This window comes from Trichosurus vulpecula, chromosome 5 (assembly GCF_011100635.1).
Source record: "Trichosurus vulpecula isolate mTriVul1 chromosome 5, mTriVul1.pri, whole genome shotgun sequence".
Classification (NCBI taxonomy): Eukaryota; Metazoa; Chordata; class Mammalia; order Diprotodontia; family Phalangeridae; genus Trichosurus; species Trichosurus vulpecula.
Window position 1 is genome coordinate 92222779 of NC_050577.1, and position 72089 is coordinate 92294867.

General features: G+C 37.9%; 1 protein-coding gene across 1 annotated transcript; it reads left to right on the forward strand.

The window, feature by feature from the left end:
- The first annotated feature begins 22676 nt into the window (after nt 1-22676).
- XRCC2 (X-ray repair cross complementing 2) lies at nt 22677-59100 on the forward strand. The gene is made up of 4 exons (XM_036760542.1): nt 22677-22767; nt 23404-23780; nt 49394-49475; nt 58081-59100. The coding sequence occupies exons 1-4, from the start codon at nt 22677-22679 to the stop codon at nt 58803-58805; spliced, it is 1275 nt and encodes a 424-aa protein (XP_036616437.1). The 3' UTR covers nt 58806-59100.
- The last annotated feature ends 12989 nt before the right edge of the window (nt 59101-72089 follow it).

Sequence of the window (72089 nt, forward strand, 5' to 3'; positions counted from 1 at the left end):
TTTATTCTGTCATCCATAAAATGAGAGGCTGCAGTAGGTTTTGCAAGGTCCTTCCAAGGTCTAAGTCTATGATCTAAGACCTCTTCAGGCTGAAGCTTTTTAAGCTAGGATAATATGCAAAATACATACATATATATATACAGTATACCCCCTTTAATTGTGTGGTACTGACAAGTCCCAACAGCAAAAACGAGAACAACTGTGCTACAGTACATAGGTGATGCTGCTGCCTCAGCAGTGCCATGTCCGCTGGACATATGACATCTCAGACTATGTGACACCCACTGAGAGTATATTCCTTCAAAGGATGTAGACTTGGAGCTATAGATATGCACACAGACACAGATAGACACAGATACAGATATGGTACAAATGATAGGAAGACAGGTCCAGGTGTCACTATAAGTACCCTCCTCTTCGACTTTTCACTGCCTCATACACAAAAGGCAGGAAGACAGAGCAGCAGAATGAGCTGAGGTTGTCACCAGCACCCTCCTAGTTATGAGGCAGCTTGTAGTTATGGCCAAAGTGAAAGGAGAGAGTGTGTGCATAAGAAATTATATGGCATAAGGCCATGTAATCACTTTTGAGCATTTTAACACTCGCAGCATGAAAATCAACAGACCAATGATTTTAGAAACTTCTTGAACTAAAGCAGGATGCAAAAAGGGGGAAGAACCCCTCTTTTCCTGAAGTGATTGGACTAGTCCTATTTCATAGCTTTCAAACCTTGGTTATAAGGAAAATGGGCCTGAGGTGACAAATACCTTGGCCAAGTATAAAGTTAGTAGATTAGTTATGCTACCAAGAAAGAAAACATACCAAAGAATTGTACCATTGTATATATAACCTGGTCCTGGCTGTATATCAATACAGTTTTTCTAGACTGACTCTGAACTCCCTCCCTGTTAATTATGGTTTCACCACCAAATAATTAAAGGGAGTCTCTATGGCAGACACAAGGAGGCAGTGTTGCCTAATGGTCCGCTCTCAAACCCACAATTCAAGTATTTTTCCTTTTTTCATCTCAGCCTTACCTAAGTAACCTGAAACAATTTACCAACTCCATGTGTCCTTTTCTCTTGGGTTTGCATAATTGAGGAAGGATAAGTTTTTGTTTACTTGAAGTAGACAAAAAGCAGGACTTACCTGGATGAGTTATCCCTTCAGGATAAGCTTTCTGAAGGAAAATGTCAAAGACCTTTTTAAAGATTCAGGATTATCAACCTAAAAACCAGAAGATCAAATTCTGGCTTCAGTATTCAGGAAGAGAAAGAACATAAGGGCCCTGCTACACCAGACCTGTGAACTGCCTTGGCCACATGTGTTGTCTGCATATTTGCTTCTCTACTTGTGTTCTCTTGTGTTTACTTTTCCTATCAACACTGTGTGTATTCCTCAGGGAATGTGTGTTTGTATGGGGGGTTGGGGTGTTTCATTCATGTTATAACTTCTTTATGGGTTATACACTGATCACAATCTCGCAGTATTGCAGGTTTTAGATGTTTTTTCTTAAACTCCTGAAACTGGATTTGATAAGCATGGTGTAAAATGGTGCCTGAGGCACTAAAGTTGGCCTGGTAAGGGAAAAATGCATAGATAAGCCTTGATGTCTTTGGTCTGGGGCTTTTGAATTCCCCATATAGCTACTACAGAGTAAGAAATCAGTAATGAGACCCCTGTGGACAAGGGCCATTGGCCACACTCTGAGAAAACTGAAAATTCTTTCATTCAAAAAATATTTGAGTGCCTCTTATGAGCATAAAGGGAATACAAATTGGGAAGTGGAGGCAAATGCAAAGACATTTAAGATGTGGTAAACGCTCTCTAACAGTTAATAATCTAATAGGAAAAATTCAAATCAATTTAACAGACTACCTACTAGATGCAAAAATACCTTACAAAGCAGTGTATGTTACGTGCCTTTTAAGTAGTATAGACGTTAAGTGCCAAAGGAGTTTAGAAAAGAGAATCGTTTCCAATTGGGGGGTGGTTAGTCAAGGCTTCAAGTAAGTCAGAGGAAAGTTCTGGATATCCCAGTAAAGCTTTTGATAAAGTCTTTCAAACCATCCTGGGTATGAAGGATATAGACTAGTTAGGTGTATTCAGAGCTGAGTGAATGAGTAAGTCATTAATGAGATATTGACAAAATGGAAGGAGTAGAATTCCTCAGAGACCTATCCTTTGCCATATATTGTTCAGCAGTTTCATCAATCACTTTGATAAAGACATACATGACATCTTTATCAAATTTTTGTGTGACATAAATCTGGGAGGGATAGCTAACCCACTGAATGACAGTTAAGATCCAAAAAGATCTGCCTTTGACCATGTATGTAGCTCTCAACAGGCTAGACAAAGGGGCTTAATAGAAAAATATGAATTTAACAGAGATGTTATATCCCCTCCAGGATTGCTTCCCAATTTATGTTCTTAGGTTGTATCTCCTGAGTTTGGCCAGGTTCAAGGTATTCTGTGGATATGCATTCCCAAAATTGTAGTTTATAAGTCCCCAACAAATGTGTTTATCTTTAGTAGTCAGCAGGTTGACACGATTAACCCGAAGCAAAGGCATTTACTGAAATGACAGCACAGACAAAGCATTGTCCCCATAAACCTAAGACACAAATGCAGTGTCAGTGGGAAGAGTGAACAACCACATAGAGTTTAACAGTAAAGAGGCACATATATTGGCCACACATACGGCCAAAGCAAGTCATACCACTGACATTGCAAGGGCCCTAGGCAGTTAGGTGGCACAGCAGGTGTATCCCTTGGCTTGGAGTCAGAAAGACCTAAGTTCAAATTCTGCCTCAGATACTTACCTAGCCATGAGACCCTGGGCAAGTCACTTAAGTTCTGTTTCAGTTTCCTCAAATATAAACTGGGTATAATAATAACACCTGCTAGGGTTGTTGTGAAGATCAACCAAGATAATATTTGTAAAGTACTTAACACAGTGCCTGATGCACTTGTTCCTTTCCCCATAATATCCTTTCTCTTTTCCATGGTAACTAACAGTGCTTCTCCTGGGCGACGCATTTCTGCTGGTTAAGTTGTTCCAATAAGTTATCCGGTCCACCACTCAACTCATCTCTGCCTAGGTAAATTTGAGACTGGATTCGGGAATGTCTCTTTTGTATTTATTATTTCCTGATCTTAGGCAAATGATTACCTATCCATGACGCTATCTATTCTGCAGCTGGAATCTTTGAATCTTTTCTTTGCTGAGCATGGTATCTCCTACTGTGCAAGTTGGTCCACTAAAAGATGTCATTGCCAGTTGGGGAGGTGGGGAATGGAGGACGGGGAAAATCCCTTCCTCTGCTGCTGTACGCCAGAAAAGGTACATAGGGATCATAGATTTAGAGGTAGAAGGGAACTCAGAAACCTTCTCATTAGATCCCCTCATTTTACAGATCAGAAAATTAAGACTCAGAGAGGCTAATACCTTGCCACACAGGTAGTAAATATAAGAAACAGGATTTAAACCCAGGTCTTTCAGTCCGCGGATCCAAACACTTTATCAAATATACAAAAAATTATTCCCTCTTAAGAGGTGATTTCTACCTCCACAACTGGCTTTCTTTGTACACTGACAGAGAAAATATCCTCTTAACTGACTGTAGGCCTGGCTAGCTTGCCTTTTTTTATACTGGCCCAACATGTGTGGCTGATCCTCTTGGCCAATTACTTTTCCAAAGGCAACCCAGACTGCTTCCCTCCTCTTATTCAATTCTGAACCCAACCCATTATCTATGTGCAGTGTTGATCCAAGGCATATCAACTAATAGACAAGCTCTACGGGTTACTCAACCCATTTAATATTCTAGTCTGAACCAGTGGTATCAAACAGAAATAGAACTGGAAGCCACTAAGTCATTGAGTGTAGGCTGACTTAGAAAACATTATCTATGTTCTATTGTATTTTTTTTATTTTGTTAAATATTTCCAAATTACATTTTAATCTAATTTGAGCTACTCCTGAGTGTTGTGGGTCACATGCAACCCTTGTATTTGACACCTCTGGGCTGGATAATTGGCACACTTCTTTCATTTGGTTTTTCCTGCATTGATAGGACAAATTCTTTTGATTAATCATGGATCTCATTTAAAAGTCTCCACAGTGTTACAGGGCTTGAAACAATCAGCCCAATAGACCTCATCATTTACCATTGGGATTCTTATCCTTTTTTTTTGTGTTATAAGCACTTTGACAATCTAATAAAACCAATGGACCCCTTCTCAGAAAATGGATAAAATAAAATAAAATACATAGGATGATAAGGAGACAAATTTTAATGAAATACAATTATTTAATTTTTTTAAACGTTCATAGACCTCAGGTTAAAAACCTCTAATCAAGCAGGAACCCCTCTTTGACTGGGACTCTATTGTTTGAGAATCTTTGCCAAGCTTATTACTTGCCTGATATTATCACAGGTTTTATATGTGTATATATATATATATATATATATATATATATATAAATGTACACACACATATACATATATATAATACATATCACATATATATGTATGTATATGCACATAAAACCTATATATGTATATTTATAAAACCCTTACATATGTATATATAACTCCTATACATGTATATATATATAAAACCTGTGTATTATATGTGTGTATATGTATGTGTATATATGCATATTGTATATTTTATCACTCTTATTATATCTTCCAAGGAGTTTTATGTAATTTTCCTTTTTGTTCCAGGTCCTACATGACTGCTCTGCCTTATCTATATAATTAGAGTTACAGAGTATGTGCAGATTCCTTTTCTGCCTTTGACCATGTGCTGTTGGAGCTTGGCATTTGGAGGTGATGGAGTAATTCTCTTATTGGCCTTTGAGTAGAAAGAAGTGATGGCTCAGGCTCACTTGCCTTATGGATATGAATCATGTCAGAATTATATCAAGTTGATTCTTATCAATGGTGATAGAGGGACTCTATCTCTACTCCCTCCCTTCCTCCCTGTGCCTTCCTTTTAGCCACAAGCACATGGCAGCTAAAGCACATATCCTACCTATGTAAACTGAGGCTGGATTTGGGAATGGCTCTTCTGTGTTTATTCTTTCCTGATCTTAAGCAAATGATTATCTATCCTGAAAATGGACATGTCCAGGTTTAGAGGCAAACCCTGTGAGTTTGAGAGGCTCAGGGGTCCTTTTGGTTAGAGCTGACTGGTGGTCCTGGGAGGACACCCTGACAACTACTCCAGTGCTCTGGGAGAAGATGACTACCAACAAGAGAATTAGTTCAAGACTGGCCCACTTTTACCAGATAATATGCACCAGGGTTTGTCTGGATAGTGCAGAGCTAAAGTGAAATGTAAGTTGTTTAATCAGGAATCCTATAAACTGCATTTTGATGAGTTTAAGTATTAGCCTCTAGAGAGACTTTAACAGAAGTTATAAATTTAGTAACTTAATCCTGCTTTGTCATTCTGTCAGTGAATGTTATGAATCTCTTGTAGTATTTCTTTTATGTATAAGAAATAAATATCTGTCCCATATCTGATTTACATTATACATTGAATACTTTTATACTTTCTCCTTTGGGGAGATTCAAGATATCAGTCACAAAATAAGTTTTAAATAATTAGTCTCTGAGGGCAGGGGCTTAATGAGACCGAGCAAGAAAAAGAAGTCTAGCCCCCTTCTCATTATAATCTGGGTTCTCCCAGGACTGAACTCTATCCAGGCTGTGTAAATGGGTCCAGAGTAAAGGATCCCCTTAGTAACGAAAGGAGTGGGTACAGTGCCCTAGCCCTATGGGCTCAGTTGCTGTTTCTCAGTATTAGACCTACATCCCTTATTTCTCCAGCCCAGCTGCCCATAACTTCCTACTTAGTTCAGTTGAGTCATTCACCTTTCCCTGTCTAGCTCTAGACCTCCCAAGGCTCTCATGCCTAGGTCCACTCAAATGCTTCTCATCACCTCCAGTGCTAGCCTAGCTAAGCTCCAGGGATCTTTGCCCAGGCTCTGCTGGGCAGCCACACACACACCCTGCATGGTTGCCTCTATTGCTCCACTCTGACCCACATGGCTATTCAGCATTCCTGCAAGACTTAGCTCCACTGAGCTAAACTCTACACCCCCTCCTCTTGTGTCCAGGTATGACACGGCCATGTTATGTGTCCATGGCAGTACTATGGAGCAGAATGCTCTCATCCCCTGTGCTCAGCTCCAGCTTCTCTTCTGGTCTTGTTTCCATTCTCCATTCTCCTATTTTTAATACTTTGCCTTTGAAAACAACAATATTAGGTAGGAAATTAAGTTTTATACAACCTGTCCTTTCACATACTTGCCTTGCAAGCTTCACTAACATCACAGTTTTATAAACTAGTAGCATAGAAACCTTGTGCCTCCACCCTTGGGTTTCCTGGCTCTGTCTGATATGTGGGGTTGGACTTATCTTGCGGGAGACCAGGCTACCACAATACCACTTCCTGGCTGTCTCCACATCAAGCATTCTGTCCTGTAGCCATCAACCTCATTTCCTTACTACTTGAACCTTGTACTCTCCCTGTGTCTCCCAGCTCAAGTGAGCTTTAATCTCATAAGCAGCCTCAGCCCTCTCCTGCAATTCTCCTTTATGTGTCTGTCTCCCTTAAAATGTAAGCTCTTCGAGGGCAGGAGCTCTCTTTTTTGTTATATATCACAATGCCAAGCACATTAAGTGCTCAGTAAAGGTTTTGTCCATCTGTCTGTCTGTCTATCTATCTCTCTATCTACCTACTTACCTACCTATATCACATGGCTTGTTAGGAAACAGAAACTGAAAAGCAGAAAAAGAAGGAAACCTAGATTCTCCTAATTTAGATTACTTCTTCCCAGTAACATTATAAGAAGGAAAATGACAACTTGCTCTCCATTTCCAACAAGGTGAGAAAACAAGAAACAATGAGCTTTAAATGCTGGGTAGCAGATAGAGGGAGGTAGAAATGGGCATTTGAGGATAGCTACGTCCTGTCCCATATGGTCAGAGGCTCTGGGTTTCAGGGGGTCCCCCATCGTGCCAGCCGACTGTGAACTGCCCAATAAGAATATGAGCTGAAGTAGCTTAGTTTCCTGTTGCACTCCAAACTTTCACTACCACGCCTTTCAGAAAACTTTTCCTTCTGGAAGTTTACTCTAGACCTGGAATTTATACATTGAAAATACATTCAGTGTGGATGCTCATCAGTTGGGGAATGGCTGTTGTGTTTTATGATTGTGGTGGAATACTATCATGCTGTGAGAAATGGCAAAATGGAAAGTACCTGTACAGTATGATTTGAAGTATCCTTTATCTTCCATATAGAGATATAACTTGGTACCTACATCAGGTATGATAATTGCTTCTGGGACAAGCAGCATTAAGCAAACCCTCAAATGGGGGAGGGTTACCATCTATAGGGAGATAATGCTACACTAAACTCTAGTTTGAGGTAGTAAAATGATGGGAGTGAAGAATAGGGAAGGATGAAGGAGGAACTTACTCTAGCCCACCATCTGTCATCTTCCTAGATTAATGAATTATTCTCGGTAGCTAGATGATAGGCTCTGTTGTTTCTTTGCTGCTGAAGGGCTGCAACTTCTGTCAACGTCCTCTAAATTTGGCACCCTGGGGCAAAGTCCTGGTTGATCCACCCTACTTATAGCCATATGTCTTTCCAAAAATGTCTTCCTCATTCAAATGCTACAAAATAGTATAATAAAAGAATTATTGATGGAGCATCAAACTAGATCATTGTGCTGGATTAGTCACTAACCAGTTCTGGACCCAAGACAAAGTAAATAAAATTCACCAAATATTTGTTAGGTTCCTGCCATCTTTGGAGGACTATCTTTTGCCTCTTTTTGTATCCCCAGCACACAGTAGGTGCTTAATAAATGTTTATCGATTAATTGATGTATGAGGCACTATGCTAGGCGCTGGGGACACAAAGAAGATATAAGATAGAGTCTTTGCTCTCTGGCCTCTTACAATCTAATGGTGGCGGGGTGCTTGATGTACATAAGTGCCTAAAATACAAGGGCAAGATGTAATCAGTGCAAAGGAGAAATTCAGAGAACATACACTATGGGGGATGAAAGAGAAGAAAAAATTTTTTCTTATGAAGAACTTATGATTTTTTTGGAGAGACTCCAAAATAAATTAAACATTTAGGGAACATATGTGTAATACTTGCAAAGGGGGGAACTCCTACCAGTGCAGGATGACATCTTCTCTGCAACTTCGAGCCATAAAAGGGCTGCCTAGAGCACCAAGAGGCACAGTGGGTAAAAGCTGTATTGGATTTGAAATAAGGAAGACCTGAGTTCACATCCTGCCTCAAATACTTCCTAGCTGTGTAACTATTGGCAAAACATTTAACCTTTTTTAGCCTGTTTTCTCATTTATAAAATGGGGATAGTAATAGCACCTTGCTCTTGGAGCTGTTGTAAGGATCAAATTAGATAAGATATATACAGCACTTTGCAAACCTTAAAAAAATTATATAAATATAGCTATTATTGTCATAATAAGCAATGGCTGGATTTGAACTCTGGTCTTTGTGGATTTGCAGGCAGATCTTTATCCTCTATATCATGCTGTACTTTCCTATGCCAAAGAATTCATAAGTCTAATCCTTACCCTTATTTTTAATATACAAACATACATGAAATACAACATAATAATTTTTCATATAGCAACGAAAACGGTTTAATTAACAATGAATCTAGTTACTATAGTACTGTCCCCCTAGGTACAGTTTATATTTCTTAATTCTAATCCACAATGGCACTTCCCTTTCCAATTTCCAGTTGACATTCTTTTGATATATATTCTGGGCTGCTGTCTAAGTACATTTGAAAACAGTTTAGTGTTCTATGTAAGTGGAATATATTCCCAGATTTCCTATGCTAATCAATTATTTATTCCTTACAAATGTTAAGATCAAAAAGAAAAAAATACATATTTCTTTTTGACAGGTGGTCTGAGGAGACTAGCAGAAACAAAAAAAAAACATTTAGTGTCTAGATTGAATAAAATGGGCAAATTTGAGCTTCCCATTTCAGTTTTATTTCATTTAAAGGAGGCAACGTCTGCCTCTTTATCACCAGGGGTTGGAAATGAATTCATAACTTTGTTATTCTTTTTCTTTCCTCCAGAAGTCAGTTATCAGGGCCTATTACTAGGCTTATTATCATACTGGGTGCTTATGTCACACTTCAAAGGAGGACAAAAAGCAACAAATGAGTGGTAATGTATACTGATACTCTGTGAAATGGGTCAGGAGGCAGGACAATGGAGTTTCAGCTCTAGACCGACCACTGGCTCTAGCACAAGCTTCATGTGAATCACTCTCCTCCCTAGCTTGAAGTTCCTCCATATATACAGTTAAAAAGCCGTGGTCTAAAATGGACCTTGAGAGGTCATAGAATCCATCCTTCAGCTTTCAGGCAAAATGTCACTAAAAGACTAAAGAAACATAAGAGCATATCCTAAGGGGTGTGTGTGTGTGTGTGTGTGTATGTGTGTGTGTGTGTATGTTCTTAACATTTATAATTATATATAAAATTTTAAATAAGCAAAATACCCCATAATCTTTACAGAGATATTTGCATCTTCATGTCTACCTCCGCCCTGATCTTCTATCAGCTGAAGAATAAAATTTATTGTGAAAGGTCATGGTTGGGAGCTAGGTTTCTGGGGCCAGACTAAGGACCATGGATAGCTATGGAAATGATTCACTGCATAGCCTTCAGAACACTGATTCTAGTTTTTGAAATCTTATCAAAATATTGAGACCCAGACAGACTCTAAGATAAGTAGTGTTTTGCTTTGTTTTAACCAATTTCTTTTTGGAGCCAATGGAAGAAATTGGATGGAATTGTGGTAGGGAGCAAGGAGGTGTCTAAATTGGAGTCTGAATCTATAAATTTAGGTGAATGAGTAACAAAGCTGCTATGGGTCTTCACGTAGAGGGAGAAAGAAAGTGGAGGGAGTCCAGGAAGGTAAGGGGGGAAGATATTAGTGAAAGGCAAGTTGAAGAACAATGAAAGTGAAAACTTTTTCCATCTTACCTTGCCCCTGGATGTTTTAGCTAAGAACTCTGAAAAGATGGGGAAAGCATTTTCTTATAGTCATGGAGTCACTGGGAAGAAATCCACCAAGATTCCATTTGAAAACTATGGGAACACATTTGCTGCACTTCAAAATCACAATTGATACATTCTATTTTTTTGGTCATATTATTTGTTCCTATATGAAATCAGCAGAACTTGGGCTGGTGGTTTTGAAACATCTTGGTTTGATGTTACCTTGTAGATACGGTACTCTAAGACAATCTGCTTTCTTACTAATCATGTCAAGTTCACCCTGCTGCCTCAGTACTCTTCAACATGAAGTCTTGAATACCACTATGCCTCTGAGATGGGATTTAGTCTGCTCACCCTATTGAGCAGAATCAAGAGCAGTGGGTGGAAGTTGCAAAGAGGCAAATCTATTCCTAGAAAAAAGTTACTAACAATTTAGATAGGGAAAGGACGCGTGATTTCATCAACATAAGAAACTCCCCGTACAAACAGCAGGTCAGCACCTTGTTTTCAACTTATAACCTTCAAGGGATAATTTAGAGGACATTGACAGAAGTTGCAGCCCTTCAGCAGCAAAGAAACAACAGAGCCTATCATCTAGCTACCAAGAATAATTCATTAATCTAGGAAGATGACAGATGGTGGGCTAGAGTAAGTTCCTCCTTCATCCTTCCCTATTCTTCACTCCCATCACTTTACTACCTCAAACTAGAGTTTAGTGTAGCATTATCTCCCTATAGATGGTAACGCTCCCCCAATTGAGGGCTTGCTTAATGCTGCTTGCCCCAGAAGCAATTATCATATCTGATGTAGGTACCAAGTTATGTCTCTATATGGAAGATAAAGGATACTTCAAATCATACTGTACAGGTAAATACCTAATCCACCTATATATTAGGTCAGCCCTACCTTCACAAAACCAATCTACCCAGGAAACAAGAGGTTAAGCAATCTGTCCAGAGTCATATGGCCAGTATACCTCTGAGGGAGGACTTAAACCTGGCTAGGTCTTTCTCACTTCAAAGTCAGTTCTCCATCCACCCTGCCACGAATAACAATTTAGAGCAACCCAAGATCGAATAGTCTGCTTTTATTTATTTTTTTAAAATTTATCTTTATTTTTATTTTACAATACTCACTTCCACAAGTTTTTGAGTTCCAAATTTTCTATCCTTCCCTTCCCCCCACCCAAGATGTTATGTAATCTGATAAAGGTTCAACTTATACCTCCACATTAAACTTATTTACATAATAGTCAAGTTGTAAAGAAGAATTATAACCAATGGAATGAATCATAAGAAAGAAGAAATGAAAGCAAAAAAGAGAGCAAATAGTTTGCCTCAAACTGCACTCAGACCCCACAATTCTTTCTGTGGATGTGCACAGCTTTTTCTATCATGGATTTTTTTGGAGCTGTCTTTCAACCTTACATTGATGAGAAGAGCCAAGTCTATCAAAGTTAGTCCTTACAAATACCTTGTGTCTGTAATTGTGTATAATGTTCTGTTGGTTCTGCTACCCTCATTCAGCATCAGTTCATATAAATTTTTCCAGGTTATAATGAAGTCCATCTGCTCCTCATTTCTTATAGCACAATAGTATTCCATTACATTCACATACCATAATTTGTTTAGCCATTCCCCAATTGATGGGCATCCTCTTGATTTCCAGTTCTTTGCCACCACAAAAAGAGCCGCTGTAAATATTTTTGTACATACTGGTCCATTTCCCACTTGTGTGATCTCTTTGGGATACAGCCCCAGAAGTGGTATTTCTGGGTCAAAGGGTATGCACATTTTTATAGCCCTTTGGGCATAGTTCCAAATTGCTCCCCAGAATGGCTGGATCATTTCACAACTCCATTTGTATTGACTTGTATTCCTATAAATTTGACTCAGTTCCCTGTATATTTTAGATATGAGTTCTTTATCAGAGACATTAATTGTAAAGATTCCTGATTTTCTGTTTCCCTCCTAATCTTTGTTGCATTGGCTTTGTTTGTACAAAACCTTTTCAATTTAACATAATCAAAATTATCCACTTTGCATTTTGTACCATCTCTTGTTTGGTCATGAATTCTTCCCTTCTCCATAAATCTGATAGGTAAGCTATTCCTTGCTCTCCCAAATTGCTTATAATATCAGCCTTTATTCCTAAATCATGAATCCATTTTGACTTTATTTTGGCATATGGTATAAGATATTGCTCTATGCCCAGTTTCTGCCATACTATTTTCCAGTTTTCCTAGCAGTTTTTGTGAAATAGTGAATTCTTAACCCAGAAGCTGGATTCCTTGGGTTTATCAAAGAGGAGATTGTTATAGTTGTTGACTGCTGCATCTTGTGTACCTAACATATTCCAGAATAGTCTGCTTTTAGAAATGCTAGATTCCCCACCACCACCACTAGACATCTTTAAAGCAAAATCTACATGACCATTTGTTGGGTATGTTCATGAGGACATTCTTGGATTGAATATGGGATTGAACTAGTTGTGACGTGATGTCCTTTTGAACTTTGAAATCCTGAGATTCTTCCTCCTGGGCCCAATGACAACCAGCAAAAAGGTTCCTTGAATGTGCTAATTAACATCTGCAAATGGTTCTTATTCTGTGGGGCCTACTAATCTCTTCTGTAGAAGGCCAATATTTAATCTTGATGAGAAGAGTTCTGCGGCATGATGACTTGGATTCAAATCCTGCCTCAGTCACTTCTGTGGTAAGATCTCGGGCAAAAAAAACCAATCTCTCTGAGCCTCTATTTGTTCATTGTAAAAGGAGGGTTGTTATGAGAAATAAATGATATAATATATAGATGTACAGATATAAAGTATTTTGTAAATTTCAAATCCTTATTTTAATGTCTGTTATTATTATTGTTGTTTGTTATTACATAGTGCATATAGTGGAATGCTTCTTAGAGAATCACTGAAAGGGAACCTAGAGATCACCTAGTTTAAATCTGTCATTTTACAGATGAGGAAACTGAGACCTCAAAACTTATACAAGATAACCAACACAGATAGTAAGAAGCAAAACTAGGAAAAGAAGTTCATGACTGGAAAAAAAAATTGCAGAAATATCTCTAATAAAGGTCTAATATCCAAGATATATATATGGAATTGATAGAAATATATTAAAACAAGCCATTCTTCAAAAGACAAGTGAACAAAGGAGATTGAAGAGACAGTTTTCAAAAGAAGAAATATAACCTACCAACAACCATTTGAAAGAATGTTTCAAATCACCAATAACAAAAGAAATGCAAATTAAAACAACTCAAGTTTCACCTCCCACTCAACAGATTGGCAAAGATAAAAATAATAAATACTGGAAGGGCTGTGGAAATACAGGCATTGTTGGTTGAGCTGTGAATTGACCCAATGGTTTTGGAAAATAATTTGGAATTATACTAGAAAAGTCATCAAACTTGTACATACTCTTGACTCAGTGATACCCTTACTGAGCATACACACTTAAGAGGTAAAAAGACAGAAGGTCTTTTACACATATACACATATATACACACACACACACACACACACACACATATATATATTTATACTAGCAGTTTTTTGTGAGCAAAGAACTGGGATCCAGGTGGGAACCCATCAACTGGGAAGTATCTGAACATATCATGGCACAGGAATATAATGGAATATTATCACACCATAGAGCGGTAGATGGAACACTGGGCCTAGAGTCAAGAAAATCTAAGTTGAAATGCAGCCTATGACTCTTACTAGCTGTGTGATCCTAGGCAAGTCACACATCTGTCTGCATCAGTTTCCTCATCTATAAAATGGGGATCACAATAGTGCCCACCTTCCAGCATTGTTGTAAAGATCAAATGAAATAAAAACAGTAAAGTGCCTGCCACAAAGTAGTCTCTTCATCAATACCTACTATGCTCCCCTGCATGAGGACTGACAAATATGAGTGCCGTGGAGGACTTATGAATAAGGGCCCAGTTTGGGAAGCATTCACAGAAGGTTCTGTCTGGGTCCTCATGGATTAGGCCCTGCTTACATGGAAAAATCAGAGAGATTTAGGAAGACTTGAATGAACTGATGTAGAGAAAAGTAAAAACTGTCAGAACCATCTAAAAGTTACTAAAAAATAGTTACTAAAATTACTAAAAAATTACTGTGATAATTTAAAATACTATGATAATAATGAATCTTTGAATTTTGATCAAGGCAATGACTAATCTTGACCTCAGAGAACTGATAGTGAAGCATGTCTCCATCTTTTTAACAGAGAGGTGGTGGAACATTCATCATCAGATGTGTGGCTTTACTTAATCATGCTTTTTTTTTTTTTTTTTGGTAATTGGGGATGGGGGGGGGGGCGCAGAATCATTAGAAAGTGAAGTTTCTTCCCAGCTTCACAATCTTCTCTCTCAAGATCAGAATTGGAGGGCAAAATTTTTTTTTCCTCAGCTACAGAAGGAGTTGAAAGGGAAGAATGTTAATTGCCAGATTTGATTATAAACTATATCACACAGGCTTTTCCCAAGACCCTTTAGTATAAGGCAATGGGGAATTCAAGATGGAAAATATCACCAAAGAGCTATCCAGGATTTAGGACTAATTTGTTGTTGTTTTTCAGTCATTTCTGACTCTCTGTGGCCATGAACTCATTTGGGGTTTTCTTGGCAAAGATACTGGGCTAGATGGGTCAGTGGCTAGAGAATTGGGCTTGGAATCAGGAAGAGTCATCCTCCTGAGTTCAAACCTGGCCTCAGACTTTTACTAGCTGTGTGACTCTGGGCAAGTTACTTAACCGTGTTGGCCTCAGTTTCCTTGTCTGTAAAATGAGCTGGAGAAGGAAAGAACAAACCATTCCAGTATTTTTGCCAAGAAACCCCTAAAATGGGGTCTCAAAGAGTGGGACATAACTGAAATAATCACTTTAAATGACCCACTTAAAATAAATGACAAGATGCCCAATTGATCAGTCTCATAGGGCTTTGAATAAGTATGGAAAAAAAGTTTTTTGAAACATAGTGACAATTGCAGAAAATTTGTCGTGCCTCAGGGATTATCTATAAATTAAATTATTAAACCAAAATGAAATAAACAAGTTAAATAATTCAAATAAACAAATTGAATAAAGAACTAAAGTATAAAAATAAAACTGCATTTATTTAAGAGTTGGTGCAAGTGTGGCATTTCATCCCACCCTGAGGAACAAAGGTAAGATTAAGCAGTGACAGAAAAAGGATGTTTGTTGGCTTCTACAGGCATGTTGGGGCATGAAACCCAAAATGAGGGAGATCCCCTGAGAAGGCCAGTTCTTCCCCAACTTTCCCTCCCAATGCCTGTTGACCCACAAATATATAATATAATCTTCTGTTTCATTATCCAAACATTTCTAGTAAACTGAATTTTCCGTCAACCATAAAGAGGTCAATGATCAACTAGAGATAAATATAAATTTAAATTAAAGCAGAGAACCAAACATCTGCTGGAATTTTCCTAACTGGGGGGCTCAGAGTGATTGTGACTAAACTCATAACTTTTCATCTAAAATAAACTCCTCTAAAGCTGAAAAAGAGAGAACCATGTGAACCTTAGAAACCATCCTGCTGCACACTTGCTCTGGATCTTGCCCCATTTTAAAATAATGTGTTACATAAGAAAGAAAATGATTCCGTAAAATATTTGTTTTTTAAAACAAACAAATCCAAAGTCAAGAATAAGATCTAAACCCTCTGATTCCAAATCCAGGATTTTTCAAATTGCTACCTTGATTGTTTTCCTCTTTCCTCTGGCTTACAGTCCTCTACTTGCCAAACTATTGACATTGTTTTTGATTTTTCTCTTTGGAATCTTTTTCTTTCTTGTCTTCTTCTTTAAAATATAATCAAAATAGAAATATTTGTGCTACATTTATAAAAAAAAAAGTTCAGCTTTTAAAACAAAATCAAGCAGAATGCATTAAACAAGAATTCTTTCTGTTTGTTTTTGCATGGGGGAAAAGAGTTCTGCCTGAACTACTACCTGTCTTACTTATATACCATTCATTGGGCAACTGGCAAAGTGGATAGAGTGCTGGGCCTGGAGTCAAGAAGATTGATCTTTCTGAGTTGAAATCTGGCCTCAGATACTTACTAGCAGTGTGACCCTGGACAAGTCACTTAATCCTGTTTGTCTCAGTTTCCTCATCTGTAAAATGAACTTGAGGTGGAAATGGCAAACCACTTCAGTATCTCTGCCAAGAAAACCCCAAATAGGGGCAGCTAAGTGGAACAGGGAGTACAGCACCGGCCCTGGAGTCAGGAGGACCTGAGTTCAAATCCGGCCTCAGACACTTGACACATTTACTAGCTGTGTGACCTTATGCAAGTCACTCAACCCCAATTGCCCTGCTTTCTCCCCTCCAAAGGGGGGGAAAAAAGAGAAGCCCAAATGGGGTCACAGAGAGTTGGACATGACTGAAAAATGACTCAATGATAACAAATTCTCTTATAATATGTCTTACATTATTATATTATATTGTTATTTAACTTTTCTTGTGTATGTTTTGTTCCATTATGTAGATTAGATACTCAAATATTTTATAGAATAGAATGCTGGACCCAGAAGAGACCTAGTCCAATCCAGTTATACACAGAATATTGGAGATGAGACCACTACTCAGAAGCCCTAGCTGTAAGAGAAAACAGTAATTTGTTACTTTGTGGCTGGAATTGTTAGAAATATATCTGTCAGGGTCACAGACTTAGGTCTGAAATGACCTGAGAGCCCACTAAGTCCAACTCTTTCATTTTACAAATGAGGAAACCAATGCCCAGAGAAGTTTAGTGACTGGCTAAGGGTCACTCAGCTAGTTAGAGTCTAAGGTAGTATTTCAATCCAGGTCTGACCGAAACTCTCTTCCTTATGCATGTCTCACATGAAGAGGTGTCCCTTCTTTCTAAACATGCAAGTGATCCCATTCCATCTTGTCTTCTCCAGAAGATGGCCCCTTCTTTCATCTCTACTTTCTCATTAATCTTCAGTCTCTCCCTGTATGCTGGCCCTCGATTGATCAGTATATCCCTTCTTGAGAGTAAATGACAGACCTCAAACATGTTGATGAGTTAATGGGTGTCCACCCCAAGCATTTGAAGACTATCTCCAGCAGAATGAGTGGATGAGAACGATTTTTTCAACAGCCACAAAGGCTGCTGAAGCAGGTGCAGTGGAGCACTTAGGGCGTGGTTAGACATTGAAGACACCAAGATTATCCGCCATTGCCAGTCATCTTGACTTTTTGTCTTGCCGCTGTTCTGCGATGACTCTGGAAAAGGGAGCGAGGCTTATGACTTTGTGTAACTCTGCCTCACTTAAATCCAATTCAAGAATAAATCAAGACATCACCCCATGATGTCATCGGTCCTCTTCGAAAACGTAGGATAAACAGCAACAACAGCAATATCCCTTCTAGTTATAGTCCTATATTTCTCACCTTTTCATGGTTAAACTCCAGGAAAACTGTATCTAATCAACACCACCACTTTCTTTCCCATCATTCTCTTCTTAACTCTCTGCAGTCTGGCTTCTGATCTCATTATTCAGCTAAAACCACTGTCTCCAAAGTTACCAATGGTTTCTTAATTGGGAAATTTGATGCCCTTTTCTCAGTCCTCATCTCGGTGCTTAGCATGGTGCCTGGCACAAAGAAGGTACTTTATAAATCTTTGTTGACTTGACTTGCTCACTCCAGTGACTCCACTCCACTGACCACTATGCCTTATTCTTATTTCTCTGCCGGAAAACTCAGTTCATACTCCCAGGCTCACTCTACAGGCCTCAGGCCAGACTCAACGAGGATTAGCTCCCTCAAGGGTGAGAGAAGGTAAGGAAACTAGGCAAGTCAGTTGCCTGAGTATTAGGAATCTTTTTTCTTTTTCCCCTGGATCGATCACCCTTGCTACCAGTCCCTCACCTCCTGTAAATTTCCTTGCTGCTAACACCTTATTGGCCCTTTGAACAAATGCCTTTCACTGCTCCTTCACCTGTTTTGTATAGGTGTCTCCTACTGAGGCCTGCTTGAACTTTGGACCGTTACCACATCCCAGGTAGCTGAGTTCTCCTGATTTTCCTAATTCCCTGGTTCCCGATCCCTACTGCTGCCTGGATCCCTGAATTTCTTTCTGGCTTTTTGTCTTCTATCTTTGACCAGCTGTTGCCCATTACCTGGTGTAACACATCTAGGTGCTAGCCTCTGCTAGGTTTCCATTGGTTTCCAATAGGCATTGGTTGCTCTGTGCTTCCATTTATTTAAACATGTAATAACCTTAAAGACACCACCTCCTTGGTCTGTGACTCTCTGTCATATTCTAGAGGTTGAGGTCAAGCGCAGGATTGGTAAAAACACTCCCGGTCTTTGAGGAAGTAGAGACTACTTTCTATAGATATTTCTGAATTGCAGAACTCCTTTTTCTCACCTAAGATATTCTTGACTATGAAGGACTTTACATAAGACTTGCCTTGCCTTGCTTGGCAAACCTCTCCTAATATTCCAGTGGTTTCTGATATTTAGACATCCTCTGTGGAAATTTTTAAATTCTTAGAACTAGAAGAGACCAAAGAAGCTATCTAGTTCAAATCCATTTTGTAGATGAGACAACTGAGGCTAGAGAAGGTAATAAATTGTCCAAAGTCACACAGCAGTATATAAAGACCTGGGGTTGGAACCCAGGTCCTCTAATTCAAATCCACTACTTTCCCCTGCTCCATGCTGCCTCTCAGTTGAGTTATTTATTGCATATATGACTAGAAATCTTTGAATAAATGGCACTCATTTAATGAGCTTAAAGATTCCATTATAATTTCAAATGAATATCTTCAAGATGGAGTACTTTATAAGAAAAGTGTTATTTCAATAAAGGAATATTAGTGCTTAATTGATTTTTAAAAAAGATTTTGTCATATGTGTTTCCTTTTGGTGTCCAATACTTTTCTCCTCATAAGGATGATAACATATTTATACATTAACATCAGCACATAAGAACCATGTTTTTGGTTATAGATCAATATTTAAATGTGACTGTAAAAATAGGAGGAAAGAAAAATTGGAAGTTACATATTACAGACACCTATTGAAGACTTTATCAAAGGGGAAAAATAGTGTTTACTAAGAAATGTTTCTGAGGCATTAAGAAATGGAAGTTGTAAAGGGGAAACCTTGATAGATGACACCCTCCCCAAAAAAGAGCGCACCAAGTCACTATTGTTCATTCACAACTTCCATTTCCCTCCTTACTAGCTGTGTGACCCTGAGCAATTAACTTCTCTTTGCCTCAATTTCCTCATCTGTAAATTGGGGATAATAATAGTTAATAATTCTTCGCAGAGTTGTCATAAGGATCAAAAGAGATCCTAAGTGTAAGGCACGTAGACCAGCCTCTAGGACATAGTAAGGACTAGCAATTATTATTACTTGTGTCATATTTTTATTGGAATTAGCAATTCTGTTGCACATAGGCTTTCAAACTCCACATTGCCATATGCCCAAGGGGAATGCTTACTTTGGCACTTTCACAACCCAAAATAGAATAATTAAATTCAAAGCAATTCTGTCTCAGAGTCTTTCAGCCATACATAATTTATGGCACTAAAACCTAGAGCAATGGTTTCCACCTTTTTCAAGTAGAAGGAGTCCTTTTATAAACTCAAAATATTTTGCATATCCTTATACGGTAGTAGTTGTACAATTAGTATCTCTAGATTGAAAAAAATTTTAACTACAAAATGACTGTCGTGCATATGGACTTGAGGAACCCTTGCAGTAAACTCTTAGGGGGTCTAGAACCACCTACCTAAAGGGTTCAGAAATTCCAGCAGAACATACAGAAATGTTATTCCTACCTAACTTTTTGGGTAGAACATGGCTAATATTGCAGGGGATTATAGTGAGATAAGGCAAATATGTATGAGGGAGAGGTAGAAGAAGACCCTTCAAGCTAACAAGTTTGGATTTTAGTTGGTAGATAATACGGAGTCACATTAAAGAGTTTTTAAAAGGTGGAATGATATGATAAGATCTGTGTATATGCAAGATGAAAAGAGTTGCCTGGTTCATAGTAAGTTGCTGGTCACAGAAGATCTTTCAGCTAGGACTGAATGATCATTTGTGAGAGATGTAGAGGGGATTTATTCATGCTTTAGGTAGGGCTTAGATTAAATGACCTTTAAGGACCCTTCCAGCTCTAGGATTTCATGAGACTCTCTACAAATGAATATGTATATATCTGGTATATATCTGGTATATTTTCCTCAAAAACAAAAGAGGCATATATATTTCTCAAAAAAAACAAAGTGACATTACTTTATAGCCACATATTTCATAATAAACTTTTAGATTGGTTATAACCAAGGGCTAAAATATAAAGAGTCTCGACAATAAGAATATAGGGCCTGCTCTTATGTCACTGTCACAATTCTATCAATGTTGGGAATGATTTGTTTTCATCCTGCAAGGTAGGCATTGTTATTATTATGCCTTTCATTCAAGGATGAACATCAATTGAACTCCAGAGGCTTTATTATCTACTTTATTAACAATAAAGTAAAAAGAAGGACAAAGAGATCAACAAAAAGTATTTAAGGAATGAGGATACTAGCTTCCTGAGCAGACTGCCAAGTGCTAAAAAATCCGACCTTTCCAACAAAGATAACCAAGCTACCCCCAACACGCATGTTGTCTTCTTCCCTAGAGTGTGAGTTCCCTGAGAGGAAGGTTTTGTTTATTACCTGTCTTTGTATCCCCAGTGCACGTACCATAGTGCCTCCCTCATAGTAAGGGCTAGGGATAGCAAAGGGCTATAAATGTTTTCTGGCTGACTGATAGGTTTGCCAACATGCAGGTAGTCATTTGCCCTCCAAAGGGGTGGTGTTTGTGCTATGTTTTGACTTCTTTCCCCATACCAAAATCTGTGGCCATGGGCTTTTATTACCCTATCCTTCCTTCCCCTTATCGACATCTAATGCATGCACATTAACAAAGCGAATATTTAAGCTTCTTTTCTGTTCAGTGGAAGCATTTGGGGAATGAGGGGTTAATGAGATGTGATATGCAGAGAGGAAACTGAAATGAGGAATGATTACTTTATTCCAAAGCACAAAATTGGATTTAAACCAGAAGCAACAAGAAAACAAGCCATTGATCATATCACAATAAAATTTTTTAGAAGGGCAGACTTTTTAAATTTGTGGGTTCAGAATCACAGAATCTCAAGAGCTGGAAAGAATCTCAGAAGGCATCAAATTTAACCTGTACCTAAACAAGAATCTCTTCTAGGACATATGCAGGAAATGCTTATCCAAACTTGGTTTGAAGGACAATTAGAATTGCCCTTACTTCAATTAATCAACCAAAAAACACAAGCACCTATTAGGCGGTGTAGTGCTAGACCCTGGGGATGCTGGGGAAGCCCTCAAGGAGCTTACTGTCTACCAAGATTCTCAAATAAGTTGATACAGGAAGTATATTTTTTAAAATTCAAGATAATGGAAGGGGAACTTATAATTGGGGGAATGTTTCAAATATCTTTGGGTCACAGTTTAAGACTTAGGAGTCTAGTGCAAAAGTCAAAATGAAAGATGAGAGTGAAGTAGGGAAATGGTTTTGTGAGTGGAGAGAAGTGAATGGATAGTGTGGAGATAGGTTCAACAAGAATTGGCATAGGATAGGAAGGATATGGAAGGTTGATGAAAAGGAAAAAACCAAGGATGATTCCAAGGTTGCGAACCTGGGTGACCAAAAAAACAGCAGCACCCTCAACAAAAATGGGAATGAAAGGGTTATAGAAAGACCTGCATGAAATAATGAAGAGCAAAATGAGAACCAAAAGAACATTGTATATAACAGCAATATTGTTTTAAGAGTAACTTTGAGCAACTAAGTCATTTTGACTATTATAAATACCCAAATTAACTACAAAGGACCTATGAAGGAAGATGCTATCTGCATCCAGAGAAAGAACTTATAAATAGAAGTATGTATAATATGGTTTTCCAACACACACACACACACATATACATACAAATATACACATACTTGCATCTAATGGTTGCCATCTCTGAGGAGGAAGGGGAAGGGAGGGGGGAGAAAGAAAGCTACATGAAAACTTTATTATATAATAGGAAAATAAAGTTGTACATAACAGATTTGCAGTTTCATGTGCAATCCTCTTTTTTTCTATTTTATTTTGTTATGGAAATGCTTGGGTTTTTTTCTTAAGTTCAGAATAAAAAAAATTTTTTTAAGGAAAAAAAAGAGGAGCTCCTTTAATTTTCTATTTGTAGCCCTAGCTTTATGCACAGAGGAAGAGCTCAATAAATACTTTTTCATTCATTCAAAAAAAATGGTGATGTTTGGAAGGTGAATAAGTGTAGCAAGTAATTTGAGCTGTCTTTGGGATATGGTAGATGTCCATCAGACAATACATAATACTGGACTGGAGTTCAGGAGAGGTTACTATAGGGCTTAAACATATTTAGACTTAGGAGTCATCATCAGAGATGACAATTGGACCAATAAGAGCTGACGAAATTACCAATTATTTGTATAAGGAAAGCAGAGCATCTAAGACAGAAGATGGAGGTAGTTGAAATGTGTGATAGGACACTCAGTGGGTCAGAGGAGGATGACTTAACAAAGGAAACTAGGAAGAAAATTGGTGCAACAGGTAGGTATTACAGAAGCCAAGAGACTTTAGAGTGTCTTAAGAGGGGTGATCTTCAGTCAAAAGCTGCAAAAACACTGAAAGCAAAACCCTTCAGGAATTGAACAAAGGATAGGACATACTTATCACACATGGTAGATCCTTAATAAATATTTATTGAATGAATGAAGACAAATAGCACAAGATGACTGACTGGGGGAAAGGGAAGTGGAAAAAGCATCAAACTCGAAGTTGTCTCCGTTAGACTAGACACAAGCGTTTGCGAACGAGTTTAAAAAGCCCATCCTGCCAAGCAGCTATTCCTCTATTAATAAGCACCTGCACTTTTTTTTTTCCCCTCTAGAAACTCCAATGCTCTGTCACTCTGGAAGCTTAAGGTATGCTACATCATATATTTATTTCTATTTTTGTCTGGATGCGCGATTTTATCGGTGTGGGGACACTTTGTGAAGGAAACTTTATCAATATATAATACATATAATATATAATCTTACTTTTAAAAAAAGTATCCACTAAATTATGCATATACAGTTGCATACTTATTAAGAATGGAGAAAAAAAAAGACCCACTTATTTATAGAGTGTATGTTAAATAGTAAACATTCCATAAAGTTCCTCGTTTTATTCAATAAATATTAGCTGATCTTGAGGACGCAAAAAGGAAACAGTATCACCGTCTGTTTCAGTTCATCTCCCCGGGAGACCGACTACAGTTGCCGCAGGGGAGTAGAAAGTCCAGATGTCAGACTGCGGGGAGGAGGGGCCAGGAGGCAGCGAGGCCAGCACTAGGGCGGAGGGGAGGCCCAGGCTCCGAAAACGCGCGTGCGCAGGACCCCTCCTCCCTCTGGCACCGCTCGGCGCTGCGCGCATGCTCGTCGGAGGGCTGTTGTGCTTCCCAGGGCTCACCAGCCTGGGAATCATTAAATGGCGCGGAAGGAGGGAAAGTTGACTCTCCGGTCCCTAGAGCCTCGGGGGCGATGAGCGGCGACTTCCGGAGGGCGGAGTCTGGGACGGAGGTGAGCCCCGGAGCGTTTCTTTAAGGGTGGTGAGAGAAGGTTAAAATCCGGGGTGACACGCGGTCCTCCTGGAGCCTCTCCAGCCAGGGTCGCCTCGGTCACTTCCCAGCCGCGAGGCACCTTGGGAGGGACCTTCGCGGGGCGGAGGCGGACGTCGTAGCCCCTCCTCGGGCAGCTTCCGAGTGGGAGGGGGCTGCTGCTCCCTCCCTTCCTCTCCCCCCTCCCCCCTCCAGTGTCACCCCTCCCCCCTTGCTCCGGTCCCGCCCTCTCTTCCCCCTCCCTTTTTGTCTCCGCCCCTTTCTTTCCCCTCTCCCTCCCCCACATTCCTTCCCATTCTTCCCTACTCTCCTTATCTCCTCCCCTCTCTCCTTCCTGCTTCTTCTCTTCCTCCTTCTTCTACTTGTCCTCGCCTCCTCTCTTCCATCTCTCCCCTCTCCCTTCCCTTTCTTTCCTCTTGCATCCCCGCTCAGACTCACAGCCTCCTGCCTCAGTCTAAGCTTCCTGCGTGTAGGCACTTAAAGGTGAGCTGAGTGGAGGGGTAGGCACCTCCCTTCCAGAAGCTCCTCGTGCCCCCCCTCTGCCACCACTAAGGTTTGCCCCCTGGGGCACCCTGGATGCAAGTAGATGGAAATAGGGAAGGAGGGTGGAGAGCAGCGGAGAGGCAAGGGAGGAGAGAAGGAAGCTATAGAGGAAGAGCAAACTTTAGTATTAATGCAGTCAGCAAACATCCATTGAGGACTTGCTATGTACCAGGGCACTGTGCCAGAGGCTGTGGGGAAAGAGAAGGATGAATAATCCCGTTCACAAACATTTCACAGGATCCCAGATTGAGAGCTGGCAGGAATAATAGAATACTATTGAACCCAACCCTCTCATTGTACACATGAAGAAATCGAGTCAACGAACCTAAGAGACTTGACCTGCGTCATACAGCTGTCTAAGGCAGGTTTTGAACACGACTCTTCTTGAGTCCTAGTCCATCGTCCTGTGCACAAGTACCTATTAATCATTTATTAAGTACCTTCATGCCGCTGGTTAGGTGCTGGGATTACAAATTTAAAAGGGGATATCACTGTCCCTAGGAAGCTTACAGCAGGCCAGTAAGACTAACATATAAATAAGCAGAATGCAAGTTGTTATGTGACAAGAGCAGAGGACAGGTTTTGAAAACAGTGAAATGCAAAGGAAAGATTGCTTGAAATTAGAGTGATCCAGAAAACTTTCATGGAAAAGACTGCAGCTCCCCATCTTATACTTGAAGGGGAGGATTTTGATTGGAAGAGACAAAGGGGGAGTAAGACACAGCCCCTGCTCTCAAAGACTTTACAGTCAAACCTTCACTTTGGACCCCTTTTTGATCACTCAAATAATAATTTTTGGCATACTCCTCAACTCTTTCCTCTCCCTCAACCCTTGCTTTCTATCATTTATCAAAAGGTGTGAATCAGGGGAAAAGCATGCATAACTTTGAGTTTTTAAGCTTCAGAGAATTAGTTTTAATTCAGCATTCATTAAGTACAAAGGAAAATGTAAGAAGGAGATGGATGGAAGGGGTTAATAGTTTCTCTGTTGCCTCTAGAATAAAATCCAGATTCTCATCTTGGTGTTTTAAAAGCCTTCGTAATCTAGCTTCCATCAGCATTTCCAGTTGTGTTTCATTTTATTTTCAATGCACTCTGCCAGTTCTAGTCAAACAGGCTTGCTAACTGTTCTCTCTACATGATGTTTCATCTTGCCTTTGTGCCTTTGCATAAGTCATTTCTGTCTCTGGAATGAATTCCCTTCACCCTTCCACCTAATAGGATTTCTGGCTTCCTTCAGAATAGAACTGAAGTGCTATTTGAGGCTTTTTCTGACTTTTTTCAGTGAGTAGCCCTCTGTCCCTCTTGACGTGACTTTGTATAACTTTATATTTGCTTATTTTTGTACCTGTTGTGTCGTGTCCACTTCTCCCTCCAACTCCTTGAGCATGAGAGCTGTTTAGTTTTTTTCTTTATATTCCGACTACCTAGCACAAAATCTTGCACAAAATAGGCATTTCATAAAATGTTTGTTGAATTGCATTTGTGGAGGATGTGACACTGAGCTAGACCTTGAAAAGGGGAATGACATGGAGGTCAAAGGTCCAGTCTGGGGTGAGGGAATGGTATTTTAGGAAGTGGGAATAGCATGAGCACACAAAGACTGAACATGCAAGGTTTATAGAGAGAATGGACAGTAGACCATGAACCACAGGGCGCAAGTAGTGGGAGAGAAGATTGGAAAGGTAGGTAGGGCTTACACTTTCAAGGAGCCTTGAGTAACCTAAAGTAACGTACAAGTAGAGAGATTTTATTCAATGGAGAGACTTGAAGGAATTTAGAGGTTGTTTAATAGGTAGGAAGGAGCCATGAAGGTGTTTCAACAGATAAGTGATATGATCAGCGTCCTACGTGTTGATGAAATTTCACCTTAGCTTAGCAAGTCCCAGGCTTTCCACTTCCAGGCCTGGAGGTAACTGCAATGCCTGTACCCTTTGTACTTCACCTATCCAACTCTAGCTTCTCTCTATATTATATTATATTCAATTATATTAAAATATAATTATATTTTATTAAATTATATTAAAATATAAGCTTCTTGAGGCAGCTTTGTTGGTTTGTCATTGTATCTCTATCTAGCCCTAAACACAGTGTCTAGCAAATAGTAAACACAATATAAAATTAGTTATTATTATTGTTATAAAAGAGAAGTGGGAAAAGCTTCTTAAAGAAGGTAGAACTTCAACTGAGATTTGAAGGAAGACAGGAAATGAACAGAAGGAGTGTTCCAGGCATGGGGTGCAGCCAGTGAAAATGCCCAGAGACAGGAAGGAATAGCAAGGATGCCAATCAACATCAGTCAGTCAGCAGTCATTTATCAAGAGCTTACTATGTGGCAGGATTCAAAGAAAGGCAAAAACACGTCGCTCACCTCAATAAAGCCTACATTCTAAGGGGGGATGGGGGTGACAACATGGAAATAATTATGTATATACATTATAGCTGGAAGATAATCTCTGAGAGTTCTTGCAGAATTTAAAATTTGAGCCCAGTCTTGAAGACCAGGATGTTGAAGTCATTCCAGGTATGGAAGAGCCAGTGTAGTGTGTCTTGTTGGAGGAATAGCAAGGAGTCCATTGTCTCCGGATTGTATGGTACATGGAGGAGAATAAGGTGTAGGAAGATTGGAAAGGTAAGAAGGGGCCAGATTATGAAGGGTTTTCAAAGCCATAGGATTTTATCTTTAATCTTGGAGGCAGTAGTAAGCTACTGGTGTTTGTTGAGTAAGGGGATGACGTGGTCAGACCTGCATTTTAGGAAGATCACTTTGATAGTGAATAAAACATTTACTAGAGGAGTGAAAGACTTGAGTCTGGGAGCAACTACAAATTCAGGTGTGAAGTGAGGAGGGTCTGGACCAGGCTGGTGGCAATGTCAGAAAAGAGAAGGAGGTATATATAAACAGTGTGAAGGTAGAATCAACAGGCCTTGGCAAAAGATTGAATATGGGGGATGAGGGAGAGTGAGGCACCTAGGTTGCCAGCGTGGATGACTGGAAAGGGTGTGGTACCCCAGGCACTAGTAGGGAAAGTAGGAAGAAGAAGGGACATCTCTCTCTCTCTCTCTCTCACACACAGACACTCCAGCGGCTCCTTATTTCCTCCAGGATCAAGTATAACCTGGGCCCCTTCCTACCTTTCCAGTCTCCTTGAACCTTACTCCTCTCTATATACTCTTAAATCCAGTGGCTGGCCTGCTTATGCAATACACTCTTATCTCTCAGATCTGTCTATTTTCACTGGCTGTTCTCCATGCCTGGCATGCCTTTCTCTCCTCATCTCTACCTCCTGGTTTCCCTGGCTTCCTTTAAGACTCAGCTAAAAATCTCACTTTCTGTAAGAAGTCTTCCACAGTCCGCCTTAATGCTAGCACCCTCTCTGCAGTTTATACTCTTAGTTGCCTAGGGCACTGAATTATTAAGTGAATTGCCCAGGGTCATGAGGACAGTACTAAATTTCTAGTACATTTTGGATTAAATTGGAATTTTGTGGGTTGGCCTAGGAAAGAATCATCCAATATAACATTTTTTCAAGGAGAAAATGCACGTAGAGCTCCAAACAACTCACTTGCAAACAAACTTTTGGAACAGAGCCCTTTTGTAAGCTAAGTATAGCTGTACTTAATTAAAGATTGAGTTAGAGCTTGACAAAAGTGTAACTAAGCTACTTTTTCCTCACCATTTGCCCCTCATGAAATTGTATTTGCTTCAGGTTTATCCTAATTTCACCTGTGTCCTCATAATTACATTTTCTTTCTTTTATTCTCAAAGCAGTTGCTCTCAGTTCACCTAAACTTTATTTTGTTCTTTTCTTCTTTGTCCCTTCTTTTTTGCCTTGGAAATTTTACTGATAACACTCTAAAGGTATATTCTTTCTTTGCCTTTTCTCAACTATGTTTCTCCATTTCCTTAAATCTTTCTCTGTCCTTAGCTGTCTTCTTTCACATCTCAAAGATAAAGTGACTCTTCTCGTCAAAATCCTCAAAAAAATCCTTCTTTTGATGCTGCTGGTTCCTTAAACTATTGTCCCATCTTTTCTCTTCCCTTTCACAGTCACATTTCTAGAAGACATCGATATTAATTGTGTCTGCTTTCTTTTTAGCTACCCAATCCTTAATCCTCATCATATCTGATTTCGCAGCCAACCATTCTTTTCAGGGTCACTAATGACCTCCAGATTGCCAAGTTCAGTAGGTTTTTCTCACTCATCTATCTTGACCTTTCTGTGTTATTTGAAACTAGCAACCGCTTCTTGACACCATCTTCTCCAGTGGCATTGTTGATACCGTTTGGTACTGGTTCTCTTCAGATAGCCCCCTTTTCTCTTCGTAGTCCCCCTGACTGTGGGCAGCCTCAGGCTTATCCTCAGTCTTTTTATATTCTTTCCTTTGGCAATTTTGTTCACTACTATCTCATCATCACCTCTAAGCAAATTACCTGTAGCTGTACCCATTATTTTTTTCCTGAGCCTAATTCACATAGTTCTGTTTGCTAGGCATTTCCGGCAGGATGCCCTAATAGCACCTTAAATTCAACACGTCCAAAACTGCATCTGTCATTTCCCAATTTCCTTATTTCTGTTGATGGCACCATAATCCTCCTAATCATCCAGGTTCAAAACCTTCTCTTTCCCCCAATCTCTAATTAGTTGTCAAATCCTGTCAGTTATTTTCTGAAATATCTCTCATGTCTGCCCCCTATTTTTCATTCCCACTTCCACCACCCTAATTGAAGCCATCATCACCTCTCATCTGGACTATTAGAATAGCTTCCTGATCGATCTTTTGCCTCTAGTCTACTTCATCCTTCATAGATGTGCCAAAATAATCTAGTGCACAGGTCTGATTGTGTTACTCCCCACTGCCTATAGGATAAAATACAAATTCCTTATCTTGACATTAACAGCAAGCTCCCTGCACTATGGCTCCAGCTTGCTTTTCCGCCCTTATTTCATGATATTCTCCTGTGTACACTTGATAGTTCTTTCAGTCAGACTGGACATTTAGTCATTCACTGATCTCCTCTTGCCCCTTCCTGCCTCTGTGTATTTGTACAACCTGCCTTTTTTAAGCCTGAATAGACTTCTTCCATATCTCTGTTTGTTAAAAATCATCTTCCTCCAAGTGCAGGTTCAGATGTTGCCTTCTCTGATGTCCCAGCTAGTAAATGTTCACTTTTCCCCCAATCTCATGCCTCTCTGACCTCTACTGTATACATATATTCTAACATAGTTATTTCACTCAATCCATAAGCATTTATTAAGTGCTTACTATGTGCTAAGCCCTTTATTAAATACTTTAGATATGAAGAGAAAAAGAAAACTGACTGCCCTTAAGAAGCTTACATTTCTGTTTATATGTAAGTGTTTTCCTCTACTAGATTTTAAGATCTTTGAGGGCAGGGCCTTTGCTATTTTTCATTTTCATAATCATACTCCATATCATGGTATTCAGCATAGACTAGGTGTTTTAAAATGCTGAATTAAATATGCCAAATATTTAGAGACTTGGGCAAAAAAAAATTTGCATAAAGCATATGAGCAGAAAAATTGGTGAAAGGGTCAAGTTTCTTTGTCTCCTTAAATTAGCTCATTAAATTATTACTATTAAACTTGATTGAGTTTATTTTAGGAAATCTCACTTAGAGACTCTATAGAAGGATATCAGAAATAGTAAAAGATTTCATCACTGAAATATATTTGCTTTAAAATTTTATTCCTTGGAATTCCAACCTCGATAATATTTAAAGCCTGAAATAGACTTCCTCCACATCTGCTTGTTGAAATCATCTTCCAAGTTCATGCTCAGGTGTTGCCTTCCGTGATGTCGCTCCCTGGTCTCATTCCTCTCTAACTTTACAGAAGTGTTTTGTGGGCTTTTTAAATTTGATGAGCTTTTAAAATTAACAAATTTTCATTTAAAATAACATCTTAGTTATTTTAAATTATCTTCTTATCCGTCTGAGTGATAGAGAGTAGCAAACAAAATATATATTACTTGCTTTAAGTTCTATCAGGAAGTAGTAAGTAATATCCTTAGCGGTGATAACAGCACACTGGCATCTGTTACCTAGATCTGTAAGGAACCTTAGAGGTCATTTATACCATTGATGCTCAAAATGTAAGCTGTGACCTGACCCCAGGGTTTGTGTGGTCAGCTCATTGAGGGTAGGAAAATGAGTTGGATGCTACCCTCCCCACAATAGCCAATCAGTAGGGCTTGCTTGTCTCCACCAAAATCATGCCTTCCACCTTATAGATTAAGGATAGGCCCTTTAGGGAAGTTAAAATCTAACCAGACTGACACCCCAAAGTTTGCATTAAATTTCTGCCTGTTCGCCCAACTAAGCATACCCATCTCTGTTCCTGTGCACCCTAGATGGCTACGTGAGATGCGCTTTGGAGGGTTGGCTCTACATTCAGAGATAGACATCAGTGAATTGCAGCCCAGTTACCAAGGTCTGTAACTTTAGTGGCATCTTCAGTTCTTCATTTTCTCTCAATCCACATATCCAGACAGTTACCAAATCTTGTCATTTCTCTTTTTACATCTCTCATTCCTCTCCTCTGCTCACACAAACATCACTCTGGTTCAGGACCTCCTCACCACTTTCCTGGAACATTGCAATAGTTTCTTCCTGTTTGGTCTTCCTGATTCAGTTTTCTCCCCTCTCCTATCCATTTTCCACATTGTTGTCTAAGTGATTTTCCTAAAGTGTCATGTCACTCCCCTGCTCAATAAATTCCATTGGCTCTCTATAGACTTTAAGATGGAATTGTATTTCATCTTTATCTCATCTTTTAAAAATTTATATTTTTGGGTAAGTTTTATGATGTAATCAATGTAGTAGTACATGTATGTAATTTTAAAATAAGTAAATAATCACTTATTGTGAAGGCGTGTCAATTTTTTTTTTTTTTTTTACCACCAGAGATAAGTGTCTGAGGCTATATTTGAATTCAGGTCATCCTGACTCCAGACCCAGTGTTCTATCTGCTGTCTCACCTAGCTATCTTACTTCCCTTGAAATAAATATTTTGCAAAAACAATTAGTAAATATTTAGAATAGTATACTTTACATATATGAAAATTTGTGGTTTTAAATTGTATCTTCTGAAAATGTCAACATGTATTAAGTTCAAAATATAATGTGGAAAAATTGGTGGTATATACCTATTGAAGTATGCAAATTAATTGCACAAAATAAAATTATTAAATTTATTGACTGTACAATTAACCCTGTGACTTTTTTACATCTTTAAAAAAAACTTTTAATATTCAATATGGCCTCTTATGGCATTTTTTTTATACAATTTGGCATTGAGTTGACAAGATTTTGACAGATTGTTTTAGTCTTTATTATGGAAACCACATAATATACTGGATATTATGTTGGCAAACATTTTTCCAAGTCAGGCCTTGATTATAACCCATAGCTTTTCCATGGGATTTAAATCAAATGAGTTCCCAGGCTATGAAAGCATGCTTATCTTCATCTCATGGATAAATTCTTCTTCTTTTGTTATATGTGGCATAGTGCAAGGCTGTGTAAGACTGTTTGATTTTCATTATGTTTATCAGAGTTCATTATTCCCTCAATGGGGATTAGACCTCCAGCCCAACTACAAGTAAAAAAAATGCTAAAAATATTTTATAGGTGGATGTTTTGTAGTCTTATGAAGATACTCAGACTTTACAGACTCACCTGGACTTTTTCTGATGCCAATTTTAATATAACCTTGAATGAAACAGTTTCATTAGTAAAAATTACCTTTTTCCAATCTTCAGGATTCCTATCTTTGTATCATCTTGTCTATGACCAACATGTTTTCTTCATAACAATGATGAGCAGTTGTTGGGTTGTTTTCTTTTTTACTGGTCTTCTCACTGTTTTTCCAACTTTAAGAAGCTTTTACCACAGACATATATGAACTGATGCTAAGTGAAGTGAGCAGAACCAGGAGAACATTGTACATTGTGCAATGACTAACTTTGATAGACTTAGCTCTTCTCAGCAATGCAAGTTCCTAAAACAATTCGAAAAGACTCATGATGAAAAATGCCATCCACATCCAGAGAAAGAAATTTGGAGTTTGAATGCAGATTGAAGCATACTATTTGCTCTCTTTTTTTTGTTTTTTCCTCCCGTTCATTATAATTCTTCTCAACAACACGGCTGATGTGAAAATATGTTTAATAAGAATGTATATGTAGAGCCTATATTGGATTGTGTGCTGTCTTGAGGAAGGGGGAGGGAGGTGGAGAAAATTTAAAATTTATGGAAGTGAATGTTGAAAACTAAAAAGAAATAATTTATTAAAAAAAAGCTTTACCACACTGTACAGATTGTTGTTGTTCAGTCGTTTAGTCATGTCTGATTCTCTGCAGTCCTGTGTACCATAGCACACATAGCACACCAGTCCCTTCTGTCCTCCACTATCTTTTGAAGTTTGTCCAAGTTCGTGTTCATTGTTTCCATGACATCACCTATTCATCTCATCTTCCACCATCTCCTTTTCCTTTTGCCCTCAATCTTTCCGAGCATCAGTATCTTTTGCAAAGAGTCCCATCTTCTTATGTGGTCAAAGTATTTAAGCTTCAGTATTTGATCTTCTAGTGAATAGCCTGAATTAATTTTTTTAAATAGTGACTGATTTGATTTCCTTTCTAAGGGACTCTCAAAAGTCTTCTCCAGCAAGACAATTCAAAAGCACCAGTTCTTCAGCACTTGCTTTCCTTATAGTCCACCTCTCACAGCCATACATTACTATTGGAAAAACTGTAGCTTTGACTATATGAACCTTTGTTGCCTTTGTCAGCAAGGTGATGTCTCTGCTTTTTAGTATGCTGTCTAGATTTGCCATAGCTTTCCTTCCAAACAGCAAGTGTCTTTTAGTTTCATGGCTGCAGTTTCTGTCTGCAGCAATCATTGAGCCCAGGAATATAAAATCTGACACTGCTTCCATTTCTTCTCCCTCTCTTTGCCATGAAGGGACCAGTTGCCAAGATCTTAGGGTTTGTTTTTTTGTTTTTTTGGTTTTTTTTTTGATGTTAAGCTTCAAGTCATTTGACACTCTTTTCTTTCACCCTCTTCAAGAGGCTTCTTAATTCTTCACTTTCTGCCATCAGAATAGTATCATCTGCATATCTGAGATTGTTACTCTTTCTCCCAAGAACCTTAATTCTGGCTTTTGATTCATCCAGCCTGGCATTTTGCATGATTTACTCTGCATGTAAGTCAAATAAGGTGACAGTATAAAGCCTTGCCATACTCCTTTTCCAATCTTAAGCCAGTCAGTTGTTCCATGTTTGATTCTGACTGTTGTTTCTTGAGCCGTTTACAGCTTCCTCAGGAGACAAGTAAGATGACCTGGTATTCCTGTCTTTTTGAGGATTTGCCATATTTTGTTGTGATCAATACAGTCAAGGCTTTAGTATAGTCAATGAAGCAGAAGTAGATGTTTTTCTGGAACTCCCTTTCTTTCTCCATATTCTAGCAAATGTGGGCAATTTGGTCTCTAGTTCCTCTGCTTCTTTAAAAACCAGCCTGTTCTTGTAATTTTCAGTTCACATATTGCTAAAGACTAGTTGCAGAATCTTAAGCATAACTTTGCTGGCATGTGAAATTAGTACAATTGTTTAGTAATTTGAACATTCATTGGTATTGCCCTTCTTTAGAATTGGAACATAAACTTATGTTTTCCAACCTATTGGCCATTGTTGAGTTTTATATTGAGCGCAGCCTTTAACAGCATCATCTTTTAAGATTTTAAATAGCTTGTCTGGAATGTCATGACCTCCACTAGCCTTGTTGTTAGCAATGCTTCCTAAGGCCCCTTGGCTTCATTCTCCAGGATGTCTGGCTCTAGATGAGTAACCAAGCTCTGCTCTGACAAAAGGCAGCGATCCAGGAGCTACACAAGTGCACCATAGAGAAATAAGTAACAATTTCTCCTTCTGTCATTTTCCTCTGAAAGTCTTTGTTTTTGAGGATTAATTGGGCTGATTTGCCTCTATAGTTTGTCAGTTCTTGGTGTTATTTTTTCATTTTTAATGAAATTTTCCTTTTGAGGGACCTTCCTTTTTGCTCTGATATGATAGATGCAGTTTCATTTGAATCATTCTTGAGATGCTTGACTTCCCCACATCCACAGGCATTGAAATATCTCTAATAGTCAATGAAGTGTGCTCTTGAAAAGCTATAATTTTTGCACATTTCTTGGAGACATAGCTGTTCTTACAAATTACAGAATTAAAAACAACAAAAGAGCAATGGAATACATATTTGGCACAAAATCCAGTACATATTTTTCTGGAGGATAACTAACTAAAGGTAGGGAAACCAATTCAGTTTAATTTCACCTGATTAAAGCGAAGCATCCTGAGTCAGCATAGTTTTATTTAGTAGAAGCACATATATTTGGCTATTACTGTCACAAAATGGAATTGCATCAAAATTATTGCTTGTCCCAAGTAACCTGCCCACCACTGCCATATCCTCAAGCGTTTTTAGGGTCGCACATTAGATGTAGTAGGCCGTAAGTATTTTCTTTTTCCTACCTCTAAGCCATTATCACCCTTGGCCCTCTTGCCTAGAATTATGCCCTATTACAGCACCATCAGTTAAAAAAATCTTTAATGGCCCAACTCAAGCATTAAATTCTCCATGAAGCCATTACTAATAGTCTTCTTCTTCCCCCCACCCCCAAAGCCAGAAGTTAGCTCTTTTACTTTTAGTCCCTTACTACTCTGCTTGAAACTTCTATGTACTTATTCTAACATGTTTAAAGTTCTCTATTTAGCCTCATACCTTACACATCATCTAATACACTAATTTTTTTTATCATTCCTACTAGATTTTAAACTTTTGTATCCCCAGTGCCTAACATAGTACATTATGCTACACACGCAAACACACACACACACACACACATACACACACAATATAAGTACATAAGGACAGCTAGGTGATGCAGTAGATAGAGTACTGGGCCTGGATTAAAGAAGAGTCATCTTCCTAGTTCAAATCTGGTTTTAGACGCTTAGTAGCTGTGTAACCCTGAGCATTTTCCTCATCTGCAAACAGCTGGAGAAGGAAATGGCAAACCACTCCAGTATCTTTGCCAAGAAAACTCCAAATGGGGTCATGAAGAGACAGAAATAACTAAAAATGACTGAATGGTAACAAATACATATATTTAAATATTCAACTAGATCCATGATTGATACAGATTTTCCCTACACTGATATAGATCACAGAATCTGTCTTAATTTATTAAGTCCCCATAATGAAAGGATTTGTTCTGTTATATTTGGACACAGTCAAAAGGCCACACCCAAGGACCTAGAAAGCTGCATGTGTCTTCAGGTTCCCCACCGCTATCACAGACTATCCATGCTGCTTTTTCTGTGTGACTCTTATCCATGTCCTATTAAGTTCAAAATGGGGATCAGCTAAACATGCTGAATGTTTATCTTGTTTCCTTCTAAAATCTAGAGGATACCAGTGGAGCCATGGTTCATTTGTTGTTCCTCACTTTTTCCACTTATAACTAGTATTTTTTTTTTATTTTATACAGTATGTCCTAGTGCAGTATTAAGCTAGTAGTAAGGCTTTTTTACTATGAAGTCATCTTTTGGGGGGGGGGTTTCTTTGTAGTTCCTTAATTTTTATTTGTTACAGCCTACTTACACCCACCATATATTCCTTCATTGCATTGTGGTACTCTTTTCTTCAGAGACTGTATTAGTCCATGACTCACAACCATTTTGTTGTTGTTTCAGTCATGTACAACTCTTCATGACCCTATGTGGGGTTTTTATCTGCAAAGATACTGGAGTGGTTTGCTATTTCTTTCTCCAGTGCATTTTATGGATGAGGAAACTGAGACCGGATTTGGACTCAGGTTTTCCTGACTCCTGGCCCGGCACTCTATCCACTGTGCCACCTAGCTGCCCTACTCACAACCATACAACATCATTTTGGTTTTTGTTTTTAATCTAATTTATTACATTTTAATTTCCAAACTGTCTCCCTAGAAAAGGCCATCATTTGACACAGATGTGCGCATGCAGGCGGACACACACACAATCATACTAGGCATACTTCTGTTTATCAGTTCTTTCTCTAGAGGTGGACAGCATCTTCCTTAATAGGTCCTTTGTAGTGTATTTGAGTATTTATAATACTCAGAATAACTTAGCATTCACAGTTATTTTCAAACAGTATTGCTGTTACTGTATGCAGAATTATCTTGGTGCTGCTCATTTCACTCTTCATTATTTTATGCCAGTTTTTCCATGTTTTTCTAACATCAACCTAATCATCATTTCTTACAGCACAGTAGTATTCCATCACAATCATATACTACAACTTTTTTTTTTGGAGGGGGAAAGGCAGGGCATTTGGGGTTAAGTGACTTGCCCAAGGTCACACAGCTAGTAAGAGTGTCATGTGTCTGAGGCTGGATTTGAACTCAGGTCCTCCTGACTCCAGGGCCAATGCTCTACTCACCGCACCACCTAGCTGCCCCATATACCACAACTTATTTAGCCATTCCCCAATCAATTTCCAGTTCTTTCCCACCACAAAGAGAGCTGTTGTACATGGCGTTGTGTAGCCTGAGGGCATGTGCAGTGCAAAGTGTTCAGAGCCAAGGCTGCAGTGAAGTTGCGTGATGCAGCATGGGTAAGTGCTGCCAGAAGCACCTTAGATTCACTATGTATTTGATTTTGAATTAATTTTAAGTTGTGCATTCAGAAACCTTTTACTGTTTCCAAATTTTTCATGACCTTCCCCCACATTCAATTACATGACCCCATATGGGGTCACAACCCACAGTTTAAGAAGCACTGTTTTAGAACATATAGGTTCTTTTTCTTTTTTTCTAATCACCTTGGTAGACCTAGTGCTATTGCTGGGTCAAAGGATATACACAGTTTTATAACTCTTTGGGCATAATTCCAGATTGCTCTCCAAAATGGTTGAATCAGTTCATAGTTCCACAGTGTCCCAATTTTTCCGCAGCCCCTCCAACATTTGTCACTCTCTCCTTCCATCATTTTAGCAAATCTAATAGGTATGAGATACCTCAAAGTTGTTTTAATTTGCATTTCTCTAATCAATAGTGATTTGGAGCATTTTTTCATATCACTATATATTGCTTTGATTTCTTCATCAAAAACCTGTATGTTCACATCCTTTGACTATCAGTTGGGGAATGACTCATATTCTTTTCAATTTGACAAAGTTCTCTACATATTTGAAGTGTGAGACCTTCATCCAAGAAACTATTATCCCCCTGCCCCAATTTTTTGCTTTCCTTTTAATTTTGCCACATTTGTTTTATTTGTACAAAACCTTTTTAATTAGTGCAATCAAAATTATCCATTTTATATCTCACAATGCTCTCTCTTGTTTATTCATAAATTCTCCTTCTATCTATAAGTTTAGTAGGTAATTTGTTCCATGTTCTTCTAATTTATTTATGATATCTCCCTTTCTATCTAGGTCATGTATCCATTTTGACCTTATCTTGGTAAATGGTTTAAAATATTGGTTTATAGCCAATTTCTGCCAGACTTCTTTCCAATTTTCCCAACAGTTTTTTACAAAATAGTCAACTCACATCCTAAAAGCTTAAATCTTTACCTTTGTCAAACACAAGCTTACTATAATTACATCTGTGGATATGTCTACTCTGTTCCACCGATCCACCTATTTCTTAGACAGTACCAGATAGGCACCTTTGTTTCAGGGAGAAGTTTGGTCTGGTAACTGGTTAAAAGAGGCTTGTAGTTCTTCAGAGGCAATCTAATGCACTTCTCCTGTTTAATTTTGAGCCCAGTGCACTTCTCATTTACAGTCTCCAAGACACACACACACACACACACACACACACGTTGGATAAGTTACAGTTAGACTGTCCATCTAATTATATGTAATAATATATATATATAGGAATACATTTGGAATGCCAAAAAGTAATTGGTTTTTACTGTGTGTCCAAACTGAAATCACTCTTCAACTGGGATTCTGTGCTGGTTATCTTCAGTGAAAGTGGTGAATATCTTTGGCATGACAATAGGCAATTCATAAATGCTTAATTTAATCAAATAATTATCTTTTTTTTTAAAGAAAAAGAGGGACTTTATTACTGGGGTTAAGTTGACCACGCACAGGCTTTTACTTTAAGCAGTCTAGCAGAAAAGCAAAAAGTTAAGATTAGTAAATCAATGGCACGCCCTTGTTAAAAGATCAAATAATTGTTTAAGTCTTCTTTTGTTTCATTTAGCATGAATAAAAAGAAAATATTATATATGTATATGTATATAATATAGCTCTTCATATACTTGATTGAGGCACGAAAAACCTGTTCATACTTTTATTATTTTTGATGTTATCGTTCTAGAAACATAATTGTAGAACTGAGTTTTAGAAATTACCTAGGACCTAGTCCAACTCCTTATTTTACAAATGACAAAACTGAAACTCGGAAAGAATATGACTTTCCCAAAGTCCCATAGCTGGTTATGGACTGAAGTCTAGAAGCTAGAATTCAGATCTCACTCTTTTTAAGTGCTCTCATATCTTTTATAGTTAGCAATAAACCTTACCAGTACATTATGGGAATAATGTACCTTGGTTTTTTAATATATACCTTGTATAAGCCTGAAGTGGGAAGAGATGGAAAAAATTAATGAGTATAGTTTTTATTTTTAATTGTCAGCTGAGATGTTTAAAATCCTGTAATTACCTTCAGAAAATATTATACTTAATGAAGTCTGAGTATTAAAGTTCACTGTTGATAATTACTTTTTCTTTTGCTACCTAGAAACTAGCCTTATGGAAAGCTTCCTATAATACATTACAGAATTCTTTTCTCCCTCTGGTGCAAATAACTATTTACAGAATGTTTAACAACTTTTTATTTGGGTTTTTCTATGAATCCATTTTACTGGAGTGGTTGATTTTTTTTTTGTAAAGGATTTTCTAGATTTAAAAAAGGGTGGGTTTTTTTGTAGCATCATTGAGAATTTTTATTAGTAAATTTTGCTACCTAAAGTTATCTTTCAGTTTTCTAAACTGATAAATAGGTTACTTTTGTCTTTTTTTTCTTTTTCTAGGGTATGATTTAAACATTAAAAGTATTATTAAATGTTCCATGAGCTATTCTCAGAGTATATACATAGAAACAATACAATTTAACAGTATAGTCAGAGAGTATTGATTGACTTTTCCATGTTATTTAGACAAAAGCTGTTTTGAACAGATGGTCCTAGTTCAGTATCCTGAAGGCTAATATTCTTTAAACCAGCAAAGGAAACTTAATTCCATATGTATAGATCATGCCTTAAAAGGTAAGGGAGTATTATTAGAGCAGCCAAAAGTTATACTAGTACAGCTCTCATTAACCATTACCTCCACTCTCACTTCCTATTTATTGCTGCCCCATTTAGCCTTCCCCATAGTACAAGGCTCAGAGAACTTGATGATAGGCCTGTAATAAGCATTTCCCCCAGCTATGATCTCTCCTCTTAGCCCATTTACTTTATCTTCAGTTATCCCATTTCCAACATCAAAATACCTAGGTCTTACCTATAAATGAAATGTCTGCTTTTCTAATTCTACCAGTTACCTACTTTTTTCTGTTTTCTCTTCTGCCTACTCTTAAATAATTCCAAAAATTCTTCACTTCTTTCCTGAAACTTCCCTGACTTTTCCAAAGGTAGCAATTTCCCTTTGGCAGTGTCCATACATTTAAATCCTACGACTTTATTCTTCAGTCTTAAGCCTTTGTGTTAATGTGGTGCAAATTTTAACTTTATACGTTTGCTCATCGTTTTAAGTATTGTTTTCCGTTGTTGGGAGACAGTGTGTTGTAGTGGCTCTTGTGGATGGCCTGGGTTTGAATCTTCCTTTAGACACTTTATAGCTGGGTGAACCTAGGCAAGTCCTTTAATCTCTCTGAACATCAGTTTTCTTTTTTAAAATTATTTTTAAGTCTTTGACAATTGATCATCATTACGATATTGCTGTCACTGTATACAGTGAACCTTAGTTTTCTTATCTCTAAAGTAGAAGTCATAGCACCAATTTCACAGGATTATTGTGAGGATTAAATGAGATAACTATATAAAGTGCTTTGCATACCTTAATGCATTATGTGAGCTATGATTATTACAATTCATCTCATTCTCATCTTTCTTGATAGAGTTCAGTTAGAATAGATCCTGGAACAAGTTATTTATTTCAACTATTTTTAATACATTTTTATTGATACTTTTTTATCATCTAGTTCTGGTTCTCAACCACTCTTCCAGAAAGTTATCCCTCATAAAAAGAATAAAAAAGAGAAAATTAGTTCAGTAAAACTAACCAATATATCAAAAAAAGTCTTGATATTTATTAACATTGTTTCACACCCGTAGTTTCCCTCTGAAAAGAAGAGATTGGTGCCTTTTCATATTTCTTCTTCAAATCCAGCCACACTTGTCTATTATAATTTTTTAATTTAATTTTTTTTAATTAACACAAATCTATTTTCTTTTCCTCCTACCTCTGAAAAAGGCAAGGAAAATCCTTTTAACAAATATGCTTGATCAAGCAAAACCAATTCCCACATTAGTTTTGTCCAGAAAATGTCTCATTCTGCTCCAAATCTTTCATCACTCTCAGGACTCAGGAGGTGGGTAGCTTGTTTTTATCATGACTCCTTTGGGGATGGTCATTGCATTGATTAGAATTCTTAAGTCTTTAAAAATTGTTTGTCTTTAGGAAGGAAGGAAGCAAGCATGTATCTGATTTGATCCTCACAACAACCGTAGAAGGTAGGGTTTTATTATCCTATTATCCTAATTTTATAGTTGAGGAAACTGAGACAGACAGAGGTTAAGTAACTGACTTCTCTTGGGTCATCCAGCTAGTATATGTTTGAGGCAAAATTCAATCTCAGGTCTTTCGAACTCCAGGCCCTCTATCTGCTCTATCTGCTGGTTCACCAGTTGCCTCTTTACGGTATGTTGTTATGTATAAGTTGTTCCATTTCTTCTCACTTCATTCTTTATCAGTTCATACAAGTTGTCAGAGGTTTCTCTGAAACTTGTCTTCATCATTTCTCATAGCACAGTAATATTCCATTATATTCACATGCCGTAATTTGTTCAGACATTCCCCATTTGTTTTAGTTTTGAGTTCTTTGCCACCGTGAAGACAGCTGCTGTAAATATTTTCGTACATATGGGTCCTTTTCTTTCTTTGATCTCTTTGGGGTACAGACTTATTATTGGTATCAGTGGATCAAAGGGTATGCAAAGTCAAGTCACTTTTGAGGCATAATTCCAAACTTTGCCACATTCAGTTTTGATTATTCTTTCATTTTACGTTGTTGTGGTAGTTGTGTGTTGTTTTTCTAGTTGTTCCATTTTGTATCAGTTCACATATTTTCTCATGCTTCTCTGTACTTTTTTTTTTTTGAAGGGGGGAAGGCAAGGCAATTGGGGTTAAGTGACTTACCCAAGATCACACAGCTAGTAAGTATGTCAAGTGTCTGAGGCCAGATTTGAGCTCAGGTCCTCCTAACTCCAGGGCCAGTGTTGTACTCACTACGACACCTAGCTGCCCCACTTTTTTTTCTTATAGTGCAGTAATATCTCATTACATTCATTTACCACAATTTGTTTAGTCATTCCCCGATTTGTTTCTAGTTCTTTGCTAATCAAAATGTGCTGTTTTTGGAGTATATTGGACTTTTCTCTTTGTCATTGATGTCCTTGGTATGTCTAGCAATGGACTCTCTATATCAAAGGGTATGAATGTTTTATTCACATTCTTTTCATAATTCCAAATTGATTTCCAGAATGATTGCACTAGTTCACAGCTCCATCCGCAGTGCATTAGTTTGCCCATCTTTCCAGAAATCTCTCTGATATTGACTCTTGCCCTATTTGCCATTTTTCTGGGTATAAGGTGAAAATTCAAGATTGTTTTAATTTGCATATCTCTTATTAGTATTTGACATCAGGCATTTTAATTTCCAAATATTATAACCTTTTCTTAGTACTAATTTTCCTTGACCTCCTGTGGCATTTGACGCTATGGACCATACTCCCACTTCTTTGATTTTTGTGAAATTGCTTGCTCATAGTTTTCCTTCTTTAGTACTCCGTATTCTCTTTTAGTAGTTCATTGTCCTCTTCTCACCCTCAATGTGGATATTCCTAGAGGGTCTATTATAGACCCTCCTCTTTCTATAATCTCTTCCTTGACAAACTTATCTGTCCCTGTAGGTTGGATGTGTGCCATGTGCAAATTAATCACCGATCTGTATAGCCAGACCTGAGCTCCAGTCCTGCATCTCTAGTTGACTGCTGGAGATTTCCGCTGAAATGTCCTGCTGAGACTCAAACTCAGCACGTCCAAAACTGAATTCATCTTTCCCTCCTGCCCCCATCACTCTTCTTCTCTTCCCAAATCCCGTTTTCCTTAGTTCATCCTAGTCACCCAAAATTGAACCTTTGAAGTCAACTTTAACTCTTTCCTTTCCTTAAAACCAGCAGTTGTATCTTCACAATTTCTCTCATATCCCATCCCCTTTCTGCCTTCATATTGCCCACTTCAGGCCCTTCTCGCTTCTTCCCTTTCCAGTCCATCCTTCTTACTGCTGCCAAAATTATCTTCCTGAGGTATGTCTGACCATGTCAGCCTCTTACCCAAAAACTTTCTATGACTCTCTGTTGATTCTAGTATTAACCCTTTCCCCCTTTCCCTGGCATTTATGCCCTGACGTAATTTGGCTCCAACTTACTTTTCAAGCTTTATTTCATATTATTTCCCTTCATGTATAGAAGTTTCCTGAAGATCAGTATGCTGTCTCCAAATTTCATGCATTTGCACCAACTGTTCCACATCCCTGGAACATGATCTGTTTTGTGCTTTTCAGAATCTTTCTCTTCCTTAAAGACTCACCTGAGATGCTGTTCTCCCTCATCTCTCCCCATCCTCTCCCAGCTAAAAGAAAGCATTCTTCTCCCCATATGAATTTTCCTAGAGTTCTTTGGCTGGGTCTTTCCTTTGCTCTCATCGCATCTTGTATATGCCTTGTTCTTCCTAGCACGATATAAGCTTCATGGGGAGAACACTGCAATTTTTTTATTATTGTTTCCCTCATGACCGGGTGTGTCATCACAGTGCCATGGTTGGAAATTCCTAGTTTGGGAACTCATTTCATCAAAATGGATCACAAATGGAAAGTTTCTGTAACTCTAAGGAGTTTCTTGAGGCACATAGCAGTTAAATGACTTGCCATGGGGTCACATACCTAGTGTCAGAAGTGTAGTTTGAACCCAAAGCTTTCTGACTCCAACCCCAGCTATCACATATGTCTTACTGTTTATATAGACACCTCCCACATAGTAGATCCCACCATTTCCATTCACATAATCACCACCTTGCTTCAGGCCCTCATGACCTCATGGATGAACTATAGCTTCCTATTTGGCCTCCATACTAAAATGTCTCTTCCCTACTCCAATCCATCCTCTGTGTAACTGCTTGTGAGTTTCCTGAAGTGTAGGTACAACCATGTCTGACCTCTCAACTAAATCAACTCTAGTGGTTCTCTGTTACCTCAATAAAATACAATCTCTTTTTGACATTCATTGCTCTTCACAGTCTGGTCCCTTCTTACCCTTCCATCTTAATAAGTAAATATATATTACTAGTAATAGATATTATTTCCCTTTACACATTCTACCATCCAGACATATTAACTTAATTACTCTTCCTCGCAGAGTTCTACCACCCCACCCCACCCCCGCCATACCTGTAATGCACTGTTTCTTTACTTCTGCCTCTTGGAATCCTTGGATTTCTTCAAGACTTGGCTTAAACATTACCTTCTACAGGAAGCTTTCCTCACATCTCTCCTTGCTCAGCTTCTTACTCTTCAGAATTTTCCATTTCCTGTCTTGCCACCTTTTCACTGTAGAGTGTCTATATCTCTGTGGCTTATCTCCTCCTCCTGTTGGTGATTTCTGCCTAGAACCTCCATTTGAGGAAGTACCCAGGTCAACCATAGCTCACATTTCTCCTTGCTCCGTTCTTGATTTTTTGGACTTTTCCACCTTCTTTCACATGAGGACTTCTCCCTTTTCTTCTCCTCTCCCTTCTTTCTCTTTCCCCTTCCACATCCCTCCATTTTCCAGCTCTCTTTTGTGTCTTGTCTTCTCCTATTAGAGTGTCAGCTGCTTGAGGGTAAGGACTGTCTTTTTGTTTTCCCAGAGCTTAGTGTAGTTCCTGGCAAATAGAACTTAATGAATGCTTCTTGGCTGACTTTCCTAATCATATATATGACATATGGTACCTGATTAATAAATCTTTACTGGCTGACTGATAGTAATAACTAATATTTATAGAGAACTTTAAGGGTTGCAAAGTACTTTATATACATCATTTGAGTCCTAAAAGAAACCTGAGGGAGGTAATGATATAGGTGATATTGTAGCAGACACAATATTTGATAAATGAATCTCTTAAATTTATTTTAACTCTAGTAGCAAAAATTGCCTACAGTAAAGGCTAAGTTCCTATTAACAGTGATATTACAGTATAAGTGTTAAAAAAAAATTCTTCCACTATAATAAATTATTTACATTCACCAGACTTTTATTTAGTGCCTCTTCTGTCCAAAAAAATATTATCAGCATTCGTTGCTTGAATTTAAAGAATTATTTTAGCCCGTCAGTTCTGAAAACAATAGACCCTTTTATTTGGCCCAAAAGGCCAATTCGTTTAACTGGAGACACCCAGTGGTGAAAGAGACGGAGATAAAAAGGGGAAGATACTAAGGCAACAACAATCTCCTTACACTAGGGCTGCTCAGCGAGCCCTTCACATGAGGACCATGACTGACTCTGTATACTGTATATCTTACATTCAGTATTTATTCCCTCACTGGACTGGAACTGGGACTAACAATTCCAAAGTTGGACTAGGGAGGTCTGCTGGAAAGGGATGCAGCAGTAGATATTGCAGAGGAAGTTTGGGCCTGATGGTCTAAAGGCCATGGCAGAAAAAAGGAATCAGCAATGGTCTAGGACGTAGGTTTCCAAAGTGAGTGATACTGCCCTTTGAGGGGTGCTGGAATGATCCAGTGGGGTGGTAGGAGCCTTGGATGCAATTGGAGAGTGTCAAATAAAAATAAGAGGGCGGTGGAAGCATAATGAAAGAAGACAAGAAAATTTTGAAAAACCATTAGTACATGTTTCATCTGTTGTGTAACAGAGTTAAGGTCATAGTGCTTACGTTATTTTCCAAATAAACACACAAAATGCAAGTTATAACCAATCAATGGTCAAGTCCGCCAACCGGTCTTAACAAGCATGTGTTGGCAGGCGAGTGTGCCGTGCATCTTCAAGAAGTCTAGCATGCCTTGGCAGGAATATGGGCATGTAATGACTTGTTTACAGTATGATACTATACAGTTACATGACACAATATCGTGTTATTAAAATTTCAATGCAGGAAAAACTCACAAATTTACAATAAATTATTAAATTTAAGATGCATCATTTCAAAAAAAAATTTTTGAAATGATGCAGATTTTTTTTAAATCCACTAAAGTGTTCAAGAAAGTAGATTTGGGGTGGGGTGGGGGGGGAGGGAGGTGCTGAGTAATTTTTTTTAAAAAGGGGGCAGTAGGCCAAATAAGTTTGGGAACATCTGGTCTAGGAGAAGATTCATGCTCCAGGGCACATCTCTTAGCTCAACTGGGAATGGTGGCAGATTGTTATTTTGTAGGGAGAGGAAGGATTATGCTAAGGGGGCTCTGATTGATTTCTCACTCCTGAAATCCCTGGCAGGGAGGCCCTCCCTAATCATCGAGGAGAGTATAGATTTCTACCCTGAAATCTTCCAGGTTTCTAGATATGAGGATTCCAGATAAGGGGCAAGTCAGAAGAGATGTGAACGTGCCAGGCAAGAGGAATGGGTATGGCTAGGGAATGGAAAACCTAGGGAACAGAGGAAAAAAAATCAGGTTTTTCTGAACTACAGAACATTAACACTTTATTAAACTTTAACCTAATTCAGAATTTTCCAAACTAATTTGGCCACAGAATACTTCTAGGCTTGAAACAAATTGTGAGGACCTACACACACTGATTAGGGAGTCCCTGGACCAGCAGATGGAATACTTCTTGGAAAATTTGGAGCAAAATAAAGGAAATTAAGTCTACTTTCACATAGAAAAACAAATCAATATAGCACTAGGCTACTTGTACCTCAAGGGGAGGTGTAATCCATTGGCACCTTGAACTTATAGGCCTTCAAATAGCAGCTTGACTGTTTCCAAGCCAGGCCTACTGCATCTCTTGGTCTAAGAGAAGGTTTAAAGCTCTGTGACCCTCCCTTTCTTGCAGCCTCTTAATCTGCTTCTATTATCAGGTGATCTGGGCTACCAGCCCAGTCTATCCCTCTATAAGATCCATTCCCAAACTTTGGGGGGTCTTTGACTGGTGTTAAACTGTTGCCTCAGCTTGCAGCCTTAGTTTGTAGCCAAGGTCATATTCAAGGGCCATCCAGCATGATACATAGAACATTCAAGAACCTTAACCATATGAACTTCAGGAATTTAAAATAACCTCCATGACATGATGAGTCATTGTAGTAGGACTCTTTATAGATATGAAGTTTGGTGTAAATAATTTTATACAAATCAAGCATCTATGTATGCAAGGCACTGTCCTAGGTGCTGTGTATACAAAGACAAAATTAACAATGTTTTTTCTTCTCAGGGAACTTCCATTCTCAGAACCCTCTAATGTCTGTAATGACCATATTCCTCACAGCAATGCTGTGAAGGAAGCACTTTATTTGAAAATACATAAAATTGTTTATAACATGACCTTTTATTATAATCATTTTTTGCCATTTAAGTTTCAGCCTCTTTTACAGGCCCTGATGTTATCAACATCAGTTAGAAGAGATCTTCCCCATATAGGAGCCGCACTTTACCTTGTAACAACCAATGTAGCAGTGCCACATTGGCCACCCTCTGATGCAGAAGCCCAAGTTTCCTGTCACCTTTTCTCGTCATAGTAGAAGGGAGATTTTTATCAGTGTTCCTTTGTCTGAAATTTCAGAAATCCTTCTGGCAGCCATGTCTCACCCTCCTTTCATATTATCATACATAAAACACAGCATGCTTTTTTTTTGCGTTAGATTCCTTGTTGCCATAGTTGGAAATTGGAAGTGGAAGATGTAATTGTGGGGGGAAAGTTATGTATAACATAATGCTACCTTTTTTGAATATTTAATAAATGTCTTATTTACTTTATCAAAAATATCTGCAGTCCTCTTTTCCTCACCAAATTGTCGTATTTCTGAGTTGTTAATATTCTGGGCTGTAGAAAATTCTTTCAATTTACACCTAATTTTTAGAATGCTTGGTAAATATACTACTGTTTCTTACAAAATTAGCCCTAAAGAATAACTCTCTCCTATCCAAGTCACACTGGAGTGCTAGTACCTTCTTTAGCATTTCATCACTACCCCTGAGGGTCGGTTTTTATTTGCATTTGTGTAGCCATAAATACATACACACATGAACATACTCATTTTGTGATTACAAGGTAAGAAGATTAATTTCAAAGTAGCTGCCCTAGTAGGCTCTACTATAATGTTACTATCGATGTATTTGACTAAAAATGTTTTTGAAACTCTTCTCTGGATTTCCTTCTGAACCTTTTGGTATATTATTTTGAGCATGATTAGCTGTGGCAGATCTACATTTTTTTAGGCTGAATCTGATTTTGGAACTAACCAAATTCCATTATTGGAGATAGGTCTGATGAGTAAGATTGGTGTTTAAGCTGGGTAATAGCTTCTTTGGATAAAATGAGATTTGATCAGAGTTGTAACTATTATAGGGTAAAGGGGACTTGGTCTGGAATACTTAGCAAGAGTAGTTAAGAGAGGGAGTTACCAGATGGTAGGCTGGGTGAATTCCTCCCCTGTGTCATACATAGCATTCCCCTCTACCCCAGCACAGCAGCCCAAAGTGTCTTAGGGTCACTTTATCTTACCCCTTCCCCAGCAAGATACTATTTCTTCTTCCCCTAAATGAGAACAGGTTGTTGTTTTGGGTTTTTTTGCCACTTACCTTGGGCACATAAATCCCTAGTTATTACACTACATGTGATCATATGGTAATGATGAGACTTTTCTTGTTTGGCTCAGAGGATAATTTAAAAGAGGCTTCCAGAAATGTTTTGAATGATAGAAGAATTATTGTAATAAGTATATAACCTCTCAAGCTAAGTACTCTGAATTGCCAGTAATCATTTAGGTTACTAAATGCTGGTGTGATTTTAAAAATCTCCTTTAACACTGTATATGTATACACTCACCTACAGAGTATTGAGTAACCTAATTTTCCTAAATGTTTCACCTATCTGTGATTTCACTAGTGTGTCCTTACTTCTATTAATGCAGATTGCAACCCCTACAGTAGACTTGCCATGCTTCCACTCCCCTGAAAAAAAATTCACCTTGTGCCCAACCTTCTGGATAGGGAGTCTTCCAAAACTTGGCCAGGCTGATCCTCAAAAAGGAGACAGAGAGCCCATCACCAGACTGGTACTCTATAGCTTTTCAGCTCTGGTCCATGATGAGACCTCATAATAAAACTTCATTGGAGGTGTAAAATGTTTCACACCTTTAAATATGCATCTGGTTCATAACTAAACTAATGATTAGATTCCTGTTGATTATCTGAGATAAAGAAAGTTCATAATAATTATTTTTTGCTGTGCTGGTGGTCAGTTTTTGCTGTTAATATTTTGGCATGACAAATAGCCTCCTAAGTTACATTATCATTTTACTTCGTTTGGTACTTTTATTATTTGCAGCATTTTATCCCAGTCCATAGTGTAAAAAAAGGATTGCTAGTAGGCATTCTTACACTCATAAATGTAGCTGTTTAATGGTCATTATTTATAGCTAAAGAGCTTTTTTTCTCTCTTTTTGTTTGAAAGCTTCTTGCTCGACTTGAAGGTAGAAGTTCCCTGAAAGATATAGAACCTTTTTTGTTTGCTGATGAAGGCTCTCCTATCCATGGTAAAAAATAAATTTTAAATTGGGGGGGGAGGGTCGGGTGCACTGTCGGGAGGGAAGATATCTTTGAAAATATGTCCCTTATGTTATTTTTGCACTCTCATGTATGAGGATGTCAAAGTTACAGACTTTGAAGCACATAAATATCTAGCAGGTAGCAGGCTAGAAGATGAAAATGAAAGACTGAGATAATGATAATAGACCAAATTCTTTATTATAACCAATGCTTAGCTCAGTCTAGCACTTAAGACAGTGTCTCAAATATAGTATACATTTAATTAATATTTGTTGCCTGACTTTTTGTTATTGTGTGGTAGTAAATGTTCCATTATTTGTGGGTAAATGATGTGAATTTTTTCTGGGGCATACTTTTCATTTAAAAAGTAGTACTCCGTTAAATTGCTACTTTGACATTTAATATCCTTTATCACCACCCCTTGCCCAAACCAGCATTTCCTTTGGAATGGGGGTGGAGCACGTCAGTACCTCATCATTTGTAAGTGAGCTGTGGTCTAGCAGAGGAAATACTATCAGTTACTATTTCCTATGCCGGGAAAAGTTTGTAAATAACACCTTTGCACAGGTTGCATATTTATATTAGTTTAAAAGACTTATTTGTTCTCAGAATTGAAGGAAGAAGTTGAGCTGAGTGAGCAGATAGGATAGTACATTCAGTAATACTTCATGTATCTAGGGGTCATTTATTTGGGAGCTTTCTGTATTTGAAGGAAAGCCAAGATGTGGACTGCCTTCTTCCATCCTCTCTTCCTGAATTCCTTCATAAAAGCCCATTTCAAATACTGCCTCTCATGAAACTGATTCTACCCCCTATCTCATATGGCACTGTGCTTACATTTTACTTGCATACCTTTTTGTGTTGTAGTCGTCTGTATGTCATGTTTTTAGCTACGATGCCACAGAGACCATGGACCAAAGGTAATGCACTTGCCCTCAGAGGAAAACTAATAGAAACTTCCGCTTGGGGCTTATTTACTTGTTTCATAGACTGACCTAGCCAAAGAATTCATCATCGAGTGGCCAGCTTATTGGTGGTGAGTTCGTATTTAGTAATACTGGTCTTTTGGAAGAAAAGCAAAACTGTTTCTGGGGACCATAGTCAGCACCTTTCCTGCATTGTAGAACTAACTAGAGCTGGCACCTCACTGGCATAACCCTCAAAAATACAGGGTCATTTCTCTGCCACAATTAACTTATTCTTGTTTTAGAAATAATTCTAACAGACTTGGCTATCTGACTTTACAATTGACAGCAGATGAAAAGAATTGAAATGAGTGTTGATAGCATGGTAATAGGAGCAGATATGGACAGCCAGCCTCTCCCTAATGAGTGAGAATACTAAAAAAATAGCAAAAGTAGAAACAAGCCCCAAAAGGACAGCATCATTTTGCATATTTAGTTATATCATTTGCCAAAATAACCAGCTTTTGGTCAGTAGCTGATGTTTGCAAGGAGATGTGAACAGAAGGTTGCTTTGTAATTTATCATATAGTAAAATTGATTATCAGCCTTATATTTTTCAAAGTGGGATATCTTTCACTTGTCCAGCAATATTTGAAGACAGGACTGGTTACTTCTGTTAGAAGAGGACCAGTTTCACGTACAATTCCTGCTGCTTTCATATTGTAGTATGTTGTGTTTGGCAGGAGAATAATTTTGCTTTAAAGTCTTTTCCAGATCTTTGATCAAATGAAGGATATTTTGGTCAGTGGTACCTCAGCTTATCTGTTGGGAACAATGAAGGATTCAGTACATAAATATGATTCTGTGTTTTTGAAATGTGATTTCTTTGAACTAACAAAAATAATAAATTTCTTAAAGTTCCCCATTTGAAGTGATATGCATATGTATTATGTGTATATGCGCATACAAAGGATTTTTTATGTAAATGTAAGAAATGTGGTTTTAGTTTTTTAGTTAAGGGCAGGTATTTTCTAATAATACTTATATGGAAATGTTTAACTTACTCTGGATTATTATTCTGTATGTTTTGTTCTATATATCAAATATTTTTTCTTTTTAATTTTCTTGAAATTCTTACAAAGAATATTTTGTTTTGATATATTATTATTCAAAGGATTACAATTTTGCTAATTATTTCTCTTATTCCTGTATTTTAAAAATTGAACTGAAAATATTAGATATTAAAATATTAGCTATTGAACTGAAAATATTAGATATTAAAGCTAAACAGCAAAAATCAGTTATCTTAATTTCATCATGATGTTTAATTTTATTTGCACACAAGATTTGACTTTTTTATATGAATATTTCCCTGATGAATATGGTTTTTATTGATTTCATTGGTACTGCTGTCCCTCATCCATACATACTGCAACTCCTTATTCTTGTCTATCTACAGACTTCCATAGAACATATAGTCAGTGTTCTAGATACCTTCCTCTGCCTCTTTTAAATCTCAAAATTACCATTGTAGCAATCAGGTGGTTCATCTTTTACATCCTTTTCTCCTTACATGACCAGATCATCTCCTTCCCTGGTGATATATATGTCCTTGAATATAATTGTTTCTATTTTTAGTGAAATTGGAAACACAAGTCTAAGTTCATGCTAACAGATTATGATAAGATATTAAAATTGCTACATTTTAACTAGTTTTTTGATAGAAACCAGTCTCCTTCATCCTGCATGTGGCATACTCATTACCACCTTAGTGCTCTTAAGTGCTTATGCTCTTGCAGTCCCATCTGCCCATAGTGCTTTCCTCTAACCACTCTATCCAAATTCTGCTAGTCTTTCAATGTCCAACCACCCTCCATGATTTGCTTCCAATTTACCTCCAGTTTTATTTGATAATATTCATCTTCATGCATTCTGTGTCCTAGGCAAATTCCCTGAATTCAACATGCCATAGCTTATCTTTGTGTACTCATGTAGACTATCAGTCCTGCCTGAAATGTTTACCCTCCTCATTTTTTGTCTTTCACAGTTCTTACCTTCCTTCAGGGCTCAGCTTAAGTTCTTTCTCTATGAAGCCAGCCCTGACCCACCTCCCTGTAGAAAGTAGAGGGAATCACTCATTTTTATTTTTGTGTTCTAGGACCTTACACTTTGGTATTTGATTACATTTAGTTTGGCAGTTTATTGAAAACTGTTGTATTCTTCTTTATACTTCTGATTGTTTTATGTACTTAAGTATTGTCTCCTCTACTAGATTATAAAGTGCTTCAAGTAATAAATCAGATCATGCCTTTATATATCCTCCATAGAGCCTAACCTTAATTTTATATGAATATTAGGCAAATGTTTAATTAATCAAAAAGGGATACTATAGTTGCAAACAAAAAGAAATTAAGAAGTATTATGTTAAAGATAATGTTTAGCAGTTTTGAAAATATAGAACCAAAAAAGGATATATGTAGACACTCCTCAATTTTTAAAACACCCAGTTTATGCATGGCCTATATATGTGAATGGCCTAGTGAGCATGGTTTTTCCTATGAGGTGTAACCATTGAAAGGAATTAGTACCCAAAACCATAGAGTTTTACTGGGAAGGAGGTAACATGTTCACAATGCCTTCCTACTATGGACTGAGAAAGCAATATGATATAGAAGAAAGAATATTAAACTTGAAATCAGGAAAGATCTAGTTTTGACTCCTGGCTTAGACACTTAACTAGCTGTCTGACAATGGGCAAAGATTCAAAGAGCCATTTATTTGTTGAAGGGAGAAGAGAGAAATGCCCCACTACTACCTTGTTTAGGCACAATGGTCATTCTTAACAAACATATTCCTATCTGGACTGGCTCAGACCACATCATCATCCGATTCCAGGCTTAGCTATTTAAAGACCTCCAGGAGTTTGGCCAGTTTTCGTCATTGCTTCAATTCTGTGGAAAGAGGTGTTCACATTTCTGGGAAAAGACAGCAGGATGGTAACACTTTTTAAAACATTAACTCCTTATTATCTGTGATTACATCAAGTGAGGGAGGGGGCTGAATTCATTTAGTCTAAGACCAACTATCCTTCTACATAGAGAAGCATGGGAAGACTTAAGTCTGTATGAACTTGGAGTGAAGTAAGCAGAACTGGGAAAACAATATACATTGTGATGACAGCAACATAAAGAGAGAACAGCAACCACTGAAACTGAACACTGAACTTTTTTGATGTAGCAAAGAAATGGAAACAAAATAGATGCATATTGATTGTGGAATGATTAAACAAATTATGGTATATGAGTTTGATGGAATATTACTGTGCTGTGAGAAATGACAAATATGATGAATACAGAGAGGCATAGAAAGCTTACAGGAACTAATACAGAATGAAGTAAGCAGAGCCCAGAAAACAGTATACAGAATGTCTACAACAATTTAAATGCAAGGAACTCTCAGTACAAATTAATTGAAAATGAATGTTGCAGAATTACAAAGAACTAACATTGTCCCAAACAAGATGTGAACATACCTCCCCCAACTCCTTTGCAGAGGTGGAAGGTGCATGGGTATGGAACGTTGCCTGTATTTTCAGACCTTTTCAATGTATTGATGAAGTATGAAGAAATAGGAAAATGAAAAAGTTTTGAAAGCTTTAAAAACCAAGACCCTTAAGATGAAACAAACATCTATAAACTGAGTCTGAAAAGTAAATCTCAAATACAATTTTTCTTTAAAAAAAAATACTCTTTGTTATATGAAGTGACTCTCTGGAAAGGGGATGGGGAAGTGCAGCTAGGAGAAATTTAGGCAATGTAAAACAAAAGATATCAATAAAAGTTTATTTTTTTAAAAACCATGGAATTATAATGATCACACTTCACCCCAAAGAAAAAATATAAGATACCTCACTCCCTTCTTTATAGAAATAGGCTCTAGTTGTAGAATATTGTAGGTAATGTCAGACTTTTTCAATATGTTGGTTAGTGAGTTACCTGTAAACATTTTTTTAAAAAGAAAGCTATACTTTGAAATTACTTAATGTTTTAAATGTCATGAAATATCTAAGACAAGTAAGGCAATTGTTTGTGTAATTATATTTTCTTATTGGCATCCATTACCATGTTAGTGATTAATAATAAGTACATAATAAGGATATAATATTAAATTTAATACATATATACACTTAAAACACTTGAGAATTCTAAAAATACAATGTATAATAGTATATCATGTATAATAATATATTATAATGTATAATAATATAATAAAGATATAATGACAAGTATGTAATTATTTATAATCTATAAGTGTTTACATAATTGGGAACAGTATTTGATGTAATCTCATCTTGTAAGATTCTTCACAGCAATTTTCATACTTAAATTTACTTAGCTAAGCTCTATTTGGAAGGGGATTCTTTTAGTTCACATTTTCTACACACACATTTTTGAGTCATTTCTAAATTAGCTCTTTGTCAATCATTTCTCTTATAATCTATGTAAATTTTTGTGAAAAAAAAATACTGCATCAAGATCTTGTGAAGTAAACCCCACATGGAAATAGCTATTTTCATATTTGCATTTCTTCTGTATTTAAGATTTACTTTTCAGACTCAGTTTATGGATGTTTGTTTCATCTTAAGAGTCTTGGTTTTTAAAACCTTTAAAACTTTTTCATTTTACTATTTCTTCATACTTCCCAATTATACCCAACTTTTGAAAGTTGGAGCTGGTACAATTTATATGAGTTTAAAAAAACAACAATGGAGAACTAAGAATATAAATGAATATAGATTATTTTATACATACTATTTAGATAAGTACTTGATTTTTTTTTTTGCATACAGTATTAGATTAGACCAGTAAGAAACCAGCTTTTCATTCTTGTTTAATTTTAACCAATCCCCAGTGGTTATCTGCCTCATCTTAACATATGCATCAGAGAAGCTTGTAGACATCAGAGTGAATCGGTTTGCTTTGGGCGCTCATTCCCCATTACAACTTTTTTTTTCTCCAGGATCCCTTGGATTTCTTCATGAAACCCCTGGAGAAATAGCTTCCAATTATTGATGTTAAAAAGTTCAAATTTATATTGTTTATCTCAATTATATTTGTATAATTGAAAAAAAGGAGAGACTTGTTTCAGGTGAATGAAGTGAAAATTTCACCGACATGTTACATGCTTTCTTACTCTAAAATTCTTATGTTTTTATAGTTCTTTGAGTGAACTGTACTCTTATCTGTTTGGTCAAAAGAAGTTTATTGATAAAAACGGTTCAAAGATTGTCTAGACATGTAGCTTACCAGTGATAAAGGTAAATTCCACCTACCTGAGCAAAATCCCTGGCTCTTCTTTTGTTGTAGCCATTGTTTCCACTGTGAAGCTGTGCTTGAAGGGTCATAGGTCTGCAACATACAAGACAGTTTCAGATTAGGCAAATATTACTATATAAATAGAGAGGATTTGTCTTTTTTCTAGGATAATCAGCATAGGAAAAAATGTGGGCGTTGATAAATAACTTGTTTAAGATGATTCCTTATGTCTATGATTACAGGAGCATCTAGGTGACACAGTAGATAGAGCTCCAGGCCTGGAGTCAGAAGGCCTGAGTTTAAATCCAGCCTCAGACACATACTAGCTGTGTGACCCAGGTCAAGTTACTAAACTTCTGTCTGCCTCAGTTTCTTCAGCTATAAAATGGGAATATTGATAGCATCTGCCTTCCTGGGTTGTTGTGAGGATCAAATAAGATAACATTTGTAAAGTGCTTAGCATACTGCCTGGCACATAGTAGGCACTTAACAAATTCTTGTTCTCTTCCCTCTACATGGAGTATTAGATAACCATGTTTAGTAGTAAATAAACAATTCAAATGAACAAAAATAAATAAAAACCTTGTGTAGTTTTGATATTAATTTACATTTCACCTGAAATTCTTTACAAAAATTCTTTAGCATCTTTAGGGCATAGTAAAACAGCATAGAAACCATCTAGTCAACTCCATCATTTTTCCATGAGAAACCAAGGCTCAGGATTTACTGACCTTGATATGGTCACATAGCAGTGATACAGCCAAAACTAGAATGCAGATCTTCTCTATTCTTTTAATCCAGTGCTTTTTCCACTTTGTCAAGTTGAAGGCTATCTTAGTAGAAGAGCTGCTAGTCTCTTATCATGTGTTAAAGTTGTCATCATTATATTTTATATTCGAATTACTTTTTACAAGAAGTAACTTCCTCCACCTTCCTAGAAGTTAAATAAGTAGTAGAACATAATCCCCTACAGGACAGGGGCTGTTTTTGTTTCTGTCTTTGTATTTCTCTTACTATTTGATGGTACGTGGAACAGTCTTAAGTGCTTAATAAAGGTTTGTTGAATGAACTGTATAATTGTTAGCTTTTAGGAAATTAGAAAGAAGACTTGGGGTCTATTGTATATAAAAATGTCTGCATTTGGTTTTGTAAAAAAGCAAAGTATTTATTAGGAAGTTATCAAAATGGTAACCTAAATTGAAATGCTGTCAACTCTCAATTTCTTATGCTTGCAGAATGGAATAGAGATACAAATATCCAAAACAGTAATAATTCTCCAAAATGTGTATTTATCATGTTGATTCTGAAAGTTTACATCTATATGATGGTGACATATATCATAATATGATGCCTGCCTAAGTATATGCTGTAGTTTTTCAGTTTGGCTTGTCCAAAACCTGAGAACAATACGCAGTTGCTGTTTTAAGAGAATAAGAGAGCAATGAAAAGGACAACACAAAGGACAGAGACACCAAATATGAATTAAGCACTTTTATTTAAATTGAAAGAAATGGGGGAGGGGTGTCTTTAGTAAATATGTATTTTAAGGTTGTAATTTTATAGTTCTTTTTTGTGTATCCTTATATACTAGTTCCTTTCAGATCTTACTGATCTAAGGCCTATATTGGGATCAGTTTGGTACTGCAAATAAAATAATTTGTGAAGACATAAAGCAAGAAAAACTGACAAGCCATCCAGCTTTCCCATATGGATTTTTCAGTACAAACCAGCCTGGACTAGGTAGTTGCCTTCACCTCTCAAACTGGGGAAAGTATTAATTTAGTCTAAACTCATGCCTTTGAAAGAGGGCTCACATTTGAAAGTACTTCAGGAGGCCCAGGAAGAAACCAAAATTAAGAATCAACACAAAGACTAAATAGGTTGAATGATGTTTTCAATAAAGAAGTTTAAAGGGGCAGCTAGGTGGCGCAGTGAGTAGATCACTAGCCCTAGAGTCAGGAGGACCTGAGTTCAAATCCAGCCTCAGACACTTGACACATTTAGTAGCTGTGTGACCTTGAGCAAGTCACTTAACCTCAATTGCCCTCCAAAAACAAACAAAAAAAATTTAAAATAGAATTGGCCAAAGATAAACTGAAATGCTTTAATCTTCTTGAGGATAATTGATAGCTGACTTGCTCTCATAAAGTAAAATGTACTTAGTTGTTATTTTATGCCTTTTTTAACATGTGCTGATAAATTTCACTTATAATTTTGACAAAATGTAGTGGGTTTTTTTCACGTAGTCTGAGAAGCTTTCATCTTAAAAAAAAAAGTGAGACAAAAAATACATTAACTGTTGTCTGAATTTTATCATCAACTGCTGCTGTGACTACTTTATTCCAATTAGCATTCCTTCATTTTTTTTACAGGTGACATACTAGAATTCCATGGTCCAGAAGGAACAGGAAAAACAGAAATGCTCTATCATCTGACTGCAAGATGTATCCTTCCAAAATCAGAAGGTGGATTAGAAGTCGAAGTCTTATTTATTGACACAGACTACCACTTTGATATGCTTCGGCTAGTTACAATTCTTGAACATAGACTGTCCCAAAGCACAGAAGACATAATAAAATGCTGTCTTGGAAGATTTTTTCTTGTGAATTGCAGCAGCAGTAACCAGTTACTTATCACCCTTTACTCACTGGAAACTCTGTTTTGTAGCCACCCATCCCTCTGCCTTTTCATTTTAGATAGTTTATCAGCCTTCTATTGGATAGACCGGGTCAATGGAGGAGAAAGCCTTAACTTACAAGAGGTTACTCTGAAGAAATGTTCTAAATTCATGGAGAAGCTTGTAAAAGAATATCACTTAGTTCTCTTTGCAACAACACAAACTATAATGCAAAAAAGTTCAAATTCAACAGAAAGATCATCTTCCTTAAAGCTTTCTTGTGAAGAAGTAGACATAGACTACAGACCCTATCTTTGCAAGTCATGGCAGCAAATGGTCAACCATAGAATATTTTTTTCCAGACATGATAATTCTGAAATTGGCAACCAGATGTTTTCAATAGTGTCATGTGATATGAAAAGCAACAGTATAATAAAGCGTTTATTTAGTATTAGAGAAAGTGGGGTTCATTTTTATTAATCTGTATCAGAAATAACCTACATACAGGTATTATTTTCAGGGTATCTGAAAATTTCTCCCCCTTGATAAAAATGCTTTAATATCAGCATTTCTGAATTTTAAAGACTGCAAAGGTTAACATCAATATCTCAATAAATTACTCACAATATTTCTTAAATAAGAATAATTTCAGGTATGAGGAAATACATATTCTGTTCTTAGGTCATCATGGGCTAAATAACAATATCAGTGCTTTGATTTTGATTAAAACCTATGCAAAAGATAAGTGTATTTAATTTTAAATAAAAGAGGGTTTTGTAATTTTGTGTCGTGTCTTTGGTTGCTTAATTAAGTAATCATAATCTTAAACTCACTGCAATCCTGATTTACTATATCCTTTTAGAAAAGTGTAAATATATAAAACGTTGAAATGGCATCATTTGTATATGCAAACACTTAAATAGCATTGTTATATAAAGGACGAAATTAATCATCTACCTACTTGCTTTGTATTACTTAGAATACCATACAGATAAAGGAATGCTTAAAATACCATACAGATAAAGTAAGTGCTTAATTGGCAGAGTAGATAGGTAGAGAACAGATCTAGGCCTTTTTAAATACATATAATGTAACTGGTTACGAAAGGTACCGTATGTGATGCTTACTTTTGAAGTTGTTACTGCTGTCCACAGGTTAACAATAACTACGCCTATTGGTCTAATTCTAAAATAGCATATACTACTGGTCTTTTCTACGAGCAGTAGTAGACTAACCAGACTAGCCTGAGTTTTGGTGCTCTTCTGAGGTAACTAAGCTGCTTATTGTGATTCATGTATGGTCAGAAGCAGGGAGGGAATTGTGAGTTGGAACAGACTTAGAGCATCCCTTAGCAATAAGATCAGACCTATGGACTTTGTTTTACCTTTAGCTTTAGTATTGTTATTATTTTGGCTTTGAACATGACATAGAATTTTCCATTTCTGCCAGTTAGAATAAAAGCAATTGTTTAGATAGATAAAGCAATTTTATTAAACAGTTACTATGCACCAGGCACAGTGCCACAAATTCATGTCTTATTGTTAAGGAATTAGTGATAAATAAAATGAACTTTTCTGTTAACTTAAAAATTATCAATTCTATAACTACTAGTAGTATCAATACTCTTAGCAATGACTTGAAGTCATAATAAATATTTGTTACATGACTTGTTGAAGAAATGAAACGTAACTGTTTAATCAAAAATTTTCTGTAACTGAAAATTGTACTGATGGAGACTAAGGGTTAGTATGCAAGACACAGTAGACAAGAACCAACTCAGGTTCTAGAAAGCAAAGTTTGATTTGAGTAGCTTAAGGGAAGCCATGAGGAGTGTCCATTCCCTCCCTAACCCTTGTATAGTAATAGATACAGCTACATTGTAAGGATTAATGCTTGTTTATCTTAATTCTCTCAGACGTTTAAACGGCATTTAATTCTTGTTACAAAAATCATTCCCAATAACTTAGAAGGCACTCTTCCAAACTTTTTATGAGATAAATAATGGGTCTGATGCCAAGCCAAACACGGATAAAAGAAGAGAATGATCACTAAAAATCTATGTCCTCAAGGAATGATGCAAAAAGAAGTTTTAATGTTATTAAAGAGGCTATAGCCATATGCTCATATTTTTCCTCACATGAGCAAGTTAGATATATAATAGGGATAGTTCACTATTAAGAAAACAATTAGTATAGTCATATTAAAAAATACATTCTTGTATCAATATATACAGGAAAAAGCCCTTAATAAAATATAGCACTCATATATGTTAACCCTAAAAAGCATTGGCAGGGAAGGCCACTTCTTTAATATGATCAAACGTATATATCTAAAAGCAAAAGCTAGTATCTGCAAAAATGAAATACAAGAATCTTGAAATAAGCACAAGGGTAAAGATTTTTTTTTCCTCTTTAATTTATTATTTATTTTTAGCATTCTTTTTCTTTTTATATTTTGAATTCCAAATTCTCTCCCTCCCTCTCACACCTCCCTCACCCACTGAGAAGGCAAGCAAATGATATCAATTATACATGTGAAATCATGCCATACCACAAAAAAGTGAGAAAATTATACTTCAGTTTGCACTCAGAGTTCTTCATCAATTTTCTCTCTGGAGGTAGATAGCATTTTTTCATTGTGAGTCCTTTGGAATTGTCTTGGATCATTGTATTGCGCAGAGTAGCCAAGTCTTTCACAGTTGGTCATCATTGCAAGATTGCTGTTACTTTGCACAATGATCTCCTGCCACTGTTGCAGCCACCTCTAAGGTCCCTTGCTGGTGCTGCCAAACTGATGCCCATCCTGATGTCACAGACATCTCCTGTTCATCATAGTCATCTTAGATGGAAAAATACCTCATTCTGATCTCTTGTTGGCTCTGCTGCTTCAAAGTTATTTGAGGAATTATTTCAAAATTGTTTGAAGGGGAATGTTGGGAGAGTTCAGCTAGGTTGCTGCCTGTACTCCATCTACAAGGTTGTTTATTGATACAGTTATTGAATAAAGAAATGAAAGGTATTAAACACCGGCAAAAAAAAATCACTGTTAACACACAATATTATGGTTTTCTTAGAAAACTCCAGAGCATCAGCAAAGAAACTAATTTAGACAATAGCTTCACTAAAGTAACGAGTTATAAAATCACAAGAATCATCATTATTTCTGTATAGCACTAATGAAACCCTCCAGAAGGAAATAGTCCAAAATATCTACAAAATGCATGAGTTAACCTAATGGTGCACATTGAAGACATAAATACAGTCACAAAACTCTTTAAGTAAATGAAGACAAATAACTGAGGGAAAGTTCATTGTTCATTGTTGGGCATCCCAGTGACTATACTACCTAAATTAATTTATAAATTTTCTGTTAACCAAATTGTTTTAAAAAATCCATTTGGAAGATTAAAAATGCTAGAATCACCAGAGAGTTGATGAAAAAGGAGAAATGAAGCATGTATACCATTATCAAATCTCAAATTATTTTATTTATTTATTTTTCTCTTTTTTTTAGTTAATTTATTTCGTTTTCAGCATTAATTTTCACAAGAGTTTGAATTACAAATTTTCTCCCCATTTCTACCCTCTCGCCCACTCCAAGATGGCGTATATTCTGGTTGCCCTGTTTCCCAGTCAGCCCTCCCTTCTGTCACCCCACTCCCCTCCCATCCTCCTTTCCCTTCCTTTCTTATAGGGCAAGATAAATTTCTATGCCCCATTGCCTGTGTATCTTATTTTCTAGTTGCATGCAAAAACTTTTTTTTTTGTTTTTAAACATCTGTTTTTAAAACTTTGAGTTCCAAATTCTCTCCCCTCTTCCCTTCCCACCCACCCTCCCTAAGAAGTCAAACAATTCAACATAGGCCACATGTGTATCATTATGTAAAACCCTTCCACAATACTCATGTTGTGATAGACTAACTATATTTTGCTCCTTCCTAATCTATCCCCTTTTATTGAATTTTCTCCCTTGACCCTGTCCCCTTTCGAAAGTGTTTGTTTTTGATTACCTCCACCCTCATCTGCCCTCCCTTCTATCATCCCACCTTTCTTTTATCTTCTTCCTCCTTCTTTCCTGTGGGATAAGATACCCAATTGAGTTTGTATGGTATTCCCTCCTCAGGTCAAATCTGATGAGAGCAAGATTCACTCATTCCCCCTCACCTGCCTTCTCTTCTCTTCCTATAGAACTGCATTTTCTTGCCACTTTTATGCAAGATAATTTACCCCATTCTATCTCTCCCTATCTCCCTCTCTCAATATATTCCTCTCTCATCCCTTAATTTTATTTTATTTCTTTTAGATATCTTCCCTTCATCTTCAACTTACCCTGTGCCTGCTCTCTCTCTATATATATACACATACATATATACATACATACACACTCACATATACATATATATACATAAACATATATATATATATGTGTGTGTGTGTGTGTGCATATTCCCTTCAGCTACCCTAATACTGGGGTCTCATGAATCATACACATCATCTTTCCATGTAGGAATGTAAACAGAACAGTTCAACTTTAGTAAGTCCCTTGCAATTTCTTTTTCTTGTTCTTTTTCTTGATTACCTTTTCATGCTTCTCTTGATTCTTGTGTTTGAAAGTCAAATTTTCTATTCAGCTCTGGTCTTTTCACTGAGAAAGCTTGAAAGTCCTCTATTTTATGGAAAGTCCATATTTTGCCTTGGAGCATGATACAGTTTTGCTGGGTAGGTGATTCTTGAATTTAATCCTAGCTCCATTGACCTCCAGAATATCGTATTCCAAGCCCTTCGATCTCTTAATGTAGAAGCTGCTAGATCTTGGATTATTATGATTATGTTTCCACAGTACTCAAATTATTTCTTTCTGGCTGCTTACAGTATTTTCTCCTTGATCTAGGAGCTCTGGAATTTGGCGACAACATTCCTAGGAGTTTTCTTTTTGAGATCTATTTGAGGAGACAATCGGTGGATTCTTTCAATTTCTACTTTACCCTCTGCCTCTAGAATATCAGAGCAGTTCTCCTTGATAATTTCTTGAAAGATGATATCTAGGCTCTTTTTTTGATCATGGCTTTCAGGTAGTCCAATAATTTTTAAATTATCTCTCCTGGATCTATTTTCCAGGTCAGTGGTTTTTCCAATGAGATATTTCACATTGTCTTCCATTTTTTCATTCCTTTGGTTCTGTTTTATAATATCTTGATTTCTCATAAAGTCACCTTCCACTTGCTCCAATCTCATTTTTAAGGTAGTATTTTCTTCAGTGGTCTTTTGGACCTCCTTTTCCATTTGGCTAATTCTGCCTTTCAAGGCATTCTTCTCCTCATTCATTGGCTTTTTGGAGCTCTTTTGCCATTTGAGTTAGTCTATTTTTTAAGCTGTTGTTTTCTTCAGTATGTTTTCAGTATTTTTGGGGGTCTCCTTTAGCAAGTCATTGACTTGTTTTTCATGGTTTTCTCGCATCCTTCTCATTTCTCTTCCCAATTTTTCCTCTACTTCTCTAACTTGGTTTTCCAAATCCTTTTTGAGCTCTTCCATGGCCTGAGACCAGTTCATATTTTTCCTGGAGGCTTTTCTTGTCGGCTCTTTGACTTCGTTGACTTCTTCTGGCTGTGTGTTTTGGTCTTGTCACCAAAGAAAGATTCCAAAGTCTGAGACTGAATCTGGGTGCGTCTTCGCGGCCTGGCCATATTCCCAACCAAATAACTTGACCCTTGAGTTTTTCAGCAGGGTATGACTGCTTGTAGACTAAAGAGTTCTATGTTCCATGCTTAGGGGGATGCACCAACTCTGCCACACCAGCATTCCTCCTTCCCCAAGAACCCCCAACCCAGACTGGGCTTAGATCTTCAGCAGACTGTGTACTCCTGCTCTGAACCTCCACTTAATTCCTCCCACCAGGTAGGCCTGGGGCCGGAAGCAACTGCAGCTGTACTTCTGTAGCTGCCCCACCTCCACTGCCCTGGGGGTGTTCGCTGAACCCACGAACTCCTTCCACTCCCGCAGCTTTTCCCACTAACCTTCTCTGTTGTCTTTGGTGTTTGTGGGTTGAGAAGTCTGGTAACTGCTGCAGCTCACTGATTCAGGGCGCTAGGGCATGCTCCGCCCGGCTCCTGGTCTGGTTGGTCCGCACCGCCCACATCGGGCTCTGCTCCACTCCCAGCTCGGTGCAGGATAGACCTCACCCAGAGACCATCCAGACTGTCCTGGGCTGGAGCCCTGCTTCCCTCTGCTATTTTGTGGGTTCTGCAGTTCTAGAATTGGTTCGGAGCCATTTTTTATAGGTTTTTGGAGGGACTCGGCCAGGAGTTCACGCTAGTCCCTGCTTTCCAGCTGCCATCTTGGCTCTGCCCCCCCTCAAATTATTTTAAATCAATCATTCAAACTATAGAGTATGAGTTAAAAAATAGAATAAATCAGTAGGAGAGACTAGATAGGCAAAATCCAAAGCCACTCAAACCTAGCATTTTGGTATTCAGTAAATCTAAGACCATAAACAAACGAGAATAACTATTCAACAAAAATTGGTGGGGAAACTGGAAAGCAATTTGAAGAAGTTAAATTAGACCAATATCTTATACCATATAGCACAACATACACCAAATGTGCCCAAGGTATAAAATTTTTAAGAAAAAAAGTCAAAGGATTTGGAGGAGAATAGAAGGAGGAGGTTACTTTCACAGATATAATTAAGGGGAAAATGATAGAAATCACAAAAGGTAAAATAGATGACTTTGAATATATAAAATTAAAAAGCTTTTGTAGAAATAAAATGTAACTAGGGTAAGAAGAGGAATCATCAGGGAGAGAAAAAAAACTTTAAATATCCCTGATAAAAGTCTACCATCTAAGAGATAAAAGAATTGACTCCTATGTAAGACCAAGAGCCATTCCTCAGTTGATAAGTGGTTAAAGGATGGAGACAATTTTCAAAATAAGCTTTGTGCAGCAACACAATAAAGAGTTTGGAGTCCGAGACCTAAGTCAGAAAAGGCATTTATTATTCTTTCTCATGAGAAAGGACACCACCCAAGCAAGAGAAGTCAGGGGTGTTTTAATTTTTTTTATATTTATTCGGTCTGAATAAATGGGTACATTCCTTGAACAGAATACAGGAGAGTACAAAGGACCCAGATGGATGGCAGTCCTTTTATTGACACCCCCCCGCTTCGAATCTTTCACCAGGCTCTTCATTGGCCAGATACAACAACCCTGTGACTGCCTATGTCATGCCCTCCGCAAATGGCTCTTTTAAGCATGTGTACAAGCCTTTCTCTCAAGAGCTCTGATTAGAACTAGTTCTAACCAGTCACCTGACTTACATTCTGCTCAAGCTGGGTGGGGGAGGGGGGCAGGGGGAGAGAAGAAGAGGGATACTTTCTGTGGAAACAAAACTGTCCCCCCCCCCCCATTTCTTACAAAGCTATCAAAAGCCGCTTGAAAGATTGCTCCTAATCACTGATAATAAGAGAAACGCAAACTAATACAGCTCAAATTTTGTCTTCTACCTCTCCAATGCAAAGATAATAAACTGAGCTGTTAAGTAACTTGACAAAGGTGATGTAGCTGGGATGAGTCAGGATCAGGTCCTTCCAACCTCAAGTCCATCCCTCTACTCTCTTCCGCTTACTTTTAGTGTTAGGGCTAACCAGCTTTGTTATAAAAGGAATCCTATGTTATCTAGAAAATATAACAAACCAGGATCAATCAACAATCTTTAAGTTCTTCTTACTACGTGTGAGACATTGTGCTAAGCACTGGAGATACAAAGAAAAAGAAGAAAAATACATCTACCCTTAAGACCCTTACATTCTAATGGGAGAGATAACATATACATATTAAGTACATGTACAAGATCCAGAGAAGATGGAAGTAATTTTAGAAAGGAAGGCACTGGTAGGTTGGGGAAACCTGTAAAAAGCCTCCTATAGAAAATGAGCCTTGAAGGAAAGTTGGAGGTAAAGAGGAAGAACATTCCAGGCATAGGAACCACCAGTGCAAAGGCAGAGATGGGAGATTAATTGTTATTTTTCATGTAGGCCAGTATGATAAGAGAGAGAGAGAGACAGTGAGTTCTCGTCTGGCTTCAGGCATTCAATGGCTCTCTGTGACCAAGGCACTTAACCTCTGTCTGCCTTAGTTTATTCATCTATAAAATGGAAATAATAATAGTAGGGATGTTGTGAGGATAAAATGAGATTTGTAAAGTACTTTGCAAACCATGTGTATGTATATGTATGTATGTACACATATATACACAGATGTGTATATGCATATACTGTTATACATACATACACACAGATGTGTATATGCATATACTGTTATACATACATACATACAACTGCATATACATATGTGTATGCATACATATGTATGTGTATATCAAATCCATCCCTAGTCCATGTACACACACACATACTCATCATCTGTCCTTTAAGATCCATCCTTGTTAATTTTGGAAAGACTCTTTGCCTAGTTGGGTGCTAGTTAATGAAACTTTTAGAAACAGCAATTCTTAGAGATCATCGGGGAAGTAAGTAGTAGCCATTAGGTTGCAATCAGAAATCTTGAAAGAAGAGGAAAGATTATCCACAAAGCCTAATAGAAAGAATGGGTGAGAGTAGCTTGGAAGTAAGAAGACGTGGGTTCTAGTCCCAGTTCTATCTCATCTGTAAAACAGGAAAATATTTGCTGTGCCTCACAGGACTTCTAAACATAAAATGAGCTTGGGAACTTATATATCAGTATTTTATATGTACTAATCCCTATTCATTAGAATTTTGGTTTTATTGTAAATATAGTAAAAACTGCATTCAGATTATGCTACTGTAATTTAGAAAAGGGTCTAGCTAAAGCTTACCTTTGTTTATGAAAGGCTTTCTTCATTATGCAGACTAATAGGTATAAAGAAAGAATATTTAAATTATTAGAACTAATAGCCTGCCTTTGGGGTACATTTACAGATAAACAATTGATATATTAATTACGTAGCACAGAATTTCAGTCGAGAGAGATTTTAAAGTCTAGTCCCATCCACTCCCAAAAAGGAAATTTCCTCTGCAGCATACTCAGTAGTGTGTGTTCCACGAGGCTGGGCCCTAGGCCCTCTTCTCTTTTCCTGTACTCATTACCCCACCAAATGCTTTGCTTGCTTTAGACAACATCTCCAACATCATGCTCCAGGATGCTCATCACTAGAAATCTCATCGCAGTGGAGATGGCTTTAGCTTTGGTACTCATCACTTCCTCATTACCCTCAGTTCCCTCTTTCTCCTTTCCCATTGGATGGCAGAGCAAAAAACTCCTCCCAACACCTCCTTTTATATAGAAGTTTCAGAAATTCCAGCCAGCTTTTCATTTCCTACCAGCTGCTATGCTTGGTTTCAATTCCACAGACAGCCAGTATTCTCTGCCTATCCTTGAGTGCAGGGACTATCTTTCTTTTTCACCAATACTTAGCACAGTGCCTGGCACATAGTAGGTGCCTAATATATGTTTCTTGACTGTTAATTATTTAAATTGGTGATCTTATCAACTCCTAGGGATTCAATTATCATTTCTATGCTGATGATTCTCAGATCTATCCATCCAATTCTATCCTCTCTGCTCATTTCCAGAATTGCATCTCCAACTGCATATTAGACATCTCAAAATAAAGGTCCAGTAGACTTCTTAAATATGGGGCAGCGAAGTGGTGCAGTGGATAGAGTGCCAGGCCTGCATCAGGAAGACTCACTCCTGAGTTTAAATTTGGCCTCAGACACGTAGAAGCTGTAGGACACTGGGCAAGTCACTTAACCCTGTTTGTCTCCATTTCCTCATGTGTAAAAGGAGCTGGAGAAGGAAATGGCAAACCTCTCCAGTATCTTTGCCAAGAAAGAGGTCAGGAAGACTCAGATGTAACTGAACAACAACAGTCATCATAAACACAACATAGACAAAACTGAACTCCTGATCTTTTCCCTCAACCCTCCCCTCTCTCTAATTTCCCTCGTGCTGTTGAAGGTACAACCATCTTCCCCATCACTGAGGCTCACAACCTAATGTCACCCCCGACTCCTCTCATCCCTCATATCCAATCTGCTGCCAGGACTTGTCAAATTTACCTGCGTGACAGCTCTCACATATTACCCTTTTGCCTGTCTTTATACCAATCCTGCTGTGGGCCCTTATCACCACATACCTGAACTTTTGCAATAACCTGCTCGTTGGTCTTCCTGCCACAAGTCTCTTCTCCCCACCGCAGTCTATTCTCTACTCAGCTATCAAAATGATCTTCCTAAAGTACAGGTCTGAAAACATCACCCCTTACTCAATAAACTCCAGTGGCTCCCTATCAGGATCCTTCAGGATCAAATATAAAATCTTTTGTTTGGCATTCAAAGCCCTTCATAATTTGCCCCCTCCTTTACAGCCTTCCTACACTTATTTCCCACCACATACTGTGAACCAGTGACACTGGCCTCTTTGCTGTTCCTTGAACTCTAAGACATTCCATTTCTAGTCTCCAGGCATTTTCTCTGGCTGTTCACCATGCCTGAAATGCTCTCTCTCTTCATCTCCATGTCCTGTTTTCCCTGGCTTCTTTCAAGTCCCGGCTAAAATCTTATGTTCTACAAGAAGACTTTCTCAATCTTTCTTTCTAATGCCTTTCTTACTCTCAATTTTATTTTTTATTACTCTCAATTTATCCCCTGTGTATAGCTTATTTGTACATAACTGCATGTTGTCTCCCCACCACCTCCCCCCCACCCCTTAGATTGTGCATTCTTCAAAGTCAGGGACTGTTTTGCCCTTCTTTGTATTCCCAGCACATAGGACAGTAATTAGCACAGAGTAGGCACTTCATATCTATGCTTGAAAGTCATCGATCAGGCTTTTAACGACCTCCATTAAGGGGGACCCATTTCTTCCAAAGGCAGCCCTTTGCATTTTCACATACCTCTTATTGTGTGTGTAGGTATGTTTTTAAACTAGACGTGGTTTTTATCGGTGTCAGCAACTGCAGGTAAGGAACTTCCTCTATCAAAGCTGATTGGCACCTACTCTGCAGCTTCATATCATGTAGGTGGCCAATGACAAGTGTGGCACATGGAGTCAGAAAGACCAGAGTTTCAATCCTGCCTCAGATGCTTAATAGTGTGTGACCTTGGAAAAGTCACTTAACCTCTCTGTGCCTCAGTTCCCTCATCCGTAAAATGGGGATGATAAGAGCACTTGCTTTTTAAGGTTTTTGTGAAGATAAGTAAGGTAGTAATTGCAAAGTACTTAGCACAATGCCTGGCACATTCCAAACACATAAATATTATTGTCTAAGGTTACACATAGGTAGTAACAAATGCAACTGAACTCAGGTCCTCTAACTCTAAATTCAGTGTTTTTTCCACTGTACCATATTTAGTTTCATCTAGATTTTTACTATTTGATCAGACTTTAGAGCCCAACCTCTTCATTTTACAGATGAGAAATCTGAGGCCTAGAAAGTTAAAGTGATTTGTCCAGAGTCACATGGCTACTAAGAGGCAGAAGTAGGATGGTCAGATAGGCCAAATGATCTTGCCACATAGCATCTTACTTCCGAGCCAGATGTCCATTAAAAGCTTTGTTTTTAAAATAAAAAAAAAAGCTTTGTTTTTCCCTGAGAATGAAAAGAATTGCCCTTGAACTTCAGCCTTCACCAAACCATTGAAAAGATGATAATTTTCATTTACAGATTTGCCTAATGAAAAAGAAATAGAATTCCCAAAAGGATTTTTTTTAACTGCAGTTACATTACTGATTTGCTTTTTTGAAATGAAGAGCTTTTTCATTTCTGTATTACATTTTTTTTTGCATCAGTTCAAGGTTATGTTACTAGTTTATTTGCACCAGCTGCTTCATATGCCATGGAATTTGGTTTATTGCTGTAATTCCTTGGCTGTTTTTAATTTCCATTGGATTGTTTATAACCTTGATTTGAAATATTAGATTCAAAATCATCTCTCAAAAAAAAAAAAAAACAACACAACAGGATGTTCTGGTATTTGTTTGCTTTTAAATTTTTCTTTGGAAAAAAATCTGCCCCGTGAACTAAAGTAACATCTATATAGGGAGCATTTATTTTAAATAAATCAGTTCTATTGAATATTGGATAAAATGAATTAACAAAATAGGATGCTAACTCATTTTTCAACTTTGAACTTCAGGAACTGTCAGACTAGGGTTAAACAATGGCATCTGCTGAAGTGTGATAATACAGTCTAGTTCTATTAGACCCAGGCAGACAGAAGGGGAAGGGTTAAACTCCCAAACTGAGTGTAGTTTTAGGAATTCCCCTGACATGACAGAAATTCCAGTAATATAGATAAATGGAGATGGGGAAGGAGTGAAGCCACACCAGCGACTGGGAGATCCCCAAGAAGCAATTCCACGCTGAGTTGGTACACCTTTCAGTACCATATCCCAGGTCTGGCCATTGTGGCCTATTCCTTGCCAAAAGTTTTCAAAACATTATAATTGGGGTTTTTTTCCATAGGAACTTCTTGATCTTGTCATGGAAATCAAGGAAAATAGTACTCACTTCATAGAAATATACTTCATAAGCCAGTTTTACTCACATATTTCCCATTCACTGAGTTTCCTTGGGCAAAACTCTTGGTCTCTAAAGTTATAAATTACTGAGGAATTGCCAATGAACACTGGAATAGGGAGTTCCTTCACTAGAATCTGATGAGGGCACAGTCTCTGGGAACCCCTTGAACCCTTGAACTCTCCTTGAATCTTCCCACTTGATCTGGCCTTGGCCTGAGGCTATAACCATTAGGCCCAAATGCCTACCTTGATCCTCCCACTCAACCTGGCCTTGGCCTGAGGCTATAACCATCAGGCTAAACAGGACAGCTGTCTGACCCACTGGGACCTGCTGAGGTCAGGCCCCAGAAGCACATCCAAAATGCTTGGAGAGCGTGGAGGGGGATTGGGAGAGGGGGAGGCTCACATACCTTTAGTCTTGGCTAGAGAACGTGAGATTAGCAGTTCTTCCTGGTCAGGGAACCATAAATAAAGAGGGTTTGGGGTGCAGGGTGCTTGGCACCCCAAAGTACCGACACACTGGGTCCTGCCGAAAGAATTCGGTCTGGGGTGGCCAGAGGAGGGGTCTAGGGAAGGACTTAAGGAGGAGTCTAAGGAGGAGCCTGAAAGGACTGGGATGAAGTCCCGGGTGGGGGAAATAGCTGAAGGCTATATGGAAATGACAACCCATAAAGGGCTGGGGTAGTGGAGCTAGGGTATAGATATTTTGATCAGGTTTAAGGATGGGAAACAGGATTAAGGGCGGGAGGTCGTTGGGAAGACAAGATTAAGGGTAGGAAACAGCTGGACAATAGAGGACTGGGCAAGGTAGGCATTTGGGCTTAATGGTTATAGCCTCAGGCCAAGGCCAGGTAGAGTGAGAAGATTCAAGGAGAGTTCAAGGGTTCAAGGGGTTCCCAGAGACTGTGCCCTCATCACTAGGGAGGGACTTAAGGATGAGGTCAGACTCCCGGGTGGGGGAAATAGCTGAAGGCTATATGGAAATGACAACCCATCAAGGGCTGGGGTAGCAGAGCTAGGGTATAGATATTTTGATCAGGATTAAGGATGGGAAACAGGATTAAGGGTGGGAAACAGCTGGACAATAGAGGACTGGGCAAGGTAGGCATTCGGGCTTAATGGTTATAGCCTCAGGCCAAGGCCAGGTCAAGTGGGAAGATTCAAGGAGAGTTCAAGGGTTCAAGGGGTTCCCAGAGACTGT

Bases quoted from the DNA above. Each gene is read 5' to 3' on its own strand.
- XRCC2 (XM_036760542.1), top strand. From the start codon at position 22,677: ATGGAGGTAGTTGAAATGTGTGATAGGACACTCAGTGGGTCAGAGGAG. The intron at 22,768-23,403 runs GTAGGTATTACA...AATAAATATTAG, and splicing joins GAAGAAAATTGGTGCAACAG to CTGATCTTGAGGACGCAAAA. The intron at 23,781-49,393 runs GTGAGCCCCGGA...TTTGTTTGAAAG, and splicing joins GGGCGGAGTCTGGGACGGAG to CTTCTTGCTCGACTTGAAGG.